Source organism: Zingiber officinale, chromosome 2B, assembly GCF_018446385.1.
Source record: "Zingiber officinale cultivar Zhangliang chromosome 2B, Zo_v1.1, whole genome shotgun sequence".
NCBI lineage: Eukaryota > Viridiplantae > Streptophyta > Magnoliopsida > Zingiberales > Zingiberaceae > Zingiber > Zingiber officinale.
Genome location: NC_055989.1, coordinates 30,852,103 through 30,924,191, shown reverse-complemented (window position 1 = coordinate 30,924,191; position 72,089 = coordinate 30,852,103). Strand labels below are relative to the sequence as shown.

The following is a 72,089-nucleotide window of genomic DNA, read 5'->3' as shown; positions in this document are numbered from 1 at the left end:
GAAAATTAAGAGAAGGGTAAAGTTCAGCCAACGTAGGCTCATCAGAAGGAAGGTCAGCAGGAACAAAACCTTCTGAAACCCGTTCGTCAGCAGGAAGGATAAGCCTCCTTTTTGACGGAGGAACCCTGGTAAGTTTGCGCCCCGGATGCTTGCTGGTAGCGATTTCAGCTATCGATTTACTTGGGCTACCAGAAGACGTGAGTTCAACGATAGGAAGAGGGGCGGATGATGAGGTAGCAGCAGCCACTGGAGAAGTAATAGCGGGTAAAGAAACAGCAGAGATTTCTGCTGGAAGACCTTCAGGAGCCTCAAGAACTCCCAAAGAGTTGGGCACCCCAGCTAAAGGAGCCGGCTCTTCGATTGAAGGTGGAGGAGTAATAGCAGCCAGAAGCTCTTTTTCTTTGGCGCGAATTGCGTCCTCCTCCAGACGTAGTTCTTCATCAATCAAAGCGTCATAAAAGCTCTCCACTACATAGAAAGGAAAAATAGTTTAGTTAGTTAAAATCAACAAGAAAGAAACAAGGTTTTACCTAAAGAGACTTGTGTATCAGGTTTGACGGGGCTTAGGCCGAACAAGTATAGAAGATCGACTCTCAGCCACTTGGGAATTGAAAGTCGACGATTTAGTAACTTTTCACAATAAATAGGAAAAGAAGAATGGAGATGGAATTCTCTGATATCAGGCAAAGAGGGTAAGGAGGATTTCCAAGCATAAGACCAAGGAATGGGTCCGGGAAACTTTATGAAGAAAAAGCGGGATTTCCAAGCTTTAAGAGACGAAGGCATATCCTCAAAAAGAACCATTTTAGTTCATGACTGGAACAAGAAAACACCAGGTTCTGAACACTTGGGATAAGAAAACATGAAGAAATTTTGAGGAGTAGGAGGAATATCTCGCAGACGAAATAACATGTAAGCACCACATAGATAACGAAAGGCGTTGGGGGCAAATTGTTGCAGAGGAATATTGAAATACTGGCTTATTTCGATCAAGAAAGGAGGAATGGGAAACCTTAAACCTCCTATCAACTGATCCTTGAAAAAAGTCACACAATTAGCAGGAGGACGATGAGGACGATCATCTAGTTTTGGGATTACGATGCCATACTCCCGGGGAATTTCATATTGACGACGGATGGTGAGCCTAACACTTTTATCAAAGGAAGAAGACATGTGGACATACCAGGGAACAATTGCTTCCTCAGCCATAGACAAGAGTAGAGGCTAGCAAAACAATAGATTACTTACTGAAAGCAAGAAAGGAGATTGTCGAGAAACGATGAGCATGAGGTTTGGTCGAAAAGTGCAGTGAGAGAAGAACGCTAAGGTAAGAAAAGAAGAGACAAAGTTGAAAAGAAGACAAAGGGTTTAGGGTTTGAAAAACACACAGCCGTCATCAGATCAAAATGTTTTTATCTCAGCAAACGCTGAGGATCATAGGAAAAAGGCAAAGGCATACATGACGTGGCAGTAAGAGAAAGTGTGTGTCATACAGTCATAAAGAAACATTGATACTGGATGTGACAGATCGGATCACGCTGGGGTTGGTAACACCTCGTTGTACGCCTCCAGCATTCTCTCGACCGAGGTAGAGCCAATCACCAATCAGGAAGTTTTGAAAGGAAACTTAGTTTACTAGGCATAATAAAGGAAGAGGGACTGAGTTTGACTAAGCCCAGGCTAAAGACAAGAAAATTTAAGGAGAGATATTTAGGCGTATAACATGTTTTAACTTAATGTTATCGTGAAGTATAAACTAGCATTGATCGAGATGATTTTTTGCTCATGTTGAATAACATAACTTTAGCTGTAATAGATAAGTATAATGTCGGTCAAGATAGCCTTGGTCATGATAAATAAAAATATTTGTCGAGATAACAATACATAGGATATACGAAGGGGTAATGAACACAACATCACATTTACTCTTATAAATTAGGAATATTCAATAGAGTCACTTAATTCAATACAAAAGATTGTTTTTACACTTAGAATCTGGTCAAGTACATAACATTACATTTCCCCTCAGAACATTAAACCTCAAACAGATAACAAAAATTACAAACATAAGCTCTTGAGATGCTTAGAAAATTTTAGTCCCACTGTAGTCAAACATACCATGGAGTAGAAGTGGAAACATTTTACCTAGCGTAGAGGAAGCTCGTTCAAGCTTGTCAAGGCGCAGAAGTGGCAATATTTTGCCCGGGACGAAGAAAATTATGAAGCAGAAAGATTCAAGGGAAAGGGGAAGAGGATGGATCTATTCAGGCCATGGTGCAAAGGCGACTGAAAGAGCCTCTCCCCTCCTCAAGCCCTGGAGTTCTGCAACTAGAGCCACCAAGCTTAGCCCGTTGGTAATATGTGTTGTGCCCTTCTCGCGACATCCATGGACTATTTAGTTGGCCCTCCATGAGTAACGAAAACCTCTCTGAAGTTTCTTGAGCCTTCAGAGCATTGGCACCTTTGGATGAAAATTTTAGACTTTGAGAAACTCCATCTCTTGGGATAGTTCCTCGAACCCTAGAGTTAGCCGAAGCAAAAACTTGAATAAACTCATATATAGATCTCGCCTTGTCCAACAAAAGTCGCCCCCAAAGAGGGGGATCCAAGACCATACTCTTAGCAGGAAAAGTTAACAAGGAAGGAAAAGAACTAAGATGGGTGGTGAACGAAGAGAAGGTTGTAACCCTATTTAAAGGATCAAAGACCTCAAAAAATCACTGTACTGAGGTTCACGGGATCACTATACTCAGGTTCACCAGATAGTTGTACACAAAATTTATAAGGTCACTTCAATATCTGTGGCAGAGTCACGGGTAGGAAGAAACAAAATCAGACTTGTGTCTAGTCAGTCGTCTACACCTCCTTCGACTAGACTTGAAGGGAAGGCTAGTGATATGGGTTAGGTTTCATGGGTCCCTGATAAGGAAGGGAAAGTAGATAATCAAACGAAGAAGATAGGTCAATATCGGCCGGGATATACCTCCAAAGAGGCAGACCGATATCGACCGAGATATGCCTCCAAGAGGGAAGGCCAATATCGACCGGGATACGCCTTTAAGGAGGAAGGCCAATATCGGCCGGGATATGCCTCCAAGGAGGCAGACCCACATCGATCAGCATATACCTCAAAGGAGGTAGGCTAATATCGATCGAGACATACTTTCAAGAAGGAAGGCCAATATCGGCCGGGATATGCCTCCAAGGAGGTAGACCCACATCGATCAGCATATACCTCAAATGAGGTAGGTTAATATCGGCCGGGATATACCTCAAAGGAGGTAGGCCAATATCGATCGAGACATACTTTTAGGAAGGAAGGCCAATATCGGGCGGGATATGCCTCCAAGGAGGTAGACCCACATCGATAAGCATATACCTCAAAGGATGTAGGCTAATATCGACCGGGATATACCTCAAAGGAGGTAGACCAATATCGATCGAGACATACTTTCAGGAAGGAAGACCAATATTGGCCGGGATATGCCTCCAAGGAGGTAGACCCACATCGATCAGCATATACCTCAAAGGAGGTAGGCTAATATCGGTCGGGATATACCTCAAAGGAGGTAGACCAATATCGATCGAGACATACTTTCAGGAAGGAAGGCCAATATCGACCGGGATATGCCTCCAAGGAGGTAGACCCACATCGATCAGCATATACCTCAAAGGAGGTTGGCCAATATCGATCGAGACATACTTTCAGGAAGGAAGACTAATATCGGCCAGGATATACCTCAAAGGAGGTAGGCCAATATCGATCGAGACATACTTTCAGGAAGGAAGACTAATATTGACCGGGATATACCTCAAAGGAGGTAGGCCAATATCGATCGAGACATACTTTCAGGAAGGAAGACTAATATTGGTTGGGATATGCCTCCAAGGAGGCGGACCCACATCGATCAACATATACCTCAAAGGAGGTAGGCTAATATCGGTCAGGATATACCTCAAAGGAGGTAAGCCAATATGAGTTGAGACATACCTTTAAGAAAGAAAGCCATATACCGGTTAAGCTGAATAATACCTGGAAAAGATACTTGATAAAAATTACATACTTGATAAAACATAGCTCAATGCTAGCTGGAATAATGAACGTAAAGGAGCACGAACGGGCATTGCCCAAGGAGCCTCATGAGAGGTAATAGTAATTGATCAAACATAATTAAGCTTAACCCCGATCAACACAAGAAACATTAGTATATTAAGCTATCTTTGATGTAGCAAAAACAGTAGGGGCGAGTAGGAAGGATAGAACACTTTGAAAAAGAACTGGTAAGATAGAAGAGAAGTAATATTTCGAATAAAATAGTTCCTGAAGATATTTGCAATATATGATTGTATAACCAGTGTTATATATTTTAGCGGGAAATATGTTTTTAAACCGTTTTGCAGGTGCTAGACGACAAAGAAGGTACATCTGGGGTACGAAGGAGATTCCTTAAAAAGTCATTTACCACAAGTACACAGCCTACGTCATCTCATAACAAACTCTAACAAACCGGGGTCCACTTCATGACTACGGAGGTTATATGAAGTGGTATAAAAAGGGGAATCCTCTCCGTTGGCTAGGTAAGTTCACATCATTGCGTACATTGATAACCCTAATTTTTCTGCTACTGTTCATCTTCTTCCTCCTTCCTCCACATCGAAAAAGAGATCACTGACTTGATCGTCGGAGGGCCTAGCCAGGGATTCCCACCCCGGTCTTAGGTCATTGACGGTAGTGTTGGTTGGTCTCTTGTGCGCAGGAAGCCTTGGGAGCTCCGAATCTGGGTGTTCTTCGATCGGATCTCTTCATTGCCATTGGTATCTTGCATCGAGAGGGCACTCTTGTGGCTTCATCTTCTTGGATCCGCTTTGGGTTTCTCGGATCGGCGTCCCATAGGTATTATTCTCCATTAGCAGTAGGTTTTTTCTCCCGACTCTCCGTTTTGTCCAGTTTCTCAGACAGGATCAAAAATCATGAGGATGACTATAAAAGGAAAGATTTTAATAAAAATAAAATCTTCCTTTTATTTCTTTAGTGGATGTTAAAAAGGGAAGTTTAAACAAAATTAAATCTTTCTTTTAACCATTATAGATAACTACAAAAAGGAAAGATTTTAACAAAATTTTGTTTTAAAACAAAACTTCCTTTCTCTTCCACTAATGGTCGACCACATCTTGGACACCAAGATATGCTTGGGCCGACCACCTCTTGGACTCCAAACAATGCTTGGCCCGCCCCCTTGCTCCAAGCAAGGATGTGTCCGGCCCATTACTTGGGTAAGAAGTGGACTTTATGGATACAAGACTTTATAGAGGCTACAACAGGAGCCGAGAAGAGAAATTGGTTTTGGTTTCCCGATGAACTTGAGCTTCCTGTGTTCACCCCGAACACCCAACTCAAGTTCATCAATAATAACTCATACCACTAAGGAGTTATTATTGCACTACCGCACCAATCCCATATTACAATATGGGCTCCTTATTATGAGTGCGTTAGTCTCCCTGTGTTTAAGATATCGAATGTCCACTAATTAAATGAGTTACTGACAACTTAGTTAATTAATATCTAGCTCCAAGAGTAGCACCACTCAATTTCATTATCATGTCGGACTAAGTCCACCTGCAGGGTTTACATGACAATCCTTATGAGCTCCTCAAGGAGACATCATCAACCTAGATTTACTAGGACACGGTTTCCTTTTATAATCAACAACACATCATATAAATAATATTATTTCTCAACTTATCGGACCTATTGATTTAACGAACTAAATCTCACCCATTGATAAATTAAAGAAATACATACTAAGTATATGTGCTTGTTATTATATCGGGATTAAGAGAACGCACATCCATAATAGCAGAGGTTTTGTTCTTTTATGCAGTCAGTATAAAAAGAAACTACCTGAAATGGTCTTGCTCAATACACACATAGTGTACTAGTGTAATTTTATAGTCAAGATAAATTAATACCAAATTACACTACAACCACTCCAATAGTTTGTCCCATTCCATCTTGGTTGTGAGCTACTATTTATAATTTATAAGGAACTGATAACATGATCTTCTGTGTGGCACCACACACCATGTTATGTACAATATAAATTAAATAGACAACTATATTTAACATAAATACGGACATTTGACCAATGTGATTTTTATTTTCATACAAAACGTTAGACTTTTAGTATACATTCCAACACTTACCTTCTAGCCATCTTCCCTCAGCCTTGCGTCCTTCGGATGCTTTCATATCTTTCATGTCTTGCCTTCAAGATGCTTCCTTCAATCTTGTCCTTTGTTGTCAGGTCTTCCTTTGTCAAGTCATATTTGGAGTTACATTGCCAAGGCTACACACTTAGTTTTACACCACCAAGACTCCACTTAGACTTTCACCTTTGCCAAGATCACACTTGGACTTACGTTGCTAAGGCTACACACTTGGACTTACACCACCAAGTTTATACACTTGGACTTTGCCTTGTTGTATCTGCATTCTACACACTCACAAGCACATATCAAATATAATAATAAACCTAACTTAAACCTTTATCCAAACATCAAAATCTAAGATCACACCGATTGCTCCAACACTAAGTCTATAGCAAGTAATTTTATGGCTAAATCTAGTTCCAAGAAAGCTTCGAGCTTTGAACTCTTTAAGAACAGGAAGAAAAATAAGAAAGGGAAGAATGTTGTGGAAGGGTTCAAGAAGAACAACTTCAAGTCAAAACCAAAAGAACAAGCATAAGTGGTCTGGGAAAAAGAAATATAAGAGCAAAATGAAGTGCTACAATTGCCAAACATTTGATAATTTGGCTCGTGAGTGCCCTGAGCCTAAAAAGGTAACACTTATTAAAGCTTTTGTGAATACTGCATGTCTCTAGTACTATTTTACTAACTGAATCTTATCTTGTGTGGATTGTAAACTCAGGAGCAACATACCATGTGACTAGAGATCATGAAGCATTTGTAAATTTTTGTCGAGTTCCTTGCGGCACAAGATGGATATATATAGGAAATAATGCTAAAGTTAAAGTCAAATGCATCAGTACTTGTAAACTTGAGTTGCATGAAGGCCGAACTCTTATTTTACATGATGTCCTCTATGCACCATAAATTCAACGAAATCTAGTATCTGTTGTTATTTTGGGATTAGGATTCAGTTTGAACTTTTGTAGTAATTTAGTTCGTATGTATTATGGTTATGAACATCTCATGAGTGGTTTTATTGTATTACATTTTATCAGACAAATGTTTAACTATTATGTTGATTGTTATACTTGGCATGCTAGATTAGGTCACATTGGGCAAAATAAGATAAATCAACTAATAAAAGTAGGACTATTAGGTTCTCTTTCTAAAGTTGATTTGTCTAATTGCAAGCATTGTCTTGCTGGTTAAATGACACAAAAAACCATTTAGAAAATCAATTAGGGCAGAATTTCCATTACAATTGATTCATTTAGATATATATGGTTCCATGAGTTGATTCATTTAGATCCGCCACTCCCTCATCGGAGCCTTTTCAAGAGGTGAGACATGATTTTCAAGGTGAGTTGGAGGAAGTTTTTGTGGGTGGAGGTGGGTCTTGAAGAAATAGGAGGAAGAAGAAAAGTAGGGAGATGGTTTCTTCTTTTCTTGAATTTGGTATTTTTTTTATTGAAACCTAGATCTAGATCTTGAAAGAGATGAATCTCAGATCTAGGTATTTGCGGTTGATGAAGTGGGATGAGGGAGAAGAAGGATTTGGAACAAAAGCAGATGAAAATTTGGGTAGGTGGATGTGTTTGGTGGCACACACGGGTGTGGCACGACCGTGTCTTAAGGGCACGACTCAATTGAGGGTATCACCGCACAACTGTGTCGTTTGGCACGACCTCTCCCCTTTTCTTCTCGGCCTTAGTCACACGGTCGTGTCAATTAACACGACCCGTATCTTCTTCCTCTCGGGTGGCCTTGCACGGGTCGTGTCAGTTGACACGGGAGCTCCATTCTCTGCTCTGCCAAAACCACATGGTCGTGTGAATTCACACGGCCTATGGCATTTCCATTTTTTCTAGCATAACACGGCTGTGTAGGGTCACATGGTCGACCTCTTGATTGACGTAGTGGCTGGATTTTCTCCTCTTTGACTCCTCCGACGCCTTCACGCCCATGAAATAATCATGACCAGCTTGTGAAGGCTATGCATAACCTGAAAACAAAAAATTAGAAACAAATAAACTTAACTAAGAAAACAAATAACAAACCGAAAACTAATTAAACGGAAACCCTTGGGTTGCCTCCCAAGAAGAGCTTGTTTTAGGTCTTTAGCTTGACCCCGTCTCGTTTAATGTGGACTAAACCCATGGAAACACGGTGGTTCCTCTCCTAGGGTTAATACTTCAGTTTAGTCCTTCATTCTTGCTCGTGCAAGGCATATGTATTTGTCGTAATTAGTCGGGGATGATCTCTCCAATCTTGTCGAATCTTGCATTACTTTAGGTGGCCTCCCATGGAAACGACATTCCTTAATTTTGTGAACATCCGACTTGCTGAAATTTTCATGAAAAGAAGAGATACGGTTAGGAGAATCAGATAAATCAAATTCTAGTCTTTCCTTACCAATCTCCATAGATAACTTGTGGTTCTTCACATCAATGATGGCTCCAACAGTTGTAAGGAATGATCTTCCTAGGATGATTGGGATCTGGGGATCTTCCTTCATGTCTAAAACAACAAAGTCTGTGAGTATGATGCATCCACCCACCTCCACTGGCACGCCTTCTACTATCCCCATAAGGTATCTGCATGAATAGTCAGCTAACTGCAGTGCCGTAGTAGTCAGTTTAATATTCCTGAGGCCTAGCTTGTTACAAATAGAATATGGAATAAGGCTGACACTCACCTCCAGATTACAAAAAGCCTTATCTATAATTTCTAATCCTAATTTACAAGGTATAGAAAAACTTCCTGGATCTTGGAGTTTGGGGGGAATGACTGCCGTGAGCAGTGTGCTGCATTTCACTATCAATGCTACGATCTCAAAATCGCCCTTCTGTCTTCTGTTGGACAGAATTCCCTTCAAAAATTTGGTGAACTTTGACATTTGGTGAAGGGCATCTATAAGAGGCACCTCAATGCAAATCTCCTTAACCTTTTTTAGGAACCTATGGAACTCCACATCCTTTTGGGCTATTTTTAGCCTTTGGGGGAAAGGAATTCTTTGACTTTATGGCGGAAACGAAAGAGTCCCTTCACCCTTCTTGGTGATCTCTTCTTTGTTTTTGGTCTGGACCAAATTCGGTGTGAAAGGAGAGGGCTCTTCCTTTGAGTCGATTCCTTTCTGAACAATCATTTGGGGATCTCTCAAAGTCCGTCTGCTCCTTAGCTCAATGAGGTTGTAATGTTCCACTGGGTTTATATCATGCTTTCCTAGCAATGCTCCTGGTGCTCTTGAAAAGGACTGAGCTATCTGAGCAATTTGACTATCTTGAATCTTTTAGTGCTTCTCAGAGTTTTCCATTCTTTGATTAAATTGCCTAAGATCATTTTTCATTTCCCTTTGTTCAGTGAGAACTTCCTCTTGCATCTTTTCTATCTTTGACAACTGATAGCCTTGTGAATGTTGCTGTTGTTGATAGGTTTGATGCCCAGGTTGGTAGCTTGGCTTTGCCCCTATAGATGTTTCTTAGTCTTGATTACCCCAGTAAGAAAAATTTGGATGATTGTTCCACCCAGGGTTGTATGTGTTAGAGTATGAATTGTTCTGCCTTTGGTTGTAATTGACTATTGCACCGCATTGCTCAAGTTGATTTATTTGTGCAGATAATGGCCCTAGGGGCAAGTTTCTTGAGCATGGTCTAAACATCCGCAAGTCTCGCACACACATATAATTGCATTGGTCGTGCTGTTCCCCATGGTCTCAAACTTTTTGGTCAGAGCATCCAACTTTGCAAACATGAGTGTGACTACATCTACATCAAATTTTCCTGACGTCTTGATCAGATTTCCAAAGAAAGGGTCTCCAAGTCTTTCAGATGCCCACTGATGATGGTTTTGGCTACATTTTATATTATGTCTTCAGCTTCATCTAAGCTTTTATTCATTAACCCCCCTCCTGTTGTAGAATCGAGGGGCACCTTTGTGTGATAGTTGATGTCATTATAGAATGTATGTAGCACCAACCACTTCTCAAGCCCATGATGGGGACACTGTCAGAGCATACTCTTGAATCTGTCCCATACTTTAAATAACGACTCTAAGTCTGTCTGTCTGAAACTCGCTATTAAGTTCCTCATGTGAGCTGTTTTTCTTGATGGGTAAAATTTATCCAGAAATTGTTGCTCACATTGTTCCCAGGATGTAATACTGTTCGCTGGCAAGGAATTAAGTCACTACTTGGCTCTGTCCCTCAGAGAAAATCCAAAGAGAAGTAGTCTCACCATTTCTGGTGGAACTCCATTCACCTTCATCGTGCTACAAATCTCATAAAAGTGTTCCAAGTGTTGGTTCGGGCCATCATGTGGTCCTCCTCCAAATTGACTTTGCTAAATCATGTGGATTACTGCAGGCTTTATCTCAAAGTTGTTAGCTTCAATTGGTGGTCTGGTGATGCTAGACCGAAGCCTGTGTGCATAGGGTGTTGCGCAGTTTTTCAAAGGTTTGTCAGCCATCTTAGATGCTTCTTGTTCTGCTTGGAGTCTTTGCAATTTTCTTCTCCTCAGGAAAGTTCTATCGATCTCTGGGTTGAACGACAGAAATTCTCCTAAAAGATTAGCTCTTCGCATGCAAGAACAAGGTATTGAATATTCTATGTGTAATAAGAAAATGAAGGTTTTTTTTTTCAAAATAGATAGTAAAATACAGAAATAAAATTACAAAAATGAAAAAAAAAACAAAAAGTAAAATATAGAGAAAAACAAAGAAAATAAGATTTAGTCTAACTCAAAATGATTATCGCTAGTGTTATAAGCGCAGTCCCCGACAACGACGCCAAAAACTTGTTACATACCACAAGTGCACGGTTACGTCATCAGTAATACAAAAGATATCGAACCCACAGGAATTGGTTATAAGCACTAGCTATCACTCATGTAGAATTAACTAAACTATCAATGGTCTGAAGTTATCAATTGAGACGGAAAGATGAATCCTAGAAGGAAGATGAAAGAGCTAGAGATAAAGTTGTTTATCTCAGTGTGGGGAGTATTCTAGGAGTTCGGTTTCGTTGTGGTGTGTACTAATGTGTCACGATCTATCATTTTCCTATCTTCAATTAATGTTCCCTTATAGGAAGTTAGAGTCATTATCTCTAAATATTGAATAGCGATGATCCCTGTGAAATCCGAAAACGATTAACCCTTGTCATGAGGGCACATCGGTAATAGATCACAGGAATACATGACTAGTTAATAACAATAAAGATAAAGACATAAGTTCAATACGGTTTCCTACTTCCTTATGAAGGAGTTGCTTCTCCCTTTAAGGGACTATCCTAAACGTTCGTGAACGGGTTACCCCTGTCACTAGGGCCCCTCTGGTATACGATCTAAAGTACCCTCTCTATGAGATTTACAATTCCTACACAAAAGATAAAGATATGAGTTCAGTACGGTTTCCTACTTCCTTATGAAGGAGTTGCTTCTCCTTTCAAGGGAGTATCCTAGACGCCCATGAGCGGGTTACCCTTGTCACTAGGGCCCTTCGGGTATATGATCTAAAGTACCCTCTCTACGAGATTTACAATCCCTGCACAAACATTTAATCTACATGACAATTAAACGTGAGCAATTCTTTTGCATGTTAAATAGAATAGATACAAGAGCAAGTCAATATTACATAATAGGTAAAAGACATAAACATGAGTTGTTATATCATACCCTTAACCACAACTACTCCCTAATCCTAAAACAATGAATCTACTCCATAGATGAAAGAGGAGAACCCAAAGATATCATGATATACAACATTCAATTCCAAATTAAGAGAAGGAAGGAAGAGAAATGCTTATCCAATGACATCGAGTGATCCTTGGATCTAACCCTTTGCTTCCAGAGTTGATGTGATTATGAAGACACCCTCAAATCGTCGAACGGAGGTCCGGGATGGCGTGGAACAACACTAAGGAGATCTTTCTTCGAAAGGCTACCTCTTCCCCTTGAGAAGAAGTTTAGAACCCCTTTTATAGGGTAGGGCACAGGCACGACACGGCCCATGCCACAGTCGTGCGGGATCACACAGCCAACTCCTTCTTGGTTGCGGGTTAAGTGACACGACCGTGTGAGATCCACACAGTCGTGTTCTTCTCTGGCTCTGGATGCTTCACACGACCGTGTAGGGTCACATGACCGTATTCTCCTTCTCCTCTAGATGTGTTGCACAACCGTGTAGGATTACACAGCCAGTGTTGGTTAGCCTTCCGATCATCATTTTTGCTCCAAAAGTTATCCCTGCCAATACAAATGCATATAAAGAGCAGATCTATGAAATAGAAGAGTAATTATGGTGTAAACATGATAAGGAGTGTAAGAATGCATAAATCCATCATGAATAAAATACGTGAATGTGCGTCGAAACATGCATAGAAGATTATAAGATCTACGCACATCAGAAACCTAGGGAGTTCATCTAGAAACATATCTAGGTATTCTCAAACTATTCAAATATCTTAGCAAAGTGATGTACTATCCTTGTTAAATCTCATTAACAATAGTAAATACCTCTGATATCATGATATCGTAATTGTTTGGCTTATATTTTTTAAACAAAATATTCTTTCATCGTTAATCTCAATGAATTTCAAAGATGATTAGTCCAGGAGTTGCATGGTTACTACTTGCTCAACAGTTAAACTGTAGTGTGACAAATGAATAGTCCATGCCTAGAATGATGTTAAATTCCATTATTTTTCCAAAACTTATAACTCAATAGTGAGAGTACGACTACTAAGGTCCAAGGGACAATCCTTAACTTCTTAGATAGAAGTCAATACTCCCTTTAATTGTATTATTACACCTAATCCACATGATCATAGTGTTAGAACTCCCCTAATCTTACTGATAATTGTTTGATCTATTGCCTCTCAAACAAGTACAGACCAAAGGCCCAAACATTCTGATTCAAATGTAGGAATCAAATGCTTGTGGGAAATGGAACCATGTGGTCCCAATCTTAAGCTACTAGGTGGGGTAACTTTTTGGCGAGTCGACTAAACTCTACCTTATGGTCCATTATGCTATATTCGCCTCACTTAGGGTTCAAGAACTCCTAAAGATGAAATACACTAAAAGGGTAGATAAATATTGCCTCCACCTTTTGTAGGTTATCTTCTAAAATTTTCACTAAGTAATGTCATGATCTCTCAACTGATAAGCAACTAGCTCTATCTTCTCAACATTATTGTGAGTCATATATCTTAATGTACCTTCTAGGTTATCTAATCACGTACGAGCGATCCATGGCTAAAATCCCTATGGTATAGGATACATTGATTCTTAATTGACTGTGATAGTATGAGTATACGCTCCTTGTCCATTACCCAAATAGTAGTTGCAAGAATGGTATGGTTGTTGGTATTTCCCAAGACTGTGCTTCTTGATCCCCAATAAGTTATTGATGAGCTCAACTCCTGCTTTCCAATTTAGTATTAGTTAGTGCCAAAGAAGAATCTACCTTCACTACATTAGGTTTGGGTTCCAAAGTATCAGCTGGTCGCTTCCATGATCAACCTCGACCATGACTTCGAATAAGACGGACTCACTAAGTGTCATATGTCAAAACCAAATAAGTGAGAAACTAATAGACAAGTATAGAAATAGAAACATAATCCAACTAGATTAGAGAGAGTCTAATCACCCATATCTTAATTCCTATGACATTCAACTTGTCTAATAATAAACTACAACAAGTAGTGAACACAAAAGGTAAGATAATCACTAGAAGTATACCTTACTTTCTTATAACTTAGAGATGCCCTTTGGCTTACCTTGTGTCCTAAACTAAAAAAAAAATTATATCAAAATTAGATGGAAATCCCAAAATCACAAAACTCAGTATTCGAACTTGAACCAAGCTCTAATAAGAATAAAATTGTCACACCCCGAGGGTATACTTGTCTGCCAAATCGAACAATATCCTTTATTAATAATATAGAAAATAATCAATATCAAACTAATTAAAGCCAATACGAATACTAATGCAATATAAAATTAGCCAAATATAAATGTCAATGTGTATGTATGCATGTACATATGAACATATTCAACTGAATAAGGAGAAAGTCATACTATTCTAACAAAACTCAAAATCGATATAGAAAGGAACTATAAACACGACCAACAGAAGATAACCAAGCAACTCAAAAAGAAAAATCCAAACAAGTGGGAATGACAGCTAGTGTAACGCCCGTAAATTCTCAAAACTATTTTAGGAATATTCTATGATTTTTATGGAATTATTAGATATTTTTCCGGAATTTTCCGAGTAGCGGAAGTAGCAAAAACAATTAGACACGTAAATAGCGTACGCGGGGGATCGAACCCGTGACCTTGGACCGAACCGGGACTTAAGTGAATCCGACTAGCCAGGAGGCCCCAACAGGGGTGTGCTGAAAGGAAAGAGAAACAATTATATTTATAATTGTTTTAGCTAAATTAATTCTCTAATAGAAATAGGAATTAATTAGGTGGATATTAAGTTTAGGTTTTATCTTTTTGTTTCGGCAAAATCTTTTCCACCGAGACCCAACACCACCGCCGCTTCTCCCTTCTTCTCCTCTTCCTCACGCACGGCACACCAAGCCCCAAGGGCCAAGGGAACTTCTTCCGGTGAGATCTTCGATACGAGGACGTTCCCCTTCGCGAGAAGAACACGTAGACGCGAGCGGATCGTCGAGAAGATCATCTCCACCGGAAACCTAGCGATCAGATTTGTAAGGAACTACGCGCAGGATGTAAGAAACTCCTCACCTGCAGTATAAGTAGCTCCGTTTGGTTTTATACGCACTAGTTTAACTATATGCAATTTTTATCGACGCATAGGGTGAATTTGACCCTCCTCGCAGATTTAGGGATTTAGTGAGTACTTCTAGATGGGCCGGACACGTATTCCCTCTTCAGTGGGGGTTCCTAGATGTTGTCGGGTGCCTAGAAGTGGTTTCCCTAATAGAGGGGAGAGTTGGGGCACACTAGGTGTTCGATAAAATAGCTAGTTAAGTTAAAATGTAAATTAGGCATTTTAATAACTCAGTTAAATGCATTAGAAGCATTTAAATCAGTAAATCAGTTTATTTTAGCTTATATGGGACCACGGTCCAATGGGTGGGCTCCCACAGTCGCCTCTAGGTTCAGACAACCTAGCTCTAGGTTCAGATAACCTAGAAACAGCAAGTTAAAACAGTTAGCTATATTCAGTATTTTATTTTCAGTGGCACTGTACTGGATCAGATATCCATTGGGTTGGACTCCCACAGTCGTCCCTAGGTTTAGATAACCTAGTTAACCCTACTAAATTCGGGACTTGCAAACCCGGGTCTAGTTAGGGATGCGCGCACAGCAAGTACAGTTGCCTGGCCCAAACAGCATGATTATGTATTTTCACTTATTATGAATTAGTTTTCAAAGCTCAAATTAGTTACGTTAGTTGAGTTGGAATTCAGTATCAGTTTAGCTACAGTTTAGCTTATTATATGTTCAGTTCAGTTATCTTTATTGATTTATATGATTAGTTGCCATGCCATGATTGTATGCTTATATGCCATGCCATGTTTAGTTTATTCAGTATACTTAGCATATCTTTTCAAACAGCATGATTTAAAATCATATTTGCATCGTATGCATGTTTTAGTGAGGTAGATGGTTTCTTACTAAGCTTTTTAGCTTACAGATACTATTTTCCTTATACTGCAGATACAGGTAAAAGGAAAATGGACTAGCAGAGGAAGCTGGAGGCCAATGCAGAGATGGTGTGTGTGGCAGGAACTGGAATAAAAGATTCTTAGGGGTCTTAGCAAGTTTAAACCGTAAAACTCTTTAGTGTTTTACTTTCATGCTCGTTTAATTGTGTATTGCTATGAACCAGTGAACTATGTGTCATGTTAAGTTTAGAATACTAGTTTTATGTTATTAGAATGTTTCTCATGTAGTGTATAACTCATATGTGAGATTTTGGCACGCCCAAGTGCTGAAATCAGAGTTTCAGGCTGAAATCAGAGTTTCAGGCTGAAATCAGAGTTTCAGGCTGAAATCAGAGTTTCAGGCCGAAATCAGAACTCTGATCGGTCTACAGACCGATCAGGGAGTGGGTTGTGCCGCTGGATCGGTCAGCTGACCGATCCATGCGTGAACAGAGAGTTGGCCTCTGTTATGGATCGGTCAGCCGACCGATCCATAGTGCGAACAGAGAGCACCGACGCTCACTGATCGGTCAGCCGACCGATTAGTGAGCTACTGATCGGTCAAGCCGACCGAGTGAGCTACTGATCGGTCAAGCTGACCGATCAGGGTACTCATGGATCGGTCGGTAGACCGATCCAGCCGCATACAGAGGCGAGGGAGCATACGGATCGGTCTGCCGACCGATCCAGAGAGTTGTTCCGTGCCAGTAACAAGCTGGATCGATCACGGGATCGATCCGACAGCCCAATCGATCTATGGATCGATTGAAGTGCCTGATTACAGCTAGCAGTCCATCCGGGAGGCATAGATTGTCTTCCCTAACATGTGTGCAACTCCTAGGTACACCCAGAACACTAAGTTACACTTTACAGCAATTTAGTTCAGCTAAATTTTTAATTAGCCAGTTTTCATTCCGCATTAATAGTCTAGCACAGCATAACTGTAGCGATCGGCCTCGCAGCCTAGTCAGTAGGAGGCGGGTCGTTACAGCTAGGACCTCTGAGCGACATAACATATTGTCTATCTACTAACCTTAAAGTCAAAGGAAAGGAAAGGGGTAATGAGTATAATAACTCAGTAGGCATAAGAAGATAGTGCATGATATTATATATAAGGAGATTAAAGAAAGCAGTCTCAGGTAAAATACTTACTACAAAATTAAGTGTGTCAATATAATCAACTGCTAACAAAAATATACACAACCCTCAACTAATCTTCTCAAACAGGTATAGCTAGTAAAACGAGAGTATAATACATCCAAATCCTACACAAACAAATACATAACTAGCATTTAGTAAATATCTAACAAGTCATGGCTACGTGTAACAATATGCTACCATAAATGGATCTCGTGGGCCATCAAAGTATATAAATAGTCACTGTCCATAGGAAAATGCTCTACCATGGATGATCTCGTGAGTGGGCAGGATAAGGTAGTTATCTTGCTCCTCAACTATTGATTGTGGGAGAATGCTCTACCACAGATAGTCACATGGACCGTTAAGACATACAAGTTTACAAACCAATAATGATAGGTAAGTAGTAATAATCACATCCCAAAGTAAACTCTACTAGCTGCAATATGGTATTGTCTCACTAACATATAGTCACAAACCTAAACAACCAACAAGGGGTCTAGTAGGAAACTCAGCTATCTAGTTACGGACTACGTGCAATAGCTCAATACCACTATCTGGTCTAATGGGCAGTTTAAAAGCATAGGAATACAATAAGCAACAGTAAGTACAATAGTAACAATTGCAATCAAGGGAATTCTAGTCATCTAGTCATAATATCTCATCTAACTCCCTAGTATCATCATGAATACTGTAAACCAATGAGTTCAGAGTCAAGTAGTTATAGATGTCAGTCAAAAGAAGATAACCAAGTAGAATACTCTACCTCTGCTAGGATATGATATATATCATGTATAGATAGGTATAGTCTCGTTAACATATATACACTTGCATAAATATACACGAGTATACTTATGGGTACAAGCCTAAGTGTATAACTAGATATGATGTAAATGCACAAGTATCAATCTGTAACTATACTATGGTCTTGTAATATCATATATATCCAAACAATACATGCACGGGAATAAAGGAGACTGCATAGATATTAAAATAGATCAAAATACAAAGATCAAGCTCAAGGAGTAATATAAAGTAGATATCAAGGTAAAAATAACTACTACACAATTAATGCAAAAAATAGAATCATGCACTAAGTCAAAGATCTAAATAAGGTAAGTAAGAACTATCCACCTCAAATATAGAATGTTCAAATTGTCAAGTCAAAAGGTTTGCCTCAAGCTCGAATCCTACATATACAGAATACGAAACCAATCTAAGTACTAGAGTAATTCTAGCAACCAAAATTAATTCAGTTTATCAACCTATTGATTAATTCCTATATTAATCCATTAATCCATCTATTAATTTCTTCATCAATTAATCAACTATTAATTATAATCATTACCAACAAATGATCCAATTAATCTCTCATTAATTATGTCAAATCAATTAGTTAGATTTGGATTAAATAAATCAAATTCAACTAATTACCCAATAAATTAACCTACTAAATCAATTAGTTAATAACATGTTAATCAAACAGTGCATCCTCTAATCTCCCGACAATTCCTATATATGCAAGAATAATCCTAATTTACTTAGTCTTATTGTTACCATATTTTTCAATGGTCCGTAGTGGCACCAAGGTAGTAGACACAGTTGGCGGCAATGGCAGCTTCGGCTGGCCAGCGATGGCCACGACCATGGCGGCAACAAAAGATGCTGTTTGTGATGAGTAGTCGAGGGGAATGTGTGACTGCTCTTTGTGGTCCAACAACCTATAATGGTGGCGGTGAAGTTAACAGTGACGGCAACAGTAAGGTATGAAACAACGGCTGGTGAATAGCCGGCGACTACTTGCCAGCTAGAGGGAGAGTAGTGATGCCAATGGAAACAGAGGCTTGCTAGCACAACAATGGGGGGCATACGGTAGGGGCTCAACGGTTTCACCACCTTTTCTCTACGATGGCTTACGGCGGAAGTTTGGACTTGCGACACTGTACGCGTAGGAAAGGCAAAGAACAGTGGCCACATACTGCGGCAATTATCGCGACGTTGGCAGTGGTAGACGCTTGCAAGAGATGGCACAGGCAAGGGGCAACCGACCAACTTTTGGGTCTCTCATCGCGAGGAGGAGACACGAAGGAGAGGTAGAAGGGGGAGTGGAGAGGTGGCATTGGCTTTCCGCGAGCTACCAGCGTCGTCGGGTCGGGAGCATGATGGCGCTACCTCGCGAGCATGAGGAAGAGAAAAGTAAGGCTTAGGGTGCGTTTGGTTTGTCCCATTTTCATTTTCATTTTCTGAAAAACGCGCATTTTTCATTTTTTAGAAAATGACTTTTCCGCGTTTTTCGTTTTCTTAGAAAACGCTCTCTCATTTTCTTAAAAATGAACGTGGAAAACGCAAACCAAACACGCTTTCCATTTTCTCAGAAAATGAAAACAGAAAACAACGTGGAAAACGCAAACCAAACGCCCCCTTAGTTTTTTTAATTAACAAACCTAGGTTTTTGATTTTATTAACCTACCTGTTATATAATTAAGTCCTCACTAAAATGAGTACTAAATAGGTTTTTCCAAAGCTTAATCAATTTATCCCTATAAAATATTAAAAAAATATTTAAAATCTAGAAAGATTCCAAAAAATTTTCATTAATTCATATAAATATATTTCTCTCTTAATTTTTAGCAATATTAATTCATTTTTCTATAAATTTAATTATGTCAAATTTTAATCATTTTAATTTTTATATATATTTTTGATATGTTACACGAGGACACCAAGTAGGAAGTCTTGGGGGTCGAGGACACTAAGTAGGAAGTATAGACGGGTCAAAGACCAGAGGTTTAGTGAAAAGTCCCGAGGGTTAAGATCAAGTTGAGCAAAAGTCCAAATAGGTTGAATGGATAAAGTTTTAGCATAGGTAAACTCTCTCGAGTGAAGTGGTGAGGACGTGCTCTCGTAAAGAGAGAAGTAAGCGTTGGTCTAACCTAAGGTTTCGCGAGAGACCTAAAGTAGAGACAGGATAGCTGAAAAGCTATCAATCATACTTCTATTATGCTTGTACTAACACTGTGGTGCAGGAAACTAGAAATGGGAGCTAGTCAAAAATAAGAAACTCAGGGCGCCTGGAGAGGATCCAGGCGATCGGAGGTCCGGGCACCACGAGTGGATTTAGGCACCATAATGGTTTAAAATCTAGCTCACATCCAAATGAGGCGGTACACTATAATTGGGTAATACACGTCAACTTCCAGGTGCCTACGAAGGGATAAACTTGACGCAGATAAAGTTTCATCAAGATGACACCACATCAGCACTTAAGGCACCAGAAGGGATCCAGGTGTCATGAATTGTCTAACTCACTGACGGAGGTGGATTGGATAAGCCATGCTAGAGGTGCTCAAGGTTGGTCTAGATGCCCAGAACCCCCTTGAAAAACACCTTTGAACAGTAGCTTCAAGACATCTTTTTGTGCCTCAATGCTTCCATTATGTGCCAAAAGCTCAACCATGTGCTATTACACCATCAACAAGACTGCTAAAATTACAACTACACAACACTTCAATGCCATGACTACGAGCTCCAACTAGCCTAGTTTTGGGTAACACTTATTTATTGTACTTAACTCATTCATTTTTTTGGTACTTATCCATCTAAGGGTTGGTAAAGTTGTTATCATATCCTACCCTTATAAAAGAAGTGAGCCTTCTTCTCTTTTAAAAAGAAGGTTAATAGTGATTGTCCATTAAAAGTGATCAAACTAACTATGAGTCTTGGAGTAGTAGCCACTAGGATGTGAATCAAGTAAAACCAAAGTGTCCATTTTCTATTATGTTTTAATTTTCTACTGCGAGACTTTGTTTTTTTTTGGACGATTTCCAAATGCGTATGAAGCATGCTATTCACATCCCTCCCTCTCTAGCACTTTCTAGATCCAAAACATGGCTCTAGTAGCAAAGGAGCACATAACCGAATCTGAATCTAAGTTTAATTTCAAGTCAAGCCACGAATATATATCCAGTTCAAATGATCAAGAAGAAGAGGTTAGCTCTCCCTTAGTTGAAAAATTGTGTAGTATAATTGCTTGTTTAACTAGAGAGTTAGATAAATCTGATGAATGGGTTAGATCCCTTCAAAAGGAGGTAAAAGTTCTTAAAAAGGAGATCAATTTAAGCCCTTCAACTAACCTAGTTCAAGAAGGAAACCCAACTCAAGTTGAAACTATTGAGGAAGAAAATTCTCTCTTGAAAGGTCAAGTTGAAGAGTTTAAGGTATCATTGGAAAAGTTCACTTTGGGCTTAAAGTACCTAAATATGATACTTGAAACTCAAAGAGTTATGTACAACAAATCCAAACTTAGATACAAGTCTAACACTCAACATAGAATTTACATGTATTTAGTAAATAGAAATGTTAAAAGAGTTCAAGCATGGGTTAGAAATCACATTTGATCAATAAAGTTGGAAATAACAAATTTTTTATTCCTAAAGATAAAATCTCTATGTGAATAAACAATATCAAAGTTGTAATCTAGGGGGAGGGGAAAATGTATCATTGATTTAGGAGGAGCATATTTGTGTTTTTGTTTTTGTTTTTGTTTTTTTCATTGCTTGTTTATTTTATGCTTTAAATGTCATGCTTAGTTTATGCTTAATATAGAATAGATAGATAGGGCAAATGTAATAAAAGATGGTTTTATTTTGATCAACGGTACCAAAGAGGGTTGAGATGATAGTAAGCTAAGGAATCTCTGGAAAATGCATGTCTAGATTAAATCATATGTATTCTACCTGGTTTAATTGGCTTAGTAGATCTAATTGAAGCTACCTCAGTCTAATTTAAACTAGTTAGACCAAGACTTAGTATTAAGTCATTTTGGTAAGATGTTTTTGAAAAACTTTGTCAAGGCACGTAATTACTTTAATGATGTCCTTGTGACTCACCACAGCCTGGAAGTTTATGCTAAAAATACTTACTTGGTGGACCCAAAGTTAAGTTTGAATCTAACATAAGATCAAACTATCTTAGATTAATCATCTTTGAAATTGAAAAATCATCTCACACAATCCATAAGTTTACCTTGTTTGATCACTTAGAATGGATTAGATGTTAAATTAACAAAATCATAACTTCTTCAAATATGTCTACTTAGCTTAAACACATAGAAAAAAAATATTAGATAATAGAATAGACTTGTGTTAATATATTATTTATATAGTTTCATTTATTTTTTGAACTAGCCTAGGTTCTACCATAGATTACATGAACCTATAGATATAAGGCAGCCTTTGCATCTCACAAACACCTAAGAGTTAACATGTTTGTGTATTAAACCACATAGACAGGTGTGAGAAGTTAGGATCTACCCCTAGTTCCAGATGTAGACAAGTGCATCGACATGAACCAAGGGGTTTAAACCCAAAATGATCATTAAAGTGACTAATTTCAAACTAAACTCATTGATCATTCAATATCAATTGAGTAAAGGGAAAAGGGGTTAGGAATTTCTCTAAGGACAATTTTTTACATGTGATTTTTAATAAATTATTTTGAAAAATATATCTTAAAAAAATTGGAATATTAGTATTTGGTCAAACGAGCATACTTATCTAGTCAATCAAACTTGGTCAAAAACCCAAATTAAGCATGGTCAATTTTTTTTACTATAAATTTGATCAACAACAAATGATTCATCAATTGATTAACCTTAGTAAGTCAAAAAGTCAACAATTGACATGACCTTTCAAATACCGATCATGTTGGTTGCTACTCGGAATACCGCTCTAGTTCCCCTGTACAAAAATTTTGTACAAGCAAAGAACTTTTCCTAGCTACCTTTGTGCTCTACTGAAGTCAAACTTGAATTGCAAATGATGCTTAACATTATTAATCCAAGTTGTCCTTCAGAAGTTAAACTTGAATTGGGAACGAAACTTAACATTCTTTCTTCAAGCTTAATCGATGTGATATTCCTAAATTAAACCATATTACAGAAGTTATCAAATATCTATTTCAAAGATCGACTTCCAGGTTAAACAAGGCGAGGCACTAGGCCTTCTTGGGTATGGGATCATCCACCACTTCCTAGACAAAGCCTCACAAAGAAATTGGATATTTAACTTCTCACAGTAAACTAGGTTTAACTACAGAGACCTCAATAGAAACACAATATCGAAACATGAAATCAAAAAATAAAATCGATAACAAAATGATAAACTAAAATCGATAGCCTCTTGTGTTTGGTTTTTCAAGATCTATACAAAGAACATGAACTAGTTATGATGCAGAAGCAAATAACTTAGTTATACCTTTCTTTGTAGCTAAAGACCTCTTGATCTTCTATTGTATTCCTCTCCTCCTCTTGGACGTTGTGTGGGCAACGATCTACCAAAATGGAATCCACTTGAACCACTTCTTCTCCTCCAAGACTCTCGAGCCACCAAGGGATGCCAAAATAGGAAAAACTCCTTCTCTTCTTCTTCCTCTCCAAGCAATCGACCACCTCTATGCTCTTTCTTATCTTCTTCTTCTCCAACCTCTGGCCATAAAGATGATATGGAGTGCCGGCCCTAGAGGGAAGAAAGGGAAAGAGGAAGCAAGGTTGTGCCGCCGACCTTAGGAAGAGAGAAGGGAGAGGAGAAGCCAACCACACCAAGGAAAATAGAAGAGAGGAATAGAATTAGGGTTGTGTCTACTCATGAGGCACCCTCTCTTTCTCTTTTATAATCCTTGGTCAAGGCAAAAAAGAAAATTTTTAACATAATTAAAACTTCCTTATTTGTGGCCTCCCTTTTAATAAAGGAAATTTTAATAACAATTAAAATCTCTCTCTTTTAAATTTCCTATTGAATATGGCAATAAAGGAAAGTTTTAGAATTAATCTCTCTCTTTTAAAACATGTAGACAATTACAAAAAAGGAAAAATTAATTAAAACTTCCCCTTTTAAATCATGGTTACAAGAAAGGAAAGTTTTATCAAAAAATTAAAATCTCTCTTTTAAACATTATAGATAACTACAAATAAGGAAAGATTTTAAAATTTTAAAACTCTCTTTTAAAACCATAAAAGGAAATTGTAATCTTTCTTTTATCCATTGTAGATAACTACAAAAAGGAAAGATTTTAACAAAATAAAATCTCTCTTTTAACCATTGTAGATAACTACAAATAAGAAAAAATTTTAACAAAATTTTGTTTCAAAACAAAACTTCCTTTTCCTTTTATTCTTCATGTGGCCGGCCCTTAGCTTGGGCACCAAGCTTTGGCCGGCTACCTCTTGGCTTCCAAGCTCATGCTTGGTCGACCCCTTGCACCAAGCAAGGATGTGTCCGACCCATTACTTGGGTAAGAAGTGGACTTTGTGGATACAAGGATTTATAGAGGCTATAACAGGGGTCGAGAGGAGAAATTGGTTTTAGTCTCCCGATGAGCTTGAGCTTCCTGTGTTAGCCCCGAACACCCAACTCAAGTTCATCAATAATAACTCATACCACTAAAGAGTTATTATTGAACTACCGCATCATTCCCAAATTATATTATGGGCTTCTTCTTATTATGAGTGCATTAATCTCCCTGTGTTTAAGATATAGAATGCCCATTAATTAAATGGGTTACTAACAACTCACTTAATTAATATTTAGCTCCAAGAGTAGTACCACTCAACTTTATTATCATGCCGGACTAGGTCCACCTGCATGGTTTACATGACAATCTTTATGAGCTCCTCAAGGGGATATCATCAACCTAGATTACTAGGATACAGTTTCATTTTATAATCAACAACACACCATATAAATAATATCATTTCCCAACTTATCGGGCTTATTGATTTAACGAACTAAATCACACCCTTTGATAAATTAAAGAAATAAATATTAAATATACGTGCTTGTTATTATATCATGGTTAAGAGCACGTACTTCCATAATAACAGAAGTTTTGTTCTCTTTTATAGTCAGTAGAAACTACCTCAAATGGTCCTGCTCAATACACTCATAGTATACTAGTGTAATATCATAGTCAAGATAAACTATTACCAAATTACACTACAACCACTCCAATAGTTTGTCTCATTCCATCTTGGTTGTGAGCTACTATTTATAATTTATAAGGATCTGATAATATGATCTTCTATGTGTCTCCTCACACCATGTTATCTACAATATAAATTAAATAGACAACTACACTTAGCATAAATGTAGATATTTGACCGATGTGATTCTTATTTCTAAATAAATGTTTATACAAAAAACTAGGCTTTTAGTATACATTCCAACAGATCAACCTATCAATCGACTGAGTAACCTCAAAACTGTAAAAAGGTGACATGACTTGACTTATTCTGTCAACCGATCACCTTATCAATCGATCGAACCCTCTCCACCCAAATTTGACCATTTCAACCTTGAAACTTGAACAATCGACTGAACATTTAATTGATTGCCTATTCATCATGTTGCATTAGGGAAATGTTTGAAAACTTATATTAGAAATTAATTTTCAAAAATTCTTTTGAAACTTTTAAATACCTTTGAAAAATATTTTGAAAACACTTTGGAACTTTCTCTTCAAAATTATTTTAATGATTTTTGAAAGCTTTTCAAATATACATTGAAAATACATTCACAAATACATTAAAAATTTTAATCTATGAAAATATTTTTAACAAATGCACTCATCATTAAATTGCATCATTACATTAGAAAAATATTTTTGAAAATTGCATCATTACCTTAGAAATTTATTTTCGAAAATATTTTTAGAATGTTGGAAAAGTTGTTTAAAATTTTCTTTGAAAATATTGCAATGATATCTATTTTAATGTGTGTCAAAGAGGGAGAGATTAGTTTAAAAATTGAGCTGAGATAAATATAAATTTAGAAAAATTAATTTAAATTTAAACTTAGATTGAAGTTAAGTTTAAGTTAGTCATCTCAATTTTGATTGAACTTTCAACTTAAAGCATGAATTAATTGCTTACCATTTTTTACTAAAGGAAAAGTTGTTAAAGTTATCAAGTCTTTATCTAGTTTAATTTTAACACTTTAATCTAAGTTTAAGCTATCAAATATTTCTTATCTTAATTTAAGTTTAACTACTTTTGACCTAAAGTTAAGTTTGTTAAAAAGAATGTTAAATTTAGATAGAAGAAATGTATATTTTTCTAACTTTAAACTGTGTTGTTAAACATCAAAAATGGAAAGATTGTTGGTGCAATTGACAACGATAATTGAACTTGTATTTTGATATTTGACAAAGGGTTTAAAGTTAGATATTATGTGTTTATGTTTAATATGTGAGTTAAGTGTGCAAGTCACTTAACATGGAAAGTCCTAATAGGTCAAGAAGACTAGACAATAGGTATAAAAAATGTAGGATCAAAAGCGCTAGAGAGGGGGTGAATAGTGCTCGTGACTTTTTCACACTTTTCGTGTAAAACAATCATGTAGAGTAAAACACAACGGAATAAATAAAAGAAAATAAAAGCAATGCTAACACTTTTGGTTTTACTTGGTTTGGAGCCTTTGACAACTCCTACTCTAAGGCTCACACTTATTGAGTATTTACTTTGGACAATCCACTATTAATCCGCAGAATTATAAAGATAAGTACAAGTACAATTGAATGCTATCAATGAAAATTATACCGATGACTTAGAGAGTTGGAGTTTTAGCTTTCGGTTATCGGAGCAACGTTATAGATTTGTTGACTTGTCTTTTTGAGCAGCACACAATAGAGAGATCATGAGAATTCCTTGGTCTAAAGTGCTGGTAGAGACCTCCTTTTATAGTCAAGTTGAACCTGATCCGATCCATTGATCTCGGGATCACTGTTCGTGACTTAACTTTTATTGGTCAACTGGTCCATCGTGATCCTTTTACTGATCCTTCTATATCGGCCCGACTTTCCATCTAGATGTTGCCGCTTAGGATGAGATCTTCGTTCGGTTGACCGATCTTGTCATTCAGTCAACTGATCCCGCTATCCTCACTGGCATATCTAGTCCGATCAACTCGCTGTTTATCCACCATTCCATCAACTGAACCTCCCTATTTGGTTGATTGATCCCTCTGTCAAAAACTCATTGCGAGCTAGAATCTGATCTTTTTTCTTGGGAGTTTGGTCTACTGATACGGATGTTCGATCGACCGAACAAAGTAAAATCCTAACTTGTAAAATGTTAGTCTTTCTCAAAATAGAGTTAGAATAATAGGCAAACAATATATAAAGAATAATTTTGACAGCCTCTGGACTATCTGGTACTAACTTTGAGTTTCACTGAAACTTTAGGTCAGACTGACACCTACCGTTTCCTCTTCAGGTAGCACATCCTCACCTACTTCTCTCAGGAGAGTTTACCTTTTACCAAACCGTCCTCCAAACTGTCTAAACTTTTGCTCAGCATCCAAGACATCAGGACTTCATGCTGGATGTCCGATCCCCAACCTATCCCGCCTTTCACCTGGTGTCCGTGACCCCTAGGATTTTCACCTAATGTGCTCAACTCTAGGATTTCGTCCAATGTCCACAATCCGCCAAGACTTTGTCCGATCTCTCGGACTAGGATTTCATTGCTTAACCGCAGCTAGGACTTTCCACCTACCTAATCTCAACTAGGACTTTCTTTTACCTAATATCACTTAAGACTTCCTTGCACACTCAGTTTAACTTGTTAGATCATAAGACAGCTTAACTTTGAACCCCTTTGTCATTATCAAAATATAGGTGCGATCGTCTATTGCTCCTTGCACCAACAATCTCCTCCTTTTTGATTATGGAAACCTAGTTCAAAAGTTAAGTAAAATCATATAGCAGTTCAAGGAAAAAAACATAGTAATTTAATACTAGAGTAATTTAAACACAAAGAACTTTCATAGTAATTTAATATTAAACACAAAAAAAAATTTTTAAGAATAAGTTTGATTATTAAAGTAACTTTTAAAGGAAAGATTAAGAAAATAATCTTTTCAATTTAGCTCCCCTTTAATTTATCACTCCTGCATAACTTTCTCTCTTAACTTTTGACCATTCTCTCCCCCTTGCCATTCATCAAAAATAATTTAGGGAGAAAGAAAAAAATACTTAAAAATGAAATATTTTAGTTTTTCAAATACTTAGTTCTTGTGACAAAGTTTAAACTTGGAAAGAACACTTATTCTTTGAAAAATATTTTGAAATGAAGTTGACTTTTGAGATAGTAGAATTTTGCTTTGAAAAACTTTGAAAAGGAGAGTTAAAAAAAATTTCAAGTAGGAAGTTTAATTAAAGTACTTACTTCTGAAAAATCTTTCTTGAAGAAACTAATTAGGTTTCAAACAAACTATCTTTTGAAAATACTTAGTATTTTTGTAAAAGCCTTGAAAAGGAACTTACTTTTGAAAAATACTTCATTTTTGAAGGATTATTTTTTTAAAGTAGACTTTAGCTTTTGAAAAGACTTAGTATCTTTGAAAAGATACTTATTTTAAATAAAAATAACTTAGAAGTTTTTTTTTAACTAAGTTAAAAAAACTCAAGAATTTAAAAAAAAAATAGTCAAAACTAACAACATGAGTATAACCCTAGACTCTAAGCATGAGTAACAAAAGTAATTAAAGTTAAAAAAAATTTATCTATTTTCCTTATTTTCCGTCTCATCCTTTCTAAGTTATCAAACATATTAAGCTTCTGAGTTAATATGAGATGAAGTTAAGTTAATTTTAATTTTGAAGTTTGAGAAGATTATCTCTAAATTTAAAAAATATTTAAGTTTAAAAACAAGATTTAAGTTTGAATTTCAAAATATTTAAGTTTAAATTTTAAAAAATATTTATGATTGAGTTTTAAAAAATATTTAAGATTGAGTTTTAAAAAATATTTAAGTTTGAATTTTGAAAAATATTTAATATTGAAATTTGAAAATTAAAGTTTGAATTTTAAAAATAATTAAGTTTAAAATTTGAAAATTAAAGTTTGAATTTTGGAAATATTTAAGTTTAAATTTCAAAATTTTTAAGTTTGGATTTTGAAAATTAAAGTTTACATTTTGAGAAAAATATTTACCTTTGAATTTTGAAGGATATTCAACTTTGAATTTTAATTTGAGTTTCAAAAGTTAATTAAGATTTTGCATTTAATTTAAGTTTATAAAAATAATTGAGTTTGAAATTTTGAGTTAATTAAGATTTGGGTTGCATTTAATTAAGTTAATTAATTTAAGTTTTATTGGGGTTGAAAACTAATTCTCAATTTTACCCTAAATTCATCTCACCCTTTTCTAAATTTTAAAATATGAATCTTATGTGTTTTGTGAGATAGTTATTAATTTTATCTTCACATTAAATTGAAATATAAGGATTGATTTATATTTAAGTTAGACTAAGGTTTAATGGTTAGTCAATTAAACATTTATTTCAATAATTAGCTTACAGGCTGTGACGAGACACGAGACCGTCTTGGGTATTAGAGCAACAACCACTTCTAGACAAAACCTTTTAAATAAATTAGATATTTAATTTTATTTCTAAAATTCTTTGGTCTAACTAGTCAAGTGTCGATTAAGCCTAAGTCCTTATCTACCCTAATCTAAGCATGCATGAGAAAAGTAGTAAATCAAATATCAAATATATCTAATGAAAATGGTCTTTCTACTGGCTCCCCCTAGATCATAGCTTCGATGAAGTCTATCAAGATAGTGAATTTAATTCTTGGGAATCTAATATTGATTAAGTCCAACTTGATTAATCAAGTTAGACTTAGGGACCCATGCTTGAACTAGTTATTTATTTGGTCGATTCACTAAGGATGAGTATGATTTGAATCAACATTTGACCTTATATCCAAGTTTGAATCGGTTGTATACGACCCTTTATTTTTTAAGAATTAGGTCAAGGTTCTTGGAACTCAAAGTAAATTGTTCCAACATGTCCTTAGGTTCTTTAACTTGAGTTCTCATATTGGAATTTTCTTCCTCAAGTTGGACTTGAGTTGGAGTTCCATTTGTATCTTCTCAGTTAATGAACTTGGGTCAATCTTTTTCTTGAGGGCTTTGTCATCCTCTTGGAGTGACTTGACCCAGAGGTTAGATTTAGCTAAATTTCTAGACAAGTGGGAAATTAAATTACGTGATCTAATTAAAGAAATACTTACAGTGGATTGGGAACCTTCTGAACTGGATACGGATTCGTGGCTTCGCTTGGACTCAGCTTCTGATTCTATCTCAGACTTGGATTTAGTCTCAACAACATGAGCTTGTGCTGATAGTGCCAATAAGCTTGATTGAGTTTGTTCTTCTTCGTTTGACTCTTCCGATGACTTGAACCACGTTGCCTTCAATGCCTTCCTTCTTCCTTGCTTCATGTTTGATTGAGTCACCATATTGATATCTTGTTTGGTGAAGTCCTTCTTGTACAGTTTTGTACCAGTTTCATGAGTTTAGCGATAATTTCATTGTCATTTTTTGAGTCAGATTCACCTTCAGACTCGTGTTCGATTTGGTACTTCTTCCTAAACTCCTTTGTCTTACTTGTACCTACAACCAATGCGATATCTTTCTCAATCAAAAGTGCATTAGTCTGTTCGTGAAGTTTAAATTCAAGAAGCAACTCATCTAACCTGATTAAAGATTGATCCTTAGAAACTTTGTAAACATCCACCATGGATGCCCACAAAGTTTTCCTTGGAAAATCATTAAGGGCATACCTTATAACATCATGATTTTCCACCTTCTGACCAATTGCATGGAGGTCGTTGAGCATATCTTGAATTTGAGCGTGGAGTTGACTCGCTGACTCACCATCCTGCATTTTATATTGTATAACTTATTTAAAATTGAGTCCCATTTGCTTACCTTAGTGTTGGAGGTGCCCTCGTGCAGCTTGATTAGATTTTTCCCATAACTCCTTGGCACTGTTGAAGGGGTTGACCTGGTTTAACTCTTCTTTCATTAAGCCACATTGGGGGGTCTAGGTTGCTTTTGCATCAGCTTCAATCTTCTTATGGGTTGTTGCATCCCATTTGTCGCAGGAGTCGAGAGCTCCGTCTTCAGTGGGATATGTGAATCCTATTGGAGCTCAGTTGGTCGACTAGAAAGGGGTGAATAGCACTGCACAAATTAAAAATAAAATACCCTTCTCGGACTTTTAAAGTAACAATTGCATAAATTAAATAAAGAGCGAAACTGAAAAGATGAGGCTCGCACACTTGACCTGGTCACAACCGGGGAGGTTGTTAATCCAAGGAATGAATCGCACTAAATATCTCCTTCAGGCGGAGAAGCCTCTTACAACAGTGAAAGCACAGAAAAGAGAAGCTAAACAAAACAAGAAAGTGCACAAGTGTTGTATTACTAATTGCTTGTTGAATTTAAAAGATTCTGGACCAAGGCTGTATTTATAGCCTTTGTCGGGACGCCTGAAGGGTTTCAGGTGCCTAGAGAGGGATAAAGTTTTATCCCCTTCATAACGGATCATGGTCAAACACGATCCGGTCAAAATTGGGTTCCGGGCATCCGCAATCGCTCAGTCCAGGCGCTCGGACCACTAAAGTCAATATAGTTGACTTTCGGTCCGGGCCCTCTGCTCCGGTGCTGCTCGCCTCGGTTCGGGTCTTTCGCTCCAGCTCTGCTCGCTTGGGTGATTTCAACCAACCGAAATAATGTTCACCCGAACCCAATTTCGACCTTCTCGAGTAACCTTCCGCTCCGGCTTCTCGTCCCTCGAAAACGCCGCGCGCTTCCTTCTCACCCGCTCGCGTACTCTTCCACAGCACCTCGTCCCTTGGACGCACCAAGCCCGTCGACTCTCTCTCGTGTCGTCCTTCTCGCTAGCTACGTCTTTTGCTCAACTTCTTGTGTTCCTAAGCTCCTGCACACTTAGACACAAGGTTAAAACACCACATGACCTAACCTAACTTGGTTGATCACATCAAAACATCCTTGGGGTTCCAACAATCTCTTCCTTTTTGATGTAAGCAATCCAAGTTAAGCTAGGGTAAAAAGACATAAAATTAAAATAATAAATTCTGCAATAAAGTCCAAAAAATAAAAAATTAATCTGCCTCCCCATAGAGTTAATCTTTTCCTTCTCCCCCTTTGATCACATAAAAAATGGGGTACTAAGAAAAATCTAAGGGTACTAAAAACTTTGAAATTTTTTTGAAAATTATTTTGTTATCACCAAAAATTTGCAATAATTCTAGAAAAAAATTTAAGTAAAAGAAATTTCAAGCAGAGAAAAAGACTTTCTAAAAAAAATTCTAAGTTAGACAACTTTACAAAAAAATTGAGAAATTTTCTAAGTAAAAAAAATTTCAAGCAGCAAAATATTTTTGAGTAACTATTAAAAAATAATTTTGCTAAGTTTTTGCAAAAAATAGTTTTAAGAAAAAAATCTAAGTTAGACATTTCCAAAAATATTTGAAAAAAAATTCTAAAGCATTAACTGATCCTAATTTAATGCTTTATCAGTTTGTCAATTAAACATTTTATTTCAATATTTTAGCTTCCAAACTATGGCGAGACACTATGTCTTCTTAGTTATTGGATCATCAACCACTTCTAGACAAAGACTCATAAAGAAATTAAACATTTAATGAACTCTCTTTTAAGCCCTAAATCTAAATTAAGGTTCAAGTTAAATATGACTTCGGAACCCAATATAGGTTCCAGCCAACTGGGTTAATTAGGTATTTCTTAAGGACATATTTTTTTGAAATATTTCTAATTTATCCCTTGTGATATCTAAAATACCAATTTAGATTATTGAATTTTCTAAAACTTGTATTAGATGAGCATGCATGATTTTTCAAGTTACTTATTTGTTTTTGCAAATTATCATTTTCTAATTTTGCTTTGTCTAACTCTTCTAATGGGCAAGATTTAGCTAGAATTACTTTTAAATTTTTAATCTCTTTTTCTAACTTGCAGCAATCTTTAGTTAATAATTTAACAAACTTAAATTGTTTATAGGAAGAGATCGTACCTGACTTACCTTGTCGATCTCGTTATCCGTAGCTCCCCCTGAACTGCTGCTTTCTTCCGACGTAGCTCCCCCTTCATTGATGATCTCGATGCTCATTTCGGACGAGCATGAATCATAGTCCTCATCTTGATGACTTGCCATTAATGCAAGTCCAGAGAAGGCCTCGACTTCCGATTCGGACGACGTATCGTCCCACTTCGCCTTCAGAGTCTTATGCTTATTATTTTAGACAAGCTTCTTTCCTTTGTCCTTGTCCTTGTTCCTTAGCTTGGGGCAACTGTCTTTGACGTTCCCTTCCTCGTCGCAGTGGTAGCATCTGATCGCCCTCCTCTTTCTACCCTACGGATGGTTAGTTTTTCTTGATTTACATAATTTCTTAAAACACCCTACCATTATTATCATTTCCTTGTCATCGAGAGAAGACTCTGACTCAGGTTCGTCTCTCGATGCTTTGAGGGTGATGTTGTACTTTGGCTCCTTCATACTTGCACATCTCGATTCATGCACTTCAAATGTCGAAAATAATTCTTCCAAGGTAATTGTTTCTAAGTCTTTAGAATTATAGAAGACATCTACTAGTGATGCCCATTTTGTATTCCTAGGGAATGCATTGAGTGCATACCTTAGCGAATCTCGGTTACTTACCTTTTCTCTGAGATTTGAAAGTTCAGTGATGAGCTCCTTAATTCTCGAGTGTAGATGCACAATTGTTTGATCTTCTTCAAGTCGCAGGTTGGTGATGTTGGTTAGTCCTAGGAAGATCGTACCGGTTCCAATGTATAAAAATTTTGTACAAGTGTCGAACCTTTCCTAAATAACCTATTGTGTTCTTTAGAAGTTAAATTAGGGATCGCAAACGAAACTTAACATTATTGATTTCAATTTTAACTTATCTGTTCTTAATGGTTTAGACTTGGATCGCAAGCGGAACTTAACACTATTGATCCAAATCCACCTACGTTATAAATTCAATTAAATATTAATTTCCAAAATTGACTTCCAGGTTAAACATGGTGAGATACTAGGCCTTCTTGGATATGGGAGCAACCACCACTTCCTAGACAAAGTCTTTTAAGGAAAGCTAATATTTAATTTCCTAATATAACTCTAGGTTTAACCAAAAAGAACAATCGACTCACAAATTCGAAAAATAAAAAAAAACACAAATTCGAATAAAACTAGAATCTATTGCCTCTTGTGTTTGGAATTCATACAAAGAAAAATAACTAGTATGATGCGGAAGAAAATTACTAGTTATACCTTCTCTTTGTATGCTAATGACCTCGAGATCTTCTGCCGTATTCCTCGCCTCGCCTTGGACGTCGTGTGGGCGACGATCCTCCAAGATGAACACCACCCAAGAGCTCCTCCTCCTTCTCAAACTTTTGGCCACCACCACCACCAAGGAAAAGAGAGCAAGGGAAAAGAAGAGGGAGAGAGGGCCGACCACAAGAGGATCACCAACAAGAGAATAAGAATTGTTATCTCATGAGGTCTCCCCTCTCCTTCTTTTATATTACTTGCCCAAGGCAAATAAGGGAAGACTTTTTACAAAAATTAAAATCTTCCTCTAGTTTTTCCTTTTTATTTTTCCTTTTCTTTCCTCTTGATTGAATCAATCATCAATCATGATTTGATTTAAACTTTGATTGGTCGGCCCCTTGCTTGGGCACCAAGAAAGGGTGGTCGGCCACATCATCAAGGAGAGAAGAAAATAATTTTTATAAAATTTTACAAGAAGAAATTCTCTTATAAAATTTTACAAGCTCTCTTTCCTAAAGTGGATGTTAAAAAAGGAAAGTTTTAAAAAATTAAAATCATGTTTTAAAATTTAAAATTTCTCTTCTAAAATTTCCTTTTTTTAACCATGGTTTCAAAATTAAAAGATTTAAAATTTAAAACTTCTCTTCCTTTTTTCTAAAACCATGTGGATGGTTAAAAAAGGAAAGTTTTAAAACTTTTAAACTATCTATTAAACCATGTGACATAATTCAAATAAGGAAAGTTTTATATTTTAAAAAATCTCTTTTAAAACTTGTAAATATCTACAAAGAGAAGATTTTAAAAATTCAAAACACCCCCTCATCTTTGAAGTATTGTGGTAGGCCCCTTTACAAAGTTTGTGGCCGACCCCCTTAAGAGAAGATGGTGGCCGGCCCTTGCTTGGTCACCAAGCCTTCGGTCGGCCCTCTTTTTGGACACCAAGAAGGGCTTTATATGGATGAACTTGAGGCTTTTATGAGTCTACGACAGGGACCTAGAGGAGAAATTGGTTTTGGCCTTCCGATGAGCTTGAGTATCCCGTGTTCGCCCCGAACACACAACTCAAGTTCATCAATAATAACTCATTCCACTAGAGAGTTATTATTGCACTACCGCACCAATCCCAAATGACATTATGCTCTCTTTCTTATCATGAGTGTGTTAGTCTCCCTGTGTTTAAGATAACGAATGTCCACTAATTAAGTAAGTTACTGACAACTCACTTAATTAATATCTAAGTCCAAGAGTAGTACTACTCAACCTCATTGTCATGTCGAACTAAGTCCACCTGCAGGGTTTAACATGACAATCCTTATGAGCTCCTCTTGGGGACATTCTCAACCTAGATTTACTAGGACACAGTTTCCTTCTATAATCAACAACACACACTATAAGTAATATCATTTCCCAACTTATCGGGCCTATTGATTTATCAAGCTAAATCTCACCCTTTGATAAGTTAAAGAAATAAATACTAAATATATGTGCTTGTTATTATATTAGAATTAAGAGCACACACTTCCATAATAACTAAGGTCTAGTTCTTTTATTAAGTCAGTATAAAAAGAACTTACCTAAAATGGTCCTACTCAATACACTTAGAGTGTACTAGTGTAATTTATTAGTCAAGATAAACTAATACCTAATTACACTACGACTATTCCAATGGTTTGATCCTTTCCATCTTAGTCGTGAGCAACTATTTATAATTTATAAAGAACTGATAACATGATCTTCTGTGTGTGACACCACACACCATGTTATCTACAATATAAATTAATTGAACAACTACACTTAACAAATAAAATGTAGACATTTGACCAATGTGATTCTTTTATTTCAAAAATAAATGTTTACAAAAGCTAAGATTTTAGTATACACTCTAACAATCTCCCACTTATACTAAAAGACTAAGCTGCCATATCAACTGTCATACATCTAATTCTCATCCCCTCCACATGCCGATCAAAAACTTTCGCCGGAAGGGCCTTAGTGAAAGGATCTGCCAGGTTATCTGCTGATGCAATCTTGGTGACAACAACTTCTCCTCTCTTGACGATGTCTCGTATCAGGTGGTACTTGCGATCTATATGTTTACTTGCCTTATGGGCTCGTGGTTCCTTTGAGTTTGCAACTGCACCTCTATTATCACAATAAATTGTGATGATTTTGGGCAAACCAGGAATCACATCTAAGTCCATTAGGAAGTTTCTGAGCCATACAACTTCTTTGGCTGCCTCAGAGGCTGCTACATACTCAGCTTTCATGGTTGAGTCTGAAACGCATTTCTGCTTAACACTCCTCCATGCAATTGCTCCACCTCCTAAAGTAAACACATAGTCTGATGTAGACTTACTGTTGTCCCTATCTGATTGGAAATCCGAATCCGTGTAACCCACAGAGAGTAAATCATCTGCTTGGTAAACTATCATATAATTTCGAGTCCTTCTTAGGTACTTCAATATATGTTTTACAGCAGTCTAATGTCTCTATCCAGGGTTACTTTGATATCTGCTAACCATGCCCACGACAAAATAGATATCCGGTCTCGTACACAGCATTGCATATATTAGGCTTCTTACAGCCGAAGTATAAGGAACTGCCTTCATTTCCTCTATCTCCTTTGATGTCTTCGGAGACATCTCTTTAGATAAGGCTACTCCATGCCTAAAAGGTAAGAATATGTGCACATTCTTGAGTTCTGCATGCTAAAACGAGCAAGGATTGTATCTATATATGATGCTTGGGATAGGCACAACATCCTTTTCTTGTGATCCCTTATGACTTTGATCCCAAGAATATGTGCACATTCTCCTAAGTCCTTCATATCAAATTTTTTGGATAACCATACCCTTACATTCGATAACACTTTGACATTGTTGCCAATTAACAAAATATCATCTACGTATAGTACAAGAAATACCACCACGTTTCCGTTACACTTCTTGTATACACAAGACTCATCCGGACACTGAATAAATTCGTATGATTGGATTACTTCGTTAAACAGGATGTTCCAAGATCTTGAAGCTTGCTTCAGTCCATAAATGGACCAATTCAGCATACATACTAGATGTTCTTTGCCCTTTTCAATGAGCCCCTCTGGTTGCTTCATATGAATGTTTTCTTCAAGACTTCCATTAAGGAAAGTTGTCTTGACATCCATTTACCAAATCTCATAATCCATATGAGCAGTAATGGATAAGAGTATCTGAATAGATTTTAGCATAGCTACCGGCGAAAAAGTTTCCTCATAATTGATTCCCTCTTTCTGAGTATACCCTTTCGCAACAAGTCTTGCTTTGAAGGTTTCTACCTTCCCGTCTGTCCCTCTTTTCCTTTTGTAGATCCACTTGCATCCAACGGCTTTTACACCATTAGGTGGTTCTACAAGCTCCCATATCTTATTAGAATACATGGATTTTATTTCAGAATTCATCGTTTTTTGCCAAGATGCTGCATCTATATCTTGGAGTGCTTCGTCATATGACCGGGGATCAGGTTCATGTTTACCCGGGATCAAGTCCGAAGACTCTCCCAAAAACATGAATCTTTCAGGTTGCCTTACAACCCTCCCACTACAACGAGACACTGTCTGCGGTTGTGTATCCTGTGTGACACGTGTTGTAGTTTCTTGTGATACTTCATCTTGTACTAGTGGTACTAAAGTAGACATGTCCTCTCTTATTTCTTCTAAAACAACTTCACTTATGAGCTTATGGTTTATTACATAATCTTCCTATAAAAATCGAGCATTAGTGCTAACAATGAGATTTTTAGGATTGTAAAACAAACCACCTTTCGTTCCCTTAGGATATCCCACAAACAGACACACTTATGTACGTGATTCCAACTTGTCAGTATCTCCCTTCAGCACATGTGCTGAACTACCCCATATTCGGATATGATTTAGACTAGGCTTACGCCCATTCCATAATTCCATGGGAGTAGAAGGAACTATTTTAGAAGGTATCATATTCAGAATGTACACTGCTATTTCCAGAGCATATCCCCAAAACGAATTTGGTAATTCTGAATAACTCATCATCGATCTAACCATTTCCATAAGAATCCTATTCCTTCGTTCTGCCACATCATTCTGTTGGGGTGTACCAGGTGCAGACAATTGGGATTGGATCCCTGCTTCTGATAAATAATTCCTAAACTCTCAAAAGAGGTATTCGCCACCACGGTCAGACCGTAGTGTCTTGATACTTTTACCAAGACGTTTCTTTACATCAGCCCTATATTCTTTAAACTTATCAAAGTATTTAGACTTACGGCGCATCAAATAGATGTATTCGTATCTTGAATAATCATCTATAAAACACATTGTAGATAAAAACACAAAAGAAAAATCGACAACAAATATTCACCCTTCCCCTTCTAGTTGCTTATCTTTGGTCTGACAGTTGGAGTAACAAAAATGTGCGTGACCTTGATAAACATGATTCCTGACTGACAAAAGAAAGAAGAATCATCTTCGTTCTTTTATTTGTTAGCTTTCTCACGTATGTATAAAACGAAATTTATTTCATTTCTTAAAAGGATTGCTGATCTATCTTTTCAATGAATCCTTCACTGTTGGTTGTGAATGCCTGATTTTTCCAATCATTTTGACCTTGGTTCAATAGGAATAAGTGAAGCTAGATCCTCAACTTGACTTGAGTACCTCTGACTGCATTTACTGGAAGACAAATTAAAATTTGCTATAAACATCCACAACAAATTTCCTATTGCCACGTTCCTTACTAGGAGTGACGTCCAAGCCACTACCCGAAGACCGTGACCTGCCGAATCCTTTTTAAGAATACCTCAATAATAAGAAACTAAAAACTCATGTAGCTTTTCGACTAGGCCAAAAATTCTCGAACCAAAAATGTTTAAACAAATTTAGCACAACGCAAACTACCAAACAGAAACAACTAGCAGGATATCTATCATATGACAGAAAGATTGCATTTTCACAAGGGGAATTCATAACGTACTATTTGGCTAAGATTCCAAAAAATCTTAAATAGACCAAAATGAAAATAAAAAAAAGGTGTAACAGAATCATGGTAGATAAAATTCTGTTAATAGAATTGCCAAAGACTTTGTCAACTCTATGTTAGAAACTTTTTGCCGAAAAAAAATGAAGTGGTCCGAAGTGAAAAATGTATTGTCAAAATACAAGGATGTTTAGCTGAGTTGAATTAGAATACTTTCATCCTCTTCATCACTGTACAGTCTGATTTCATTTCCTTCTGCTGCCTCCTAGCAGTAAAGTCAATTTTGGGGGAACACTAAGTATAAACTATTGGATCTTCCAAATGTGCCTACCATCTTCCAACATATCCGTGCCCTCAGACATGATGATCTCCAAATCTCTCACATCTCGCTTCAAGACATTGCCCAACCTAGCAATCGCTTCATTTTCTTGTTGAAGTGCCTACCAAAAGAATAATGAAAAATTATTGAAGAGGACGATAACATATGAAGCTACAAAACCTTACCTCTTGCAAGTCACAAAGGCTTTGCTCCTGCAACTTTGCTGACCCTAGAATATGGATGGAATCTCTGAAATCACCAGAGTTAGCGCGCATGCGGGTTATAGAAAGAAGATTATGTACTCTGCTCGATAACTCTGTTCCAGGACCTTTCAGCTTCAAGTGAATCAAATGCCATTTCAGTAAGAACGTTCGGGGAAAAAAAGATTAAATAGATGAGATTTAAACAGATGGCCTACTCGTCTTGCGATTGCAGCCAACTTCTCAGACAGTTCAGCTTCACCTTTCATCAGAGGTATCCTGTAACCCTTGCTCTCCAGAGCTTCCACTATCCTCATAACCTTTCCAACATACTATGTTAGTGCAGTCACAAATATGATTATATCATTTACATTCCTATAATGAAAAGGACACAATATTTCCTACCCTCAAAAGACGCCTCAGAAGTGTTTGTTCTTTCTGTTTCAATCTTTGAATCCACTGAAAACTGTCTGCTTGAAAATGTCTTTGGAGCTGAAATAAAGCAATATAATTACAACAACCAAGTAAAGAAAGGGTAAACTGTACTAGGTGCCCTTGAAAGGTTTCAGAATTTGCACTCATCACCCTGAGGTGACACATTTCGGATAACAAGAAATAAGTCCTTATTAAATCTGGCAATATTAGCCCCCATCTGAAACAAGATTAATAGAGGCCAGCTCGTAAGTGTTATGACATGACTGAAAGGATTCAGTATTGCAATCAGCATCCTGGGGTGGCATCTTTCGGCTAACAAAAAATGAGCCTTATTCAAGGTTTTGAATCTCGACCCGTGCCGAGATTTCGATTCCAGACCAGAACGATACGGTTTCGGTATATATATATATAGTAATTATTAGATAAATATGTTTATTGTGTATAATTTAAAAATAAGTTGTATATTGATTTTATATAAATTCTCAATTATTGAACAACATAATATTGTTTGAAAAAATAATTAAATATAGTTTTCATTTAAGAAAATGGATCTAGACTTTAATTAAAATTGATACCAAGCTTGATTGATACATCATAATATGTACATTACTAATACCAAAAGGAACGGCGTGAATCAAATGAAAGTATTGGTTCTTGCAACATTCTGCTTAGGTCAACTCTAGAGATAAAAAAATATTATCTATAATAAGTATATAAATTAACACAAAAATACTACTTTATATATAATAATTATATAAATTAACTATTTATTAATTTAATTATTAATTTAAATAATATATATTTAAAAAATAATTTAAATAATTATGTAAAACAGTAAAAAATACAAAATAATTTTTAAAAATTATCAGAATATAAATCTGATTTTTTAGAATTTTTAAAAAAATTGTTTAGAATTTTTAAATAAAATTTAAATCAATAAATCTAATTTTTCAAAATGTTAATTAATAATTTTTTATTTTTAAATTTTTTTATATTTTATTGGGATAATTTAATCGGAGTTTAGAAAAGTCTGTTTGAAATATCAAGTTAGAAAAGTTTTCAATTAATTAAATAAATGCTGGGATTTATTTTCTCACGAACTTCACAAAGAATAAAAACGCAAACACAGGCGCCGCACTGGAGGGCTCCCGCGAGCGGACGCGAGGCGTCGGGCGACGCTGGAGGCAACAGGTGAGGCGTCCGACAATGCTTTCAGTGGCGCCGGAAGCATCCCGCGACGCCTCGGCCCCGCCTGCAACGCCTCCGGCCCCGCCTGCAACGCCTTCGAATCTTCTGTAGTTCTGCGAAGATGATCGGAGGTCCCGTGACTCTTCCAAGTGAGCTTCCCTCGCCTTCGGTGAGCCTCAGCTCGCATTTAGGGCAAATTAAACTCATACCTATTCAAAGAGTGACGCTTGCTGCTACCTCGTCGCTTCGCAGCTGCCTCCTCGCTTAAAGGTTGCCTTCGTCTACCTCGCGATTCTTGGTTGGCGTTGCACGCGCGACGAACACGACGTGATTCCTCCTGTCGCTATTGTGACGAACGAAATAAGGTTTCATGCGTCAAGCAGAACGGCAAATTTTGTCTTTGCCGAGCAGCACGGAACGAAATTTTGATCCTTGATCTTATTAAAGCTGGCAATATTAGCCCCGATCTGAAACAAGATTAATAGGGGTAAAGTGCAAAAATGTTATGACATGATAGAATATATAAAAAGGCAACATGTAGAATTTTTTTTTCAAAGATATTAATAACTTTTATGTTATAAGTTAATTTTTTATAGAGTTTAGTTAGCCCTGCACCTTATAAAATTATGTATATAAATATTGAATTATTTTTGTCTTCTCTCATTATTTTTCATTGGCCTGTCACACCCAAGGCTAATGATTTTCACCCATACCACATCACTTCCCCTTAACACATTGGCACTACTCATTGAAAGGTCACTTGTCAACACTCAGCGCTAAGGTTATAATTACTTCAGAAGAGAAATTTCAACTATACAAATGCCCCTTTGCGTCAATTACTTTGACGAATCGCAAAAGGGATACTACACCAAAGACATCATGGAAGGGATTTGGACTATTTTTGCTCACTGTTTTGCTCTAATACTACTGTTGCATGGCCATCTACACACATTGCACCTCCTCCATCCATTACACACCTAACCCTATTGAATCACCTGGGCTACTGACCACTCCATGTCACCCTTGGCTTTTTTTGCCTTGTCTTACCCCCTTAAACATACATACTCACCACCCATTACATCAACGAATTAATGTCTTTCTTCCCCCAACCCTCACTGATGTTCCTCACCACTGTGCATACTAAGAACCCAAATAAAAAGATCAACATTAGCTATTTTGATAATGCTGATATGATGATGTCCTTCAGGAGAGCTGACTTTATCACAATGATTGACCAGCCAACTTCCAAGGGTAGCACAATTTGACGTTGTTGCAAGTACTTGTGTGGCTCTTCATAGGTAACACCACCACCATGGTCAGTGCTTGCAGTTGAGTCTGTCAGCTCGACTGTGCCCTTAAAGGAGAGGGAAGGCTGATGGGTAATTTGGTGATCATGAAAAAGATTGTTGATGCTAACTGCAACCAAAAAGAGATGACTAATGGGTAATTTTATCCTTATACCCCAATACCATTTTCCTCCTACCTATCACAAGGAAATCAACCTTCAATATTTTTTCCTCCTTATCTGTTCTCTCCTTTCTTTTCACTCCCCCCCTTTTCTTGTTCGAAGTAATGACAGCCTAAGCCTTTCAACCTCTTATTTCCCCATTCTTCTCTTACCCTCTTCTCTGCCTCTTTTTACTTTCTTCTGCATGGGGGATCTTAACTAGAGAAGGTCGTTATCATCTTCTTAGCAAGGCCATGCTCTTCTATAAGATATATCACCTACTTGGAAGGGGGTTATATAAATGGGGGAACACTAATAATCAAGGCTTCAAAGTTGGAAAGATTATGAGCCAAGCACTTTTATCAACAAAAGGGCTAAAGTTAGCTTGAAGATTGAACTGTATTAGAAGTTGTCACTGCTAATCTCCTATATAACAAGGAGACCACCGAAGAAGAGTAGGAATCGCTATTGGGGGAAGGGGAGGGGTGAGGATTTAACCTCTCATTTGGGTCCAGGAGTAGCTATTCATACAATCCTTCCTCCCAAACCCTGCCCTACCCCTCTTCTTATGTGGGACAGGATCAAGCCCAGCCAACATGCTCAATCTTGTCATGGGGAAGAGGGTGGGTTTCATGCAGGTTCTCATCAAGGCAGGTCAATTGCCATCCCTAAGATGGAATGCTCCTTGGGGCTAATGAAATTCCTAAGGGTTTTTGGTTGAAAGAAAATTGATCACGAAAAATGGGAACTAATTATGGGAGGTTGAGAAGCTTAAGGATCTATTTATGAATGACGGGGGCAAATGACTATAGATCAATTGCATGCTATAAGCTATCACTTTTAGTTACCAATTTCACCCTTTGAATGCTAAAACCCCATTCTTATGTCCATCCCCTTCTACTCTAAGATGATTTGCACCCCTTCTGACACCCCCTTTTCTCTGCCATTGATAAGCCATTCTAGCTTCGTGACAACTTTATCACTCTTGCTCAAGGACCCAACATATTGGCATAAGGTGAAAGCACACCCCTTGTTCACTAGTATCAAGTGATATGGGCCAACATTCTTAGCAAGAAAGATCAACAAAGAGTGGCATGTGCAATGGTGAACAGATTGGTGGTGGTACGTCAAGAGTAATGTATAGGAGTTTTCAAATTTTTAATTACAATCAAATTAAATATTTGCTAACATGGATGAAAATGATACACAAAAATGCTGGGTGACATTTAGTCAGTGAATGAATGATAGATCGATCAGTGTGCAGAGAACAATTTGAAATTTTTTAAAATTTCATGCATCAAAATTTTCTATGGGCACTTAGTGCAATTTACCAAAAAAATTTACTAGTTACCAAAAATTGTTGAGACTAACTAGCTTGACATTAGCTTGTGTCATTTTCAGCCTCTCAGCATCCGAAATAATAACTTCATCCTGAAGCTGCAGGAATACAAACACATTATCACAGACATTTAAAATTATATAAGATAATCATAGGAAAAATGGCATTCAAAACAGAATAATCAGAAAATTTAAAGATAATTTCAGGACAAGAAGTGATTTACTTCTTCATGATTCTTGCTTAGATATAGATCAATCATACGAATTCTTCAAATTTTATTTATAACTAAATAACATAGAAAAAGTAGATGTAAGAAAGAGAATAATTATAGGTCCATACACATCATCTAAATTCTACATAAACAATCAAACTATTTGATGTTGACTATGTTGACTACATAATTCTTATCCTTCATTGACCTCTTTATGTAGACTAGATCGCAAGTAATATTTAGGCCATATCTTAAAATCATTTTTAATAGTGTTTTTTTAGTATCCATAGAACTCACGACTTTAGTTTTGTCTAACTGTAAATATGGACTTAGAACTTAGAAGATGCCCATATTAACCTATTTTCTTTTATTTATAAATAAATAAATTGAGATTGACAGTCTTTTTAAAAGTCAAGTCCCAATGAAAATGCAATGTAGAGAAGCCACCCTCAAAAAAACCACAGCTCCCCTTCCAAGGCAACCTCACAATAGACCCACGGTTTGAATTGTCAGTTTACACTAAAAAAAACATTGGATGATTTTTTTTTTTTAACAGTCTAGATTTTTTCAATCAATAAAGAGTCTCATTCAATAATATTCAAAAACATTTTAATAGTGTGATTCAATGTAAACCAACTCATTTGCCTTTATCAATGTGACGCTAGTTCACATTTTTATTGGAACTAATTTTCCAACCCATTTGCCTCGAATTTTCCAACGTGGGACTATTCCACTTTCAACTCATTCAATAATATTCATAACATTTTAATAGTTTGATTCAATGTAAATCAATGCATTTGCCTTTTTCAATGCAAGGCTAGTTCACAGTTTTATTGGAACTAATTTTCCAACCCATTTGCCTCGATTTTTTCAATGTGGAACTATTCCACTTTCAACTCATTCAATTTTTTCATCCCATTTAGTTCTCTTAGCAGATCCCTCGTTGGTCTTATTTTATTTTTTTTTATCCATCCAACATCTAACTTATTGAGTTTATGAAGAACATTAACTTGTATGATATGTTCATCAATAATTTGTTCAAAAATAAAATTTTAGTGAGCCTACCACCAAGCATACAAAATTGATCAAAAGATATAACTTGTGTGATATATAAATATCTCATGACACTAAAATATAATAATGTTAATGTTAGATAAAAAACAATTGGTTTAGTGGTTTATGATACATTATTATAGTAAAAGCGATGATAATTATAAAATAGTGACATTCAACGGAAGAGTGTGATGAAATGGAGGATAAAAATTTGTAGAGAGAAATCATAGGAAGAGAGATAGAAATGTTTTACTTGATTAGATAGTTGGAGAGAAAAGAATAAAGAATGAATTCCTTGGTCATTCCTTTTGTTGATAAAAACACATAAATAAACTTAAATATAGAATTAAAAATGCAAACTTAGTGAAGAACAAAGAGGCTTTCCTTAAAATAGATGTGCCTCATTCAATAATATTTATAACATTAAACGTCATTCAATGTAAACAAATCCATTTGTCTTGAATTTACCAATGGGATTGTTACACCTTTTCATTCAAGTCATTTTTCATTTATAAATCAACCCATTTGCCTTCTTCATTGGAGCTGATATTTTAAAAATAAAATAAAATAAAATATAATAAATCGACCATTGAACCGGCAGTGAACCATGACCCGAACCATAACCCGAACCATAACAGGCAATTCCAAATTGTAAATCTTGACCCGTTAAGGGTCAAGATTTTTGAACCATCAATTATGAAGCATAGAGTCTATCTCGTAAATGAAGCAATTAACGTTTGCAACTCCTAGGCTTGAGAAGAACTAAAAATAATAACTCATAAGTGATCTAGCAACTAGGCGGTAAATATAGTAGTGTTGTCACTGCAAAATTAAGCTCAGTGGATAATCTTATTGAAAAAGTCAATATTTGAACCTTGTAAATAAGTCCATCTGATCAATGAAATTGATTTCCCTATGCATAAAGTTAAAATAAAGATCTTGAAAATAATTTATAAGGTTAAATAAGAAGTAATGAAACCTAAAATCATTCTACAAAAATAGACTATTTTAGTATCCATATAAATACCAAAAAATATTTATGTGTAAAGTAATTCTGCTCATGAAAAAAAAACTCCGTCATACCTAGTCCTAAGCCTGAATAAAGGAAGGTTGTGTTAGGTTGTCGGTCAACATTAAACAAAGGCACGCATTATGTATGGACCCATCAAACTATTATGTTAATGAACGTATTATAGTGTTCGAATGCAACATCTATACAAGAATCACTATATCTCAATGAGAATTTGAGCATAGTATTCAATATGCAAGAGTTTTCACACCCTAAATTAGATAAGCAAATATTATAGGAATATTGATTGTCTTATATTTGGAACATGAAACATAAGAATGCTCATTAGAAAAGCAATGAAGGTAGTGAATACGATGATCAGAAGAAAAATTAATGTTTTATACTTCAAAGAAATAAAATGGGTATGTAAGAAGGTAAAAATGATAGAAAACTCAGTTTTTTAAGTCAAGAAACACAGAAAAGAGTAAAATGAATAATGGAGTAAGTATTCTTATAGATAGCTCGTAAGAGAGAAAGTAGCAATAGTTAGGAAGATATGATTATGACTCTCCCGATAGTGGTAACAAAAAAAAACTATTAATACAATTAGCATATATGCATCTCAAGCATAAATAGATGAAGACATCAAAACTAAATTAGGAAAAATCTAGATAAGGTAGTATAAACAATTTCAACAAATGAGATGATTTCAATAGGAGATTTAAATGAGCTTATAGGAGTAATAAATGAGAAATATGATAAGGTGCATGGGATCATGATTTTGGACCAAAAAATGAGGAAAGAAAAATTATATTAGATTTAGTGATGGCTTATGAACTTATTAACTAAAATTTTTTCAATAAGAGAGAATACCTGGTTATGTTAAAAAATGAGAATAATAAGTTGCAAATTGACTTTCTTATATTCAAGAAAAGAGATTCAAAAAATTGTAAAGTTATCCTTTGAGAAAACTTAACCACCCAACATAAATTAATGTTATTAAATATGTGCCTCAAGAATAGTAGCAATAAAAGAGAAACGTGCATTGTTCCTAAGATCAAATAATGGAAGTTAAAGGATGGAAAGCAAAGTATTTTTAAGGAGAAGGTAAAAGCACAAGTATATGGAGAAATACATGGCAACTTAACTCGACATGAGATAAGATGGCATCAAATTTGAATACGGTGGCCAAGAGCATACTCGCCTTAACTCGACTTAACCCGCCAAATAAAAAATATTAGAGGTGGAATGAGAAAGTTCAAGAGTGGCAAAAAAATAAATAAACTATAAGTTATTATACACTTGTAAAAACTAAGAAAATATTGGTACAATGGACTTCTAGTTTACGGTTTTAATGTTTGATCAATACATTTGAATAAGTATAAGAGGGAGATTATTAGAACAATCTACCTTCAGTCATTATTAACTAAGAGTTAATAAGTGTAAAATCCAAACAAGTTAAAAGTGCCAAGATGCTTGGTAGTTGGTGTAAGTCCTGGCAGGTCACAAGAGACTACATGTTAGATAAGATGGGAAATCCTAGAGAAATGAACTCTAGGTAGGTGTGATGTCAAAGCAGGTCAAAGGAGACCGAATACTTGGCAAGGTAAAAGTCCTAGCAAGTTGTAGGAAACCCTTAAAGAGTGAATCTAGGTAGGTGTAAAGTCCAAATAGGTCAAAGGGAGGTCGGATGTTTGGCAAGAGAGAAGTCCTAAAGAAGAAAACTTTAGTCAAATATGGAAGCCCTAGAGGTTGGGCAAGTGGAACTCATGGCATTATAAAGTTGGGCAATAAGTGAAATCCTAGAGGTGAAGAGTCTTTAAGCAAGGAGAAATTCTAGTACGTCGATTAAGATACTAGACAAGGTTAAAATTCTACAAAGTCAAAGTTGACTCATGGATGAATTAGTTAAATAAATTATTCATGGAATTTTGAACTAAAGGTTCTGTAGCTCAACTAGTTAGCACATGTCTTGTTTGCAAGAGGTCACAAATTCAAATCCTAAGTTTGCATAAAGTTATTTTTGTTTTATTTTAATTTTCAATCACTTGAAAAATACTCTAGTCAACCGAAAGGATTAGAGAAAAAAGATGATCAAAAAAGGTGTTTGGTAGACCGAACGGATCAAACGATCAAAAAAAATAAATGACTTGGAAGAATAGGTCTAAACTCACGGCCAAGATCTTGATTTACAAGAGGATCGGTTCATCGAAAAACTTTTATAAAAGGTTTCCGAGCATATCTCGAAAAAAAGAACTCAACATTCATTTTTACATCCAAAGCTATCAATGACTCTACTGTTAGTGAGATCTAAGAAGTGTCAAGACGAGTGCTGCTACATTCAGGGTTTTTAGAAGGGATCAAATTCTATAAAGACTAATTTCCAATATCGTTATATTTTTAAAACCTTTTGTATTGTGCTAATGTTATAAAGATAGGACTAGTAAAAGTTTTTTCCACTTACAAAGAATTTTTGAAAAGGAGAAAGATAATTACTCGTGCTAGAGATATAGGTCGTGGAATAGGAACCTTGGGGGCTACAGAACCAAGTAAATCCTGGTATTCTCATTGTGGTTTATTTTTTATTATTTGCATTGTATATTTCCACTACATACTAAATTGTAGATAAGCACAATTGACAAAAAAGTGATGAAATAAACAACACACTCCATCCTACAATTGTATCAGAGCAGGTCGCTTTGAAGAGGCTTTACTCTCATTCAAGCAATAAAATTAGCAGAATCAGTTTGCAATTCAATTTTTTTATTTTTTAACTTTAGTGGTTTGTTTTTGTTCTGTTCTTTTTATTGTAAAAGAATAGGACGATGGAAGTGTTAGTATTAGCCCTAGTACCAATTATGAGATGATTGTAAAAGGCACATTATTGTATCATATATCATTATTAATAAAAGACAAAGTTGGTTATTATATTTATTTTAGTTCAGTGCCAATTGAATAAGTATAATAATGTCTTTGGGTAATAGGTTCTTATCTACAGTATATCAATTGGTTGAATTGATAGTGAGATATTGTAGAGAACATTACTCTTAACTATTCCTAGTCGAGCATTAATATACAAGGACAATATTAATGTGTTGAGACTAGCATGTAGGTCAACGGATGACTTGATCTCACAAGTCATGGATATGAGATACAGAATGACACATGGGTATATATTAGAGAATTATATACTGACTGACCCGCCATGAGAATGTTTCATGGATCGTTATATGAGTGTCATAAACATTCTCATGTGACTATTGGTATGAATAGTCCTTTGACCTGAAATCACTACGGTTCCCTACATAAGGAGTTGTGTACTTTGGTATCGGCAAACGTCATCTGTAACAAGGTGGACAATAAAGTCGATCACTGGGTATGCAATGAATTATGCGGAGGGATATGAGTGATGTAGATGGGATCTATCCCTTCCATATGACGGAAGCGATATCTGTAAACCCCTTGATTAGTAGGACACAAGAAAGCATGGCCATGCGCAAATGAGTCAATATGAGATATTGAGCTTATTTAATTGAGTGTGTCTACTTAGAGATCAAGAAATACAAAGGTTGATAAGAGGATGACACGGATGACACGGTCTATGCCTCATTGATCAACCTAGATATCAAGGATAGAGGGACCAATTCATATAAGATAATAGCCACGGACAGGTTAGGTCGGATCTCGACTTTCTCGTCACTTGCGTAGCAATGATGTCTTGCTAGATGTCACTCATTGCTTATGTATCTAAATGTTGATTTAGGGGATGCTTGTTTGGGGGGTTTGGAATGGGAATGGAATGAAACTTGTGCTTGGTTTGGGAAAATGAAGGTGGGACCCACGGATTCATTCCTCTAAATAGAGGAATGGGCCATTCCCCACTAATATGAGGGGTATGGGTATTATTCCCATTTCATTAATATTTGTAATCAATCCCATATCCTTTCCCATTCCCTTACCCGAACCAAGCGCCTCCTTAGATACATTGCCAACGTTACGAGAACCTATTAGGTCACACTAAAAGAACAAGTAGATTTGGAGATGAATTCATATGATGAATCATTGGAATTGGACTTATTGAGTTAGACTCAATTGGATCTAATAGTTGGATTAAGTCCAATTCAAACTGGACTCAAGGAGTCAATTCAAATTAATGAAATGTGATCCATTGAATTTGAATTGTATGAGATTAATTGAGTAAGACTCGAATGAATTAGACTTGAGTTAGACTCAAGTGAATTGGACTTGAGTTAGACTCAAGTGAGGAGACTTGAGTTAGACTCAAGTGAGACTTAATGAAGAAATTCATTGAATTTCGAATTCAATGAATCATGTCATTTAATTTTCGAAATTTAAATTTAAAATGAGAGGTTTTCAAATGTGTCCTTAATGGAGAGTGAATGATCATTAAGACTCATTAATGGAATTAATGCACATTAGGTGTTTTCATTGGATGAAAATACTTAAGTCATTTTTCCTCTCAATTTTTAGAACTTCTTCATTTTTAGCTTCTTCCTCTTCCTCTCCTCTCCTCTCCTCTTGGTCGAAACCTTCTTAAGGTTGCTAGCACAACCTTAGGTGGTTTCATCTCCAACTTGTGAGTTTGTGAGACAAACGAACGCTTGTTCGTGTGGATATCGTAGAGGCGCGAACGTGAGATCGTGTTTTGATCCGAGCTGTCGGGAGTCCGTGAACACGCTACAAAGGTTTAATACTATCATGTTAGAAAGCTTAGTATATGTAGTAATTTCTTTTTCCTTTCACATGGATCTTCTGGAGGAACTAGTATTTTCCGCTGCGTGTTTGCGTGTTTAGCGCATCTAGTTCCTCACAGGAAGTACAACTCAAACTCGGCTACAACATTAACGAACCAGGACTATCCGAAATAGAGAATTTCAATTATTGAAGGTCGAAAATGGAATATTTCATCAAGGTAAATTTTAAAGATTGAGTCATTTTGATGAGAAGCTTTAAACCACCAAAAGACAAGGCAAAGTTGTAAGAAAAGTCAATACACAAAGGATCAGATTCAAAGGCAAACGATAAGGTAATTAATCTATTAATTAATAATAGAGGATTGGGGCCATCGGATTAGGTCTGTCGGGTTGGCCTGCCTTGCTAAACAATTTAAGTAAGTTAGATTGAGACTTTATTAATTCATTTTAAGACGGATTCAAACAGATCGACCTGCCTGGGCCCGCGACCTACGTCGATTGATCGACCCATGGTGGGCTCCGAGTTGGCCCGTGGTTTGAGAAAAAAAAATCTTCTAAAATTTAAAACTAAAATGGAAAAACCCAATGATCTCGTGAGTTTGAGTCGTCTAATCCACGATCCAAACTTAAACATTTCAACATTGTCTATTTTTTTTTGTTAATTTTTGGATGAGCTCGTGCGTTGGCGCACCTAACTAGTAACCCGCCTTGGGTTAGGTTGGGGATTTCCCAACCCGCCAAGATGGCGGGTCGGCCCGCCTCACTATATGACAGGTTTTTTGTGGATCAATCGATAATGTGTCTAACGATATCTTGTGCATAATAGGTATATTCAAAAATGCATTAAATCTATAGATGAGATTAATCAAGATACATGAGAATCCATTGAAACTAGAACAAAAGCACAAAGGAGGATCTAGAAGAGGAAGTTGAGATCAACAGAGCATCTACCTTATCAGAAAAAGAAAAGGATGAACCAGAATCTACATCACCAAGAATTAAGGAGAGAACTGCCGAGAACTTCACAAGTATAACTTTGTCTATTAAAAATAAAGATAAAATAATATGGTTTCTGTGCAAAGAAATAGGACACAATAAGAATAAATGTCCTCCTACTTGAAGAAAACTCTTGCACAACCCTTAGTGAAGGAGGTATCATTAACTGACGTCAAAAGAGTAAGGAACATGTAATGTGCTTTAAGTGCAAGAAGATGGGTCATTATAAAAATTAATGTCCATGGAGGAGATCCAAAGATAAGCAAGAAGCTCAAATCCACAAAGAGTATCCAAGGTAACCTCTAAGATAACAAAATTCAATTCTTATGTAAATCCACTTATGACAATAATTATGATTTTGAAAAATCTATGTTAGTAAATTAGATAATTTGATAGTTTATAATGCTTTGTATGTTCTCATAGATTAAATTCAAACTACTTTAAAAAAAATGAAAATAAAAATTTAAATAATGGTAAATTAAATGATTTAAATTTTAAAGTTTTAAATTTTAGAAAATCAAAAAACAGAAAAATTGAAATTAAATTTAAAAACAAAAAAAACAGAAATTAAATTTTAAAACAAAAAAATCATAATTTAAATTACAGATAAAAAGAAAAAAAAAATTTAAATTTCAGAAAAACAGAAATTAAAATTTAAGAAAAATAAAAATTTACACACACAAAATCATAATTTAAATTTCAAAAAATTAAATAATCAGAATTTAAACTCTAGAAAATTGAAAACTTTGATAAAAAATAATATTTTAAAAAATTAAATTGAAAACTTAGATAAGATTTTTAGAAAATTTACTGGTCCAAGGCACAACCTAAACTTAGGTCATAAGGCCAAAAATAATAAAGAACTAGAAAATAAATCCAAATAAATAACCTTATACCAACCTATTAAAAGTTCCATTTGATTATGGAACAAAACCTAAGTCTAGGAATAATAATAATAAGGTAACAAGGGAGGATATCGCTAGAATTAAAGCTTTCAAGTGGCATAAACAAGTCATTAAGACAATATCTAGGTAATCCCTAGTGAATATGTAATAAACCAAAGAGCCCAAATAGATATTAGATTCCCAAGGATTTAATTCTTTCACACATAATATAATATGTCAACTGAATGGGTGGTTAACCCAATCATAAAATCATGCCTTACAAATGAAATATTTAATCTACTGAAATTTGCATATAAAAATAAATTAAAAATATGTCAAAGCACATTCAAGGAAATCACACACAATGTGTCAAATTGTGTATTTGACGCATTATTAAAAACCAACGAATAGATCATATTCCTATTCTATGCATACTTATGTTAGAATAGGAATATGTTATGTTATACGAGTTTGTTATTTATATACGCATGACATGTCAAACATGTCAGATTTTATCTTTCACTATACAAATGCGTAAAACAATTTATTAGAACCTCAATTTATTAAGTCAATTCTAAATTATATTAGTGCAAAAAGTGACATCGCTCACCCCAAGCAGCCCACTATCGATAACCCACGGCAAGATACAGTCAGGTAAATCACAGGAGGCATTTTGTCATAACGCAACAGCCATTTGTATGGGGAGATCAAGCACTGAACAAGATATTTTGCATCCGCTTGAAGTAAACACTCATGTAGGTACCAACTACGTCAACCAGTAGAAGTAATTTTTAAAAAAAATTATACATGAAACATGCATTTAATACTCGTGCATTTCATTAACTCTGTGAAATCAAGGATAAATGATATTGTTTGAAATCCTAAATAAGATAATCAAAATTCACCCCGAATAGAAAGAATTTGACACATCTTGAAAAATATTTTCTTAAAAATTATTTTCAAAAATAGTCATTGACATAATAATATCTAAATGATTTGTTATGAACATAGTTGTCAAAAGCGCAAAGCGCAAAAAAACGCTCAAGGGTCTTGGGGCTTAAAGAGCAAAGTGAAACGCGGGCTTTACGAAAAAAAACGTAATATACAAAAGGGCTATTATATCTATTAAAAAGACTTTCAAAATGTCTTTGAAAATCCAAATAACCATAAACAAAATATTCTTTGATGAAGTTGTAGATTATTGAAAATTAAAAGTCTTTGAAAATATGATACATGAAATATCAAAATAATCATCTTCTTCATCTTCATTGTCCAAATTTATGTCATCAGCTCCATCGCTTGATTTGTATCCATCAGTATCTTGTTCTTCAGTTTCATCATCAAGATTAATTTCTTCTTCATTTACAAGACTAGTTTGAGCTGAAAACTGCTTTCGTTTTGCTAATGCAGATGATGATGCCTCTTTTGAAGAAGATACATTTCGAGATCGAAAGTCATATGCACTTTCACCAATCCCAGATGCTCGTGCTACATCACTCCAACGCAAATCTTCACCTTCAAAGACAAAATCATTATCATTGTCTTTCTCACTGTCATCCAATTTTCCCAACAACCATTCATTACCATCATCTATCTCTGACAAAGCAATAGGATTAATCTTATCTCGCATGTCATATCTTCTCCTCAAATATCTATTGTACTTGATATATATCAAATCATTCAATCTTTGTTGAGATAACATATTTCTTTTCTTAGAATGTATCTACAAAAAAAATAAAAAGTAAAAGGGTAAGTTCATAATATAAATTTTAATATGTATTAAAAAAAAATCCAACTTACATGATCAAAAACACTCTAATTACATTCACAACATGAAAAAGAGCATGTCAGGTTTAAAAACTTCATTGCAAATATTTTTAATTCAGGCGTTGATGCACCATAAGATGACCACTAATCAGCTTGAAAAACAAAAACATATAAGATTAATTTTATTACCATCCAATATTGATATTGCACAATATATTATTTATAAATTTACCTAGTGATTTTAAAGTTCTTTGTCGGACAATCATTGGCAAATCAAAAAGTCCTTCTGCTTTCTTGTATTTTTCTAATTGATTCGTTATCTTATCTTGTAAATCCTCACCTCTCACCAATCTAGATATGCACTTGCACAAACCCTCCATCACTTTTGTATCATTTTCTATGTCAGGGTTTGAGTAAAAACACTCTGGATTCAAGAAATATTCGGCTGCGTGCGAAGGTCGATGGAGTTGAATGTTCCATCTTTTGTCAATGAATTCAAAAATACTACGATATTTCTCTTCATTATTGTTAAATGACGCAGCGATAGCTTCTTTGGCCCTATCCATTGACTCATAAATATAACTCATATGAGACCTTTTTTCACCGTCTACCAGCCGCAATACTTTCACCAATGGGCCACCAACCTTTAATGCAAAAACCATATTTTTCCAAAAAGAAGGCATCAATATCACTTCTACACGTTTTCCTGCTGCCTCCTTAGTCAATCGACTATTTGCCCACTTTTCAGATGTAAACATCTTTCTCAGATTTGCTTGTTGTACATGAAACCGCTTTAAAGTCAAAAAAGCGGTTGCGAAACGTGTGTTTGCGATTCTTACCATGTCTCTCTGTCGAGTAAACTCTCTCATCATGCTCAATACTTATGGTTTGTTGTAAATATAACCATTAACTACCAACGCTCGTTCATGCAATTTTCTGAGATGAGGAATTTTGAATATATCCTCGAGCAACAAATCTAAACAATGAGCTGCACAAGGAGTCCCGTACAAGTGTGGAAATCGATTTTCCAAAAGACGACCTGAAAAAACAAATAAATTTAGTAAAAAAATATTAAAAATATAATTCAATTATAATTGAAAGTAATAAAAATTTAAAATATTATCTGCACTGACATTGCTACTTGCATTATCTGTTACAATCTGAACCACATTTTTTTCTCCAATGCGATACACAAATTTAGAAAGTAACTCAAACATCTTGTCCACTGTGTGAGAATAGCCTGAAGCATCAACTGATTCGACAAATACACTTCCTTTGGGACCATTCACCAAAAAATTTATAAGAGTCCTACCCTTTTTATCGGTTCATCCATCTGCCATGATTGTGCACCCAAACTTAGCATGATCTTCTTCATGGGATTTGAGAAGCGAGTTCGTATTTGCCAACTCCTTTTTCAAATACTTAACCCTCACTTCATGATATGATGGAGGTTTCATCCCCGATCCAAATTGTCCAATAGCTTTAATACAAAACTCAAAAGAATCATATTTAACAGCATTGAAGGGAATTCCAGCATCATACATCCATCTTACAAATTTCTCAACTGCAATATCTCTTAACTTCTTTTTATTTTCATCAAATTGTCCTTTATTTTTTGTACGTCTTTATTTGACAATTTCATCGACATCTTTCATAAAATAAAGGTTAATAGGTCCAGTTTGTTTACACTTTTTACCTTGGACCGTAGGATGATTGTTTGAATCGGATATTGGTCGTTTCCCTTTCACTTTAGTTTGATGATCATCTTCTTCATGTTCTTCCAAATCTTCTAAATTATCAATATCATCAGAATGAGGAATTTCATCCATTTGATTCTTCAAATTTTTTTTTTTTTTGCATGAACTTTCTAATTTTTTCTTTAACATGCTCGGGACATTTCGAACAAAATTTTACATTTCTATTGCCCCCAACTAAATGTAGTTTGTGTCGATAAATTCCACCATTTGTTATTTTACAACAGAAAATACAACTGAGAACATTTGGATTTTTAGGATCCGAACATGTTGTATAATTCCAAGTAATATCCTTTCGAGTTGATGGAGTTGTTGTATTTGACATGGTTAAGAATCAATACTGCTGAAAATGAAATCAATAATAATCAATCTTCTTATGCATTTAAATTTTAAAAATGATTTCCTGATTTATTTAAATTAATAATTTTTTAAAATTTTTAAATATATTTTTTATATATTTAAATCTGATTTATATAAATTAATTAGTTTTTTTATATTTAAATATATTTTTTAAAATATTTAAATCTGATTTATATTAATTAATAAACTTTATTAAATTTTTATATTTTAAATATATTTTTTTTAATTTTTAAATCTGATTTATATTAAGTAATAAAAATTATTAGATTTTTTTAATATAAATATAATTTTATATATTTTATTGGGATAATTTAATTAGGCTTTATAAAACCTATTCGAAATACCCCATTTAAGTGAGGAGTTCTTTAATTTAATTAAATGCTTAAAAAAGAAACGTTGCTGCGATTATTATTGATTTCATTTTCAGCAGTATTGATTCTTAACCATGTCAAATACAACAACTCCATCAACTCGAAAGGATATTGCTTGGAATTATGCAACATGTTCGGATCCTAAAAATCCAAATGTTCTCAATTGTATTTTCTGTTGTAAAATAACAAATGGTGGAATTTATCGACACAAATTACATTTAGTTGGGGGCAATAGAAATGTAAAATTTTGTCGACATCTCCCGAGCATGTTGAAGAAATTAGAGAGTTCATGCAAAAAAAAGAGTAATTTGAAGAATCAAATGGATGAAATTCCTCATTCTGATGATGTTGATAATTTGGAAGATTTGGAAGAACATGAAGAAGATGATCATCAAACTAAAGTGAAAGGGAAACGACCAATATCCGATTCAAGCAACCATCCTATGGTCCAAGGTAAAAAGTGTAAACAAACTGGACCTATTAACCTTTATTTTATGAAAGATGCCGATACAAAGACGTGCAAAAAAATTAAGATGATATTGCAGTTGAGAAATTTGTAAGATGGATGTATAATGCTGGAATTCCCTTCAATGCTGTTAAATATGATTCTTTTGAGTCTTGTATTAAAGCTATTGGACAATTTGGATTGGGGATGAAACCTCCATCATATCATGAAGTGAGGGTTAAGTATTTGAAAAAGGAGTTGGCAAATACCTACTCGCTTCTCAAATCCCATGAAGAAGATCATGCTAAGTTTGGGTGCACAATCATGGCAGATGGATGAACCGATAAAAAGGGTAGGACTCTTATAAATTTTTTGGTGAATGGTCCCAAAGGAAGTGTATTTGTCGAATCAGTTGATGCTTCAGGCTATTCTCACACAGTGGACAAGATGTTTGAGTTACTTTCTAAATTTGTGTATCGCATTGGAGAAAAAAATATGGTTCAGATTGTAACAGATAATACAAGTTGCAATGTCAGTGCAGATAATATTTTAAATTTTTGTTACTTTCAATTATAATTGAATTATATTTTTAATATTTTTTTACTAAATTTATTTGCTTTTTCAGGTCGTCTTTTGGAAAATCGATTTCCACACTTGTACTGGACTCCTTGTGCAGCTCATTATTTAGATTTGTTGCTCGAGGATATATTCAAAATTCCTCATCTCAGAAAATTGCATGAACGAGCGTTGATGGTTAATGGTTATATTTACAACAAACCATAAATATTGAGCATGATGAGAGAGTTTACTCGACAGAGAGACATGGTAAGAATCGCAAACACACGTTTCGCAACCGCTTTTTTGACTTTAAAGCGGTTTCATGTACAACAAGCAAATCTGAGAAAGATGTTTACATCTGAAAAGTGGGCAAATAGTCGATTGTCTAAGGAGGCAGCAGGAAAACGTGTAGAAGTGATATTGATGCCTTCTTTTTGGAAAAATATGGTTTTTGCATTAAAGGTTGGTGGCCCATTGGTGAAAGTATTGCGGCTGGTAGACGGTGAAAAAAGGTCTCATATGAGTTATATTTATGAGTCAATGGATAGGGCCAAAGAAGCTATCGCTGCGTCATTTAACAATAATGAAGAGAAATATCGTAGTATTTTTAAATTCATTGACAAAAGATGGAACATTCAACTCCATCGACCTTCGCACGCAGCCGAATATTTCTTGAATCCAGAGTGTTTTTACTCAAACCCTGACATAGAAAATGATATAAAAGTGATGGAGGGTTTGTGCAAGTGCATATCTAGATTGGTGAGAGGTGAGGATTTACAAGATAAGATATCGAATCAATTAGAAAAATACAAGAAAGCAGAAGAACTTTTTGATTTACCAATGACTATCCGACAAAGAACTTTAAAATCACTAGGTAAATTTATAAATAATATATTGTGCAATATCAATATTGGATGATAATAAAGTTAATCTTATAATTTATATGTTTTTGTTTTTCAAGCTGATTAGTGGTCATCTTATGGTGCATCAACGCCTGAATTAAAAATATTTGCAATAAAGATTTTAAACCTGACATGCTCTTCTTCAGGTTGTGAATGTAATTAGAGTGTTTTTGAACATGTAAGTTGGATTTTTTTTAATACATATTAAAATTTATATTATGAACTTAACCTTTTACTTTTTAATTTTTTTGTAGATACATTCTAAGAAAAGAAATAGGTTATCTCAACAAAGATTGAATGATTTGATATATATCAAGTACAATAGAGATTTGAGGAGAAGATATGACATGCGAGATAAGATTGATCTTATTGCTTTGTCAGAGATAGATGATAGTAATGAATAGTTGTTGGGAAAATTGGATGACAGTGATAAAGACAATGATAATGATTTTATCTTTGAAGGTGAAGATTTGCGTTGGAGTGATGTAGCACAAGCATCTGGGATTGGTGAAAGTGCATATGACTTTCGATCTTGAAATGTGTCTTCTTCAAAAGAGGCATCATCATCTGCATTAGCAAAAAGAAAGCAGTCTTCAGCTCAAACTAGTCTTGTAAACGAAGAAGAAATTAATCTTGATGATGAAACTGAAGAAGAAGATACTGATGGATACAAATCAAGCGATGGAGCTGATGACAAATTTAGACAATGAAGATGAAGAAGATGATTATTTTGATATTTGATATTTCATGTATCATATTTTCAAAGACTTTTAATTTTCAATAATCTACAATTTCATCAAGGAATATTTTGTTTATGGTTATTTGGATTTTCTAAGACATTTTGAAAGTTTTTAAATAGATATAATAGCCCTTTTGTTTATTACGCTTTTTTCCGTAAAGCCCGCGTTTCGCTTTGCGATTTGCGCTTTAAGCCCCAAGACCCTTGAGCATTTTTTTGCGCTTTGCGCTTTTGACAACTATGGTCCTGGTATAATATTGGACGACAATTGAAAAGGAAGCCAACAACACATCACAACCAAGAAAGCACTTGGAGAAGATGATGCAATCCCCTAGTTTGACTTATCAATCCTCTTATTAACTTAAGAAGATCGAAGTAGACGGGTCATAACCATGTCACGTTTATTTGCTTATTTTGCATATATGTTAATATATGTTATGCTTAAATTTGATGCATGTATAATTAGTAGTTTTACCATAATTAGGTCAATTTAATATGTCTACCAAAGTTTAGCACTCACTACTATCTTGATCAATTGTAGATATGTTTGTAAAAGCAATGTGAGTCGATTTATCTTGCTAGAGTGCGACAGGACAATTATGATATCCGACTATTAAACTTTAGGTGTGAATTAACTAAGTTACCTCTATTAGATTGAAAACTTAGAGGCATATGCTCATTCGATAGGCAACAAAACAAATAATCTTGTTCACCAAATTATCCAAGAGTTGCATATGATGTAATTGGTAAACGTTACCTACCTAATATGTCCAAGTCTGAGGCGATTAGCCAAAGCTAACTCAAGATGCAATATAATATGGATCTTGTCCCACTTGAATATTATTATTAAAGCTAGTAGTGTGGGTAGACTACGGTTACCCACATCCATGACTTACTCCTACCAATCTTTACATTTTAGTGGGAGAATTACTTAATTAAAGGCCTAATTAAGTGATTTAAATATAATACTTATTGCTACATTTCTTATTATAGATCACCATGTCAAGGCACACATCTAATATCCTTTCAATTTATCCTTGATAAAGACAAGCTCAATGGACCTAATTTTTTAGACTAGTACAAAAACTTAAGAATTGTTTTCAAGCAAGAGAGAAAATTGTACGTCCTAGACCAAACTATTCCTAAACCACCCGCCTCTAATGCTCTACTCGTGCCGATAAGGATACTCATAAGAAACATCATGATGATGCTTTGGATGTGTCATGCCTTATGCTTGCCACCATGAATTTTGAGTTTCAGAAGCAACATGAGAACATGGATGCTTACAATATGATTGAACATCTTAGACAACTATACCAGAGGTACGCAAGGCACGAGAGATTTAAAATATCTAAGGCTTTATTTCAATGCAAGATGCAAGAAGGAAATCCCGTAGGAATTCATGTACTAAAAATGATTAAGTAGAACTTAAGAGATTGGGATTTTCATTGAGCCAAGAATTGGCCACTTGTTCTGCAATCATTGCCTAACAGCTATAGTTAATTTCTCATGAACTATAACATGAATAAAATTGATAAATCGTTGCCTGAGATGTTAAACATGTTGAGAATTGTTGAACTCAATCTTAAGAAGACAAAGCCTAATACCATTTTAATAATGCAAAAGGGCAAAAGCAAACGGAAACCCAAAGGTAGGGGGTAAACCCCAAGCTAAAGGCAAGACCAAGTCTCATACATTAAAACCTAAAGGTGGAGTGGCTAAAGAAAAAACTTGCTTCCACTATAGTGAAACTGAACATTGGAAGAGGAACTGCAAATTTTACCGAGAGGAAATAAAAAAGAAAAAGGAGTGAAATTTCTGCCTCATGTATATATATTATAGAAGTCAATCTATCCATTTTTTTCTTCATGGGTATTAGATACTGACTATGCATCTCACATTTGTACTAAATATGCAAGAATAGATCGTTGACAAAGGGTGAAGTGAACCTACGAGTAGGCAATAGCGAAATAGTTGTTGTTATAGCTATAAGAACATATATTTTATCTTTGCCCACTAGGCTTGTGTTAAAACTTGAGGAGTGTTATAATGTGTCTACTTTAACTAGGAACATAATTTCTATTTCTTGTTTAGACAGGAAAGGATTTTCATTTATAATAAAAGACAAACATTTTTCTATTTATTTAAATGACGTGTTTTATTATAATGCACAACTAATAAATGGACTCTATGTTCTAAACCTTGAAAACTCAATATATAATATAAATACAAAACGATTACAATCTAATGACTTAAACTAAACATATCTTTGGCATTGTCGCTTGGGCCACGTAAATGAAAAACGTGTATTAAAACTCCATGAGAATGGACTTTTGGACTCATTTGATTTTGAATCATATAAGTTATGTGAATCTTGTCTACTAGGCAAGATGACAAAAAACTCCTTTTAGTGGACACAGCAAACGAGCTAATTATTTGTTAGAACAAATACATAATGATGTATGTAACCCTTTCAATATAGCAGCTAGAGGAAGCTATCAATACTTCATTACGTTTACTGATGATTTCAATAGATATGCCTGTGTACCTAATGAAACACAAGTCAAAATCCTTTGAAAAATTCAAAAAATTCAAGAATGAAGTACAAAATCAACTTGGCAAAAGTATTAAAATACTTCGATCAGATCAAGTTGATGAGTACCTAGGCCAAGAGTTTCGTGATCATCTAGTTGAGTTAGGAATCCTATCCCAACTCACTCCACCTAGCACACCAAAGTGGAATGACATATCAAAACGGATAAATCATACTTTATTAGATATGGTACGATCAATGATGAGTGATCTTCCTTCTTCCTTTTGGGGGCATGCTCTAGAGACGGTTACATTCACACTTAATCGCCTTCCGTCTAAGATAGTCACAAAGACACCATATACGATATGGACTGGGCAGAGTCCCAAGATATCTTTCATGGAGATTTGAAGTTATGAGGCTTATGTTTGCAAGTCTCAGAAGAACTCTATGACTCAAATCTGACAAGTGTTATTTTGTAAGATATTTCAAGGAAACGAAGGGATATTACTTTTATAATCTCACACAAGGCAAAGTGTTTGTCGCTAAAAATGGTATTTTTCTAGAAAGAGAATTTATGTCTAGAAGAACTAGTGGAAGAAAAGTATATCTTAAAGAAATTCTAATTAGCACTGAGCCCTTGATGAAAATTGAACAGACATCAAATGTATTTTGAATCATGACTCTATTACACCACAAGAAGTTATGGAGCAATAACATGTTCAAGTAGAATAAGCTCTACGCAGATCTGATAAGGTACGTAATCAACCTGAGAGATATTCATCTTTCCTATCCGATGAAAATGATATAATGTTTGTTGATTTGAACGAGCTTACATCCTATCAGAAAGCTACAATGAGCCCAGATTCTGAGACATGGCTAGAGGCCATGAGGTTTGAAATGCAATCCATGAATTACAACCAAGTATGGACTCTGGTTAACTCACCTGAAGGGATCAAACTTATTGAGTATAAATGGATTTTCAAGAAAACTGACATGGATGGTCAAGTGCATACATATAAAGGGTGATTAGTAACTAAAGGATTCGAGCAAATTTATGGTATAGACTATGATGAAACCTTTTTACGCAATGCTTAAATCTATTCGGATCTTGCTTGCTATTACAGCTTACTATGATTATGAGATTTGGCAGATAGATATCAAAACTGCATTCCTTAATGAAAATCTACTCGAGGATATGTATATGACACAACCTAAGGATTTTGTGGATCCAAAAGGATGCTAGAAAGGTATGTAAGTTGCAAAAGCACATTTATGGATTAAAATAAACTTCCATAAGTTGAAATCTTTGATTCAACGATGCAATCAAAGAGTTTGGTTTCATTAAGAATGAAGATAAACCTTGTGTCAACATAAGACTTAGTGAGAGCATTGTTTCTTTCTAATCTTATATGTAGATCTGTCCTACAATCTGTGAAGACTTAGTTTGGGAATTATTTCTCAATGAAAGACTTAGGTGAAGCAGTCTATATTTTAGACATAAATATAAAAGATTGCTTGGCCTTAAATCAGTGTACATATATTGACAAAGTGCTTAATTGTTTTGTCATGTAAAATTCTAAAAAGGAATTTCTGCCAATATCACTTGGTGTGAGCCTCTCTAAGACTCAATGTCCCTCTAATAAGGAGGAGAGAGATAGCACGGATAAAATTCCTTATCCATCTGCTATTGGATTTTCATGTATATCATGTACTTACCCTGATGTCTTGTATGCATTAAACATGACAAGCAAATACTAGTTAGATATGGGTGAAAGTTACTGGACCATGGTAAAAAATATACTTAAGTACTTAAAAAGAACTAAAGATTATTTCTTGATATTTGGAGGAAATGTGAGCACACATGGTACCAACAGATGCTAACGTAGCGGACCCACTAACCAAAGCTATAGCACAGAGGAAGCATGATGGTCACACTAAGTCACTCATTATTAGATACTTTATTGATTGGCTCTAGTGTTAATGAGAAATTGTTAGTGTAAGTCCTAAAAGTCAATCATGAGTTGATTGACTTACGACATATTTTATCATATTTATCAATAAAAGGCAATGTTTTGGTTATTATATTTATTTCATGTTTGTGCTAGCTGAATAAATATAATAATGACTTAAAATAATAGGTTTTAGTATATCAATTGTTGAATTGATTGTGGAAGGTTGTCGATAGAGAACACTATTCTCAATTATTCCTAATCAAGTATTAATATACAAAGGTAATATTAATATGCTGAGACTAGCATGTAGGTCAATTGATAACTTATTCTCACAAGACATTGATATAAGATATCAAGTTGATACATAGGTATATATTAGAGAATTTGTACTGAATTGACTCGTCATGAGAAGTTTCATGGATCGTTATATGAATGTCATAAGCATTCTTATAATGACTATTAGTATAAATAATCCTCAGACATGAAGTCACTACGGTTGTCTACATAAGGAGTTGCGTACTTTAGTATCGAAAAAGCGTCACCTGTAACAAGGTGGACTATCAAATTGTTAGTATGCAATAAGCTATGCAGAGGGTCTTCCATATGACGGAAGACATAGTTGTGGGCCCCTTGATTGAGTAGTACTGAAATGTACGGTCATGCTAAGTAAGTCAATATGAGATATTAAGCTTATTTGATTAAGTGAGTCTACTTAGAGATCAAGAAACATAGATTGATCAGAGGATGATACGGTCTATGCCTCATGGATCAATCTAGATATCAAGAACAAAAAGACTAAGCTATATAAGATAATGGTCACGAACAGGTTAGGTTGGATCTCAACATTCTCGTCACTTGGGTAGCAATGATGCATTGCTAAATGTCACTCATTATTTGTGTATCTAAAATAGTTATAGAAACACTATCAACATCATGAGAACTTAATAGGTCACACACAAAGAGCATGTTGATTTGGAGATTGATTTATTTTATGGTTTCGAACCTTAAGCCTATTGGATTAATAAGTTAATCTAATTGGGTTTTAGACTTATTGGATTAATTGGTTAATCCATTTAAGGTCCAACCCAACTATCGAGTCCGCTAAGAGTTCTTCTTGAAGATGAAGAATTCTTGAAGATGAAGGGTTAGCAAGAAGGTGAAGGGTTAGCAAAAAGGTGAAGAGGTAGCTTCTTCCTTACCAACTTAAATACCCATCTCTAGCCAGAAAAGGCATCATCATCATCTTCTTCTTCTTCTTCTTCTTCACTTGTTGCCACCTTGAATAGTCATCTCTAGCAAGAAGGTGAGGTGGTGTAAGACTCCGAGTCCGGAATTCGTGAGACAAAGGAAGGGACGTGTTTGTGGATACTGTAGAGGTGTGGATATTTTGATCGCGCTGAAATCGGTCAGACTAGAAGTCTTCTTAGGTTTGTTGGCGCATCAAAGGTAATAATCCTATTCGCTAGTGTAGTTGCAAAAGTAGTTTTGCAATCACATGGATCCCTGGAGGTATCAATTTCCACTGTGTTTTTAATTTGTTTATCATCAAAGATCCCTACAGGATCCTTTTACAGTACATGTTGATCCTTAAATCTTACAGATTTATTAGAGACAGCACTTGGGACTGTTGCTCAATAAGAAAGAATTTCTAAACTTCTCAAAGATGAATTCACCAATGAAAATCAAGACTGAAGTGCAGTATTCTTGATGCTTAATCTCACTGCATACCTACAAAGGAATCGCCCTCCCTATTTCCACTCAACAATTTTTGTGTTTAAATTCCATAAGAGATTAAAGAATTATGTCAATCACAACAAAAGGTTCAAATGGTCATGAAAAGAAATACTCAGTGAAAAATTCATGATGGCTTAATTTTCTATAAAACCAAGGTAATTCTTAGCCACTGATTATCCACTTCGCCAAAACAATATATCCACTTTCCATTATTTCATGCATGAGAAGGTTATAGAAGCACAAGGATGTATGCCAATTTGTGCAAAGTTGTAGATCTTTTCAGTAAAACAAATCTAAATTATTTCATCCAGCAGTTGCTCCAATCTATTTGAATTCTACCTAAAATAAAAAGGGCAGTCAAGTGCACGAAGCTCCCACCAATGCAAGGTCCAAGGTCTATTATACGCAGCCTGTTTTGCAAAAGGTTGTTTCCCAAACTCCAACCTGTGATATCCCGATCACATGCTAGCTACTTTATTGTTGCACTAAGGCTCCTCTTCTTGAATTCTACCTAAAATATAAGCAGATAATCATATGGATTACTTTGAAGGACGTCCTACTACTCAAGGTATGTCCATTTTGCTCAGCAGTATTTTGATGATTCAATATGGGTTCATTAGATGTGACAGCCCATTTATCTCAAAGATACATGGACAAGAAATTGGTATTCCACATTAGCTTTCTCCCCCTTTCTTATGTATTATCAAAGTCGCCATCAAAGATCCTAATAACGTAACAAACACATTCTAACAAAATAATTCAAAGGAAAATAAACAAACTAACACAGTCAGTAATTCAAGCAAATCATACTCCTGAAATGATTTGAAGTAGCAGTTTAAGACAGCACAAAGTCATGTTGAGGTGAGATCACTATAGTCTTAACAACCATAGTGACATCTGTTCGTCAAAAGAAAGATTCCTCAATAGAATGACGTAATATCAAGATCCAGATTCCAAGGCTTATTGACATATTTGCTTTCATGCAAGTTCAGTTGTCTATTCATAGTGGCAAAGCTGAAGGTTATGATATATCTAGTGATTTCCTAAATTCACGTCAATTCAAAATGTGTATAACTTAAGATTACCATAACATCAATGACATATGCAAGTGTCATAGAATATGAAACCATTTTAAGAAATATAGCAACTCTATCCTGTCCATCCCACTAAAGTCCAATCAATGTGTGAAAGCTTTTCTCCCACTGTAGTTATAGGCCCATAGTATCACCGACCACAGCGCCTTTTCTATGTACACACACATATGCACCTAAATTACATGGTGCTCTTAGCAAACAGGGCATTCTTAATAACGTAGTTCAAAAACATGTAGTACACATAAAGTTGTCCACACTTCTATAATGCAAACTTGAGAGTGTGTGCTTCCTTAAACAATTCCATGACTCAAAAACATAACTTCTAGCTGCACATACATCTAAAAGAATAATTCTCAATTTGAGATGTCTAAGGAAAGAAATTGGTGGTTACCCTAGCACAAGAATGAAAGTATGAGGATATGATCTCGATTTAGTGAAAAGAAAATTATGTGATGGAAAAGAACTCCAACAATAGCTTGATCCTGCATAATGATAATAAGCTCTTGAAGAAGACACACTATACCTTGAGGCGATCGGATAGATCTTTAAAGCCCTGTACAAGTTGAGGCCACAACCTGTCTCTATCTAAACTGTCCATTCCCTCCAGCTTCCTCATTGCCTCTGCCCAGGAGATCTGTCATTCCGAACTAAATATTTGAACTAGGATCTGACAACCTTATGTTCGCCTATAAAGAAAAAAAAGCAAACCCAAAAAACATAAAATAAAATAACTCACATCAGATGCACCAAACGGTTTCACCCGTGCGGCATGATCAGTGACGCTTAACAGCAAATGCTGCAAAATTTATCAAATAGATAAATGAGTAAGCAATATGAATACACAAAGTAGAATAAACGAAGTAGAACTGGAGAAGAAGCATCTCACCCTAAACGAGTACTTAGGATTCCCCGGCTCATCCTTGTAAGCATCTATGATTGCCTGCAAACAAACCAAGAAGTGGTAGTCTTTAGAACGATTTGATCCTGGGAACTCCATCTTTTGTACAATGTATACAGCGTAGTGAATTTTATTGCGAAGCACTGACGTGGATGTCTCGATCAGCGAGGGAAAGCCGGACGGGAGCGACGGGAGCCATTTGAGTCGTTATCTGAGGATTTCCAAAAGGGAGGGAGGCCGGCTGGATTGTAAAATGCTGCTGCTGCGACTGCTGTGGAAAAAGGGGGGAAGGGGCTGGCGCCGACAAAGGCGCTCCAAATGCGGGCATGGATGAAGGCGTACCAAAGGCAGGTGTGGAAGGAGGTGTACCGAACGGAAGACTTGTGGTAGGAGTGATGAAGGATGGAGCGGAAGAAGGCGCGCCGAAAGCCATAGCGGAAGAAGGCGCTCCAAAAGCCGGAGACGAAGAAGGCGTGCCAAAAGACGGAGAAGAACCAAAGGCAGGAGCGGAAGAAGGCGTGCCGAAGGCCGGAGTTGACGAAGCCGACGGGGTCCCGAACATGGTGACCCGAAGCCCTTGCTTCGTCCGAGACGGCAAGGCTGTGGGGGTGAAGAGGGCGATTCTACGAGTGATAACTAATAAGGGTTTCCACGTTGGCGTTATAACACGTGTGTTATAACGTTATTGGTGTTAAAACTAATACGAATTTTTTTTATAGAATCAGTAGGTTTCTAAAATTAATAAATCATATCGGGTAATTTTAAACTGTATGCGAAACGTTAAAATTTTAAAGAAATCAATCGACTATTTATTTTATTTTAATCAAAATTAATTTTAGATAAAATAATTGATAGATTTTGAATTAACATAAAACTAATTCATATATATTCTTCTATCTCTCCTAATTATATTTATTACTTCATACGTTAATTTAACTCGATATATTAAAAGTAATGATTTTCTACACACACGAATATATTTGAAAAAATTAATTCGTGCTAAAAAAATCATTGCTCATAATATATTAAATCAGATTAGTATTTGAGAGTATAGATATAATCAAGAGAGATAGACAAATACATAAGAATTAGTTTCATGTCAATCAAAAAATATTTAGTCTATCAACCAATTTTGCTCAAAATCTGTTGAGAAAATGAATTGAATTTTTCAAACATATTCGTATTTAAAAAATCATTACTCTTAATATATTGGGTCAAATTGATATTTGAGGATATAGATATAATCAAGAAAGATAAACGAACATATAAGAACTAGTTTCATGTCAATCCGAGATTGCTTGGTCCATCAATCGATTTTGAGCAAAATCGGTTGATAGACTAAACAGCCTAGAATTAACATGAAACTATGTCCTATGTATTCAACTAGTTTTCCTGATTATATATATGCCCTCAAACATCAATTTGACCCAATATATTAAGAGTAGTGATTTTTTAAACACAAATATATTTTAAAAATTCAATTCATGTTTAAAAAATTATTGTTATCAAATTAATGTTTAAGAGCAAGGATATAATTAAGAAAGATAGACGAATATATAGGAACTAGTTTCATGTCAATCTAAGGTCATTTAATCCATCAGCCGATTTTGGGCAAACCGACTAATGGAATAAATGACCTCAGATTGACATAAAACTAATTCTTATATGTTTATCTACCTCTTCTAATTATATTCATGTCCTTAAATACCAATTTGATCCAATATATTAACAACAATGATTTTTCAAACACATTCATATTCAAAAAATCACTACTGTTAATATATTAAGTCAAATTAATGTTTGAGGATGTGGATATAATCATAAGAGATAGTCGAATACATAGGAACTAGTTTCATGTCAATCCGAAGTCGTGTGATCTATCAATCGATTTTATGTAAAATCGACTTTGATAAAAAAAAACAAATCAGTCGACTAATTTAAAAAATCAGTTGACTAATTTACTTAAAATTTCGACATTTCTACATAGTGAAAAATCAATTCAACTGATTAAAAAAATCACTTGATTGATAGGAATAAAATAGAAAATAAGTATGTGATTTGATAATTTTAAAACTACCCTATATAATTTTTTAATTTCATAATCTTATCTACATAGTTAGGTAAAAAATCTAAAACTAATACTTGGCACATGTTAATTCTACCATGTCATTAATGTCATTGAATGCATTTAAAAGTTTTTTATAAAAAAAAAATAAATAAAATTCGCACCTACTGCGCACACATGAGAGAATTTTTTTAATTTAAAAAATATAAATTTTAAATTTTAAAATTAAAACTAACAAATAAAATTGAATTTGTGGTATATTTTTGATGCGGTTAAAATAAAAAAATAAACGGCTAGTTAACAGCTAGTAGATCCACACAACGGCTTGTGTTTACTAGTAAATTCACACAATATTATTTTAATATAAATAAATAAAATTTCATTTTATCATCTTACACAACTTATTTTAATCATATAAACACTTAAATCCCTCTAAAAATATTCTTTTACTATTTTCCTCCGAAATAGATAAAAATAACTAAGAATTTTTTAGAAAATACCTCTTACCAAAATTCACAAATTCCATCAAATTATCCATATTTTTCATATCCACCAAATTATTCACATAATCCATATCTACCAAATAATTCATATAGTTCATATCCATTAAATTATTGGTATCCACAAAATTATTTATCTAATCCACATGCAATTAGTATGTCTTTTACATCTATGATGAAAATGAACCATTTATTCCAACTTTTATTTCGGAGACTCAACTGTCTGACCGTGAATCCCCAATTGAACTCGCAAATTTGAAGAAGATGAATTCTGGCGCTGTGTATAGAAGATAGCGATCAACATAGTGAAAGGTTGAAGATGAGGTTTTAGCGAGATTGTTTGTCACTATCAGCGATAATCCAATCATCGATAATGATTAGAAGGTGGATGTTTTCCGGAGACATGTTGTAAGCTACTACAATGAGAATCATCATCCATGTACACCTAGCAGAATTGCAAGTGTCATATGATCGCACTAGTACAATATCATTTAAAAAAAGGTATATCGCTTCAATATAAATTGCAATACTATGTATCATAACAACTATAGTGATGAGAATATATTGCGGCTTACGTATGAAAAATATCGCAAGGAAAATAACGGCATTGCATTTAATCTAAAGCATGAATGGAGAATCGTAAAAGATTGTCTAATGTTTACTCCACAGTCCATTGATCATCTTGTTGGCATGAAAAAAGCAAGGACCTCAGAGTCTAGGACAAGCAACACCTCATCTAATCAAGATGCGAGTATACATGTAGACCTAAATAAAGAAGAAACTCATCCAATGGGTCAGAAGGCAGCAAAAAGAAAAGGAAAGGACAAAATGAAATTGGACATTGAAGGTATGACAATAAATTTGGATAATATGTTTGCAAAGTTTATTGAGTATACAAGCATAAGAATAACTAAAGTTGAAATGAAACAAAAACAACTCAAAGTTGAGAAGATGAAAGCCAAAGCTATTGAGATGAAAGTAAAAGCTATCTTAGCCAAAGTTCAACTAAAGGAATATGCACTCCTTTCGAATGACACTTCGCATATGATAGAGGAGCAACTTATCATCCACGAACATCTATGTCAAGAGATTAGGGGAGATGGAATAGATAATTTTCATTTATTATAATTTTTAATTATTATACTCTTTAATTAATGTAATTTTTTATTATTATACACTTTAATTAATGTAATTTTATATTATTGTACTTTTTAAATTAATGTGCAATGAAGGATCGGTGCAATAGAAACGGGGTTGAATATTGCTCATTAAAAGCAAAAGCAATACATGTTAGATCTAGTAATTAAATAACAAGTGTTATTAGAGAAATAATTTTATAGGATTTTTTGGAGATTTTTAGAAATTTTTTGGGATCTAAACAGAGTCTTTATGACATGTTTAAGAGAATGAATGGATTAGGCTAAGAGAAAGTCTGTTTAGAATACCCAATT

General features: G+C 35.3%; 1 protein-coding gene across 1 annotated transcript; it reads right to left on the bottom strand.

The window, feature by feature from the left end:
• Positions 1-39,214: 39,214 nt before the first annotated feature.
• LOC122045552 (nuclear pore complex protein NUP54-like) lies at positions 39,215-68,721 on the bottom strand. The gene is made up of 9 exons (XM_042605818.1): positions 68,222-68,721; positions 68,062-68,115; positions 67,912-67,971; positions 67,699-67,809; positions 44,131-44,196; positions 40,095-40,181; positions 39,908-40,009; positions 39,675-39,824; positions 39,215-39,610 (listed from the first exon to the last, which is right to left on the bottom strand). The coding sequence occupies exons 1-9, from the start codon at positions 68,633-68,635 to the stop codon at positions 39,476-39,478; spliced, it is 1,179 nt and encodes a 392-aa protein (XP_042461752.1). The 5' UTR covers positions 68,636-68,721; the 3' UTR covers positions 39,215-39,475.
• Between the last annotated feature and the right edge of the window lie 3,368 nt (positions 68,722-72,089).

Excerpts from the sequence above, each read along its gene's own strand:
- LOC122045552 (XM_042605818.1), bottom strand. The coding sequence starts at position 68,635 with ATGTTCGGGACCCCGTCGGCTTCGTCAACTCCGGCCTTCGGCACGCCT. Across the intron at positions 67,810-67,911 it reads AACCGTTTGGTGCATCTGAT|ATCTCCTGGGCAGAGGCAAT; the intron begins GTGAGTTATTTT and ends TCGGAATGACAG. Across the intron at positions 39,825-39,907 it reads TGGCTGCAATCGCAAGACGA|CTGAAAGGTCCTGGAACAGA; the intron begins GTAGGCCATCTG and ends ATTCACTTGAAG.